A 72,089-nucleotide genomic window follows, 5' to 3' on the forward strand; every position below is an offset into this window, starting at 1 on the left:
TATCTTGGTGAAATTTCCTCTGCCTACAGAGATTTTTGAGAGCTCAAGGCCCCCTTTCCCACAGCTGTTTCAGTGGGAGACTTCCATTCCCAGCCATCTCATTCCTTTCTTTCTTTCCTTTTTCCATGGCCAGGTCTGATGGGGGAAGGAATTGGGGTATGTATGCTGGTTCGAAGGGTGCTTCTCTTCCTAGCAGCTTGCATGTTAATATCCCTTGGTTCTTCGGGTGTTTTGTGCTTGGGAATTTTTCCTTCCCATGTACTGGGGCCTTCCAGTAGCTCTGCATATGTGGACATCTTGCTCCCTTCATGGCTTCTGTTTTTTCAGCAAGGGGTTGATGCTTTTGCTGCTTCTCATTTCTAATTGTATAGGCCTTCTAAGATAATGGGTTGGTTTGTCAAAATAAATGGGCTAACCTCAACAAGTGTTAGACTATTTTTGTTGAGATGTTGGGCTAATTTGGTTAAGCTAATGGGTTATTTCCTCTTTTGTGCTCACCCATATGTTTGGGCCTAAGAAATGGGCTTGAGTCCCAAGGCTCCCAAGCAACCCGAGACTTCCATTTCTCGGCCTATCAATGGGCCTCATGTCGATTTATTACCATCCATACCACAACCCACTCAAGCAAGCCCCGGGCATTTGAGTGGCTTGGGCCCACTTAAGCTTGTAGCATGGCGTGTTGCTTATTTGCTTGGCATGGCATGTGTGCAAGCACATATATGAACTTTCGCGTGCCCAAATTGGGTTTCTTCTCAACAAGGTATCGCATTTGGCTAAGAATTTATTTGGGCCAAACCGTGAATTTTTTGGGCCTCAACAACTGGCAGCAGCAGATGAGTTTGGCTTAGAGTGGTGTCTTTTTGGAGCATTGGTGGTGAGATGAATTGTGGTTACTTCCTTCTTCTTCTTCATTCTTGCCTCTTCTTGGACACAAACTGAAATCAGTTCATTGAGGCTCCACAATTCTGCTCTTCGGTTACGTTGATCAAGCAGTTCTGAAATATGAAATCCGTCAACTATGCAGGGTTTGTTCTGCCGTGGGCGATGACTGCATTGTTTTCGCCTTTCTCAGGTTTCTGTTGTCGAGGGTGGATCAGGATGTTCCAATCTTGGAAAATTGTAACTGAGTTTCAGAATATGAAATCGACGTTGCCTTGGATGTTGCAGGACTTGTAGAACTGGAGGTTGCCTGTGCGTAGAGTGTCCTGGTTGCCTAAGAATTCACAGTTCTCAATCACAGAGAGATCACTGTCTGATTTAAAGGCTGCTGCTTGGTGGACATCAGCGCTTGCTGTGTTCTGGATTGTGAGCCCACTGGCCATAAACCCATCACCAAGAACTCCTATATAACAACAAGTGTTAAGAAAAAATTAGCATCCTTACTTGCTCAGGAAACTATTAAACTATAACAGGAAAATTCTCAAGGAAAAATTGTTGCTTCCATATCACTTTTTTAACCCACAAAACATGGGTGAAGTTGTGGAAAAATGCAAACCAAAAAGAAAACATGAGAATCAAAATAATAACAGGTTTCAAATTAAAAGAAACACATTTATGTTTCGTCCTATGACAAAATTATTGGTAATTGCTCAAAATGAGAAGCAAAAATATTCTGATAAAAACGTCCCACGACAAAAATATTCTAGTTATAATTCAACTGTTTTTTTTTAAAATAATTTTTTTTTAAGGTGATTGCTTAGATGTAACCAAGATTTTTTCAAATCCTCTTTTGTCAAATATTTCTATCTAATGATACAAGAGTTATGTCTCTCTGTTTTATGTGTGTTGGGGTCTTTTTTCGTCGGAAGACTCATCCGAGCTTGTTGATTCTTGGACCGCCAAAGAGTGGTGAATCAAGTCGTCGTTGCCTCTTTTTTCTGAGTTAGCGAGAACTAGGCCCAAAGCATCCCGAGGGAGAAGCAAGTCCTAGGGGAGTACTTTATTTTTCTTCCAGTGGCTGCGTGTTTTGTGCTGATGTTTCCAGCAGCTAGACGAAGTGATGGAGATGGTGCATTGATGTTGCACAAGTTTGGCATGAGAGTTTGCTTTGGTGAATCAAGATACTACTAGGCTTAGCATGAGAGGCTTGTGGCGTGGGAGCTAAGAGAAAATGAGCATAAAGAAAGGATTAAGGCTTGAGATTTTGGGTGTTTTCTGCAGCTAGACGAAGAGCTTGCGATGTTTGCACTTTCTTACCAAAAAGGTAATGACTATGGTTTCAACTTAGCTTGAGAGGATGGGTGTTCAGATTTAGGATGGAACTTTTTGAGAGAGAGAGAGAGAGAGAGAGAGAGAGAGAGAGAGAGAGAGAGAGAGAGAGAGAGAGAGATGGAGATAAATGATGGGTTGCTTGAGTAGATTTCCAGCTGCTTGACAAATGCTTGGTCATGCTTTTGCATGGTTGAAAATGACTTGATGATGTTGAACTGAGATTATGCGAGCTGGACATGAGAGCTTGGAGTGTGGGAGCTAAAGACCTGTAAGTTTAGCAAATGAGAATGCATGTGCTTGGCATGGTGTGGATAGGCTTGAGTTTGGGTGTTGAGAACTTGTTGTTTGTGGCTATGGCTATGGTGACTTAAGAGTTTTAAGAAAAGGATGATGGAAGGAATGAAGGAAACATGCATCTAATGCTTAGGAAATGAACTTTAGCCACAACCTATACAACAAAAATATTCTAAATGGCGAATTCATTTTGTTTATACTAGTTGAGCTAAACGTCTTTCATTTTAAACCTAGTATCTTAGCATAGTCTCTTTGAACACAAATAGAAAAAAGAAAAAAGGAATAGATCTTTACCCTTGATGACCTTTTCTTGATTTCTCAAGAATGAACACCTTTGTTGGAAAGGCCTTTTCTTTCTCCTGATTTTGACTCTTTCACCTTAAGGCTCCAAGATTGGAGTCCTTTACCTCACCACACCAAATGCTCCTAGAGATGAAGAGAAGGCAATCAAGAAGTATGTATGCTAGTCTACTTATTGACTGGACCAATTTTTGGTTTATGGAAGATGAGATACAAAGATGATCACTCATCAACCAAAGTAGGAAACCAAAAGCCCTAGCTAGGTTTTCTCTAACGCTTAGCTTATATAGGACAACACAAAAGGCAATTGGGTGGGTGTTTGGGGCTCCATTTGGTCTATGGGACATGTCATCTTATGCCACTTATCCCTTGGGCCCAATAGCCTTTTGGGCTATTTTGTCCATTTCCTTTTAAATCATATTTAAAAGCCCAATCTAATATTTCAGTATGTCAATATTAATTCCATAATTAATCTTTTAATTATAATTTAACTATTAAATTATAATTATAGTCTTACTTAATTGACCCGATCGAACTATTTGACTTTGGTCAATTGCTCCGGTCAACATGTTGACTTTTGACCGTTGACTTTGACATTTGATTATCAACCATTGACTTGTGTCTCTTCATATCATTTCTCCTCATTTGTACCTCTAATCACATTCTTTTGGGTGTGCAGATCTACAGGTTCCCTTTAGCAAGGTAATGGATTCACTCAACTCCTCAGAGATGATATACGAATTAAGTTCCACGATTTAATTCTTCCTATTAATAAAGGTTAATTGAAACTTTTTACGACATCTACAAACCATGGTTGTCGCCTAGCAGCAAGTCACGGTTATCCGAGCTAAATGAGACGTTGTGAAATAACCTATTCAAATTGGAATGACCACGCAATTGAATCCTTCTCTTATGTCAATACTCCTTATTCACATTATTAGATCATGGAATCCGATTGTCAATATCCTAACGTGAATCATTCCTTTTATATGATTATCCTGGTAAGATTTGAAGACTTCTTCTTTCAAGTCTTATCCACTACTCTGCGCAGAGATTTGACCAATCATATCTTGGAGTATCCTCTCTCCTTTATTGAGAGTAGAGATTCCTTGTTGTACATTCATTTGCTTCCATGACTCTATTGAGAATCCCAATGAGCACCCATAAGCTATGCCTAATTCAGCATGATCGTATAGCGCCCCCAAAGATTAACAACATAGCCACAAAATATCTATGATGCCTCAAGTCTAAGGATTAGTTTGCACCATTACAATTTATGAGTTCCAACTTGACATGTGAGTAAAGACTTCCATGCTATAACTCATGTGTTAGATCGCGTTCAATGTACTTGTTCTTCTACAAGCACCTACACACATATTGATGTATCTCCACACTTAATGACTTGAGACCTTGTCATTCCCTACATATAGAGACGATATTGTGTGTACTTATCTTTGCCGAATATTAACGCCTAATCAATATTCCTATGACCAGGAACATATTCAGGATTTAGGGATGATGAGAAGTCTCCATGTTTGCAATATCCACTTCTGTATTCCTTGGATTATGGTTATTCTACATATTGAAGGATAATATAGGATGATTTAATGTATAAAATAACCTTTCTTGCCCATTGATAACATAATATGTCTTTTATCAAAGATGTCCTTAACTCTAACTATTACATAATTAGATGGCTTTAAGGGGATATTTCTAACAATGACAAGCTTGAGGCTTGAAGGCTATGGTGTTTATAGCTTGGAAGGGTATGAGGAGGAAGGGAAATCTTGGAGTTATGCTTGGTGAGGCTATAAGGAAGATGGAGGATTTCAAGGATGAGAAAGTAGAAGAAATCGTTGTGATAGTTGAGGAATGGCTGGGATGGCTGCTGGAATGCTTGTAGCAGCCGAAGGGAGGAAGGAAAGTGGTCTGATGGTTACTGGGGTGCTTGAGCAACCAAGAGATGGAGGTTGATGACTCAGGAATGACTGTGATGACTGCTGGAATGCTTGCAGCTACTGAAGAAATGGTGAGTTCTCATGGTTGCTGAGAGGCTTGCAGCAACCAAGAGAAGTTGGTTTTGCCTAGGCAATGCCTTCCAATTTATAAAAGGTGAAGGGTCTCTTTGGTTTCTAATAGATAAAAGGAAGTGTTGAAGCTAGTCTGTTTCCAACGAGTAAAAGGGAGCATTGGGACATTCTTTTTTCCAATAAGTAAAACTAGGCATTGGAAAATAACTATTTCCTATGGGTAAAAGGAAGTGTCGGAATTGGCTTGTTTCCAGTGGATAATAAGGAGTGCTTGAAGAATATCTCATTTGCTCACCCACATTGGAGAACTCCAAGTAATGGGCTTGGACTTTGGTGCTCCCAAGTAGCTAGCCCAAAGTCTCCATTATCCAGAGCTTTCATGGGCCTTGTGGACCTCCGTAGCCTTCCACACCACAATCCCTCGTGCAAGCCCCGTAAACCACATGAATTGGGTTCATGTGAGCTTGGTAGGTGATGGAGATATGAAAAATGTATTATTGGCTTGGCATGGCATGCGCACTATTTCTATATTTATTTAATGAATTAATTTTCAAAATACAGCTTGAATTAATGCATGACCAACATTATATTTATATTAGGCTTTAAATGTCTTGGATTTCTCGTGATTTTTTGGGCCTTAACAATGTATTAGTACGAAAGTTCTTTATTCTTGATAAATTCTTAACAAATTACATCTCTTGAAAATTAATCATAGAAATAGAATAACTAACTGGACTCACACGAAATCATTTGCATTCATACAAGGGCCAGTTTATTACTTTTACGTTCAACATGTTAGCCTTTTTTTTTTTCAAGAACCTTTAAAAGGCCATACAAACCTTCACAGAAAAACCCATGACACCCACAATTTCCTTTCGCCATTATGTAAGAACCCAGTAAGGTCACAGTCCTCACATCGTGGTTGTCTGCGGACAAGTCTAGAATATTCTTGACCATATTCTGCGCCGTGTGAAGGCCATCGGTGGAGACCTGGATGGCGGACTGAATGGTATTTACCATTCCAGATTGTAAGTTTGGATGGCGAATTAATTCAATGAACAAATAATTCAGGAGCTCATGACAAAGACAAAGGTGAAATGACATTCAGCAGTATTGTACAGATCAGAAAGCTACTTTCATAACAATAACTGTGCTATCTTATTTACAGTGCAAGATTTGCAGATTACAAGAGCAATAATCCAACAATGTACTTCACAATGGGAGAGAGATAAGCAACAATCAATTGCCCCAAACCAAGTGAAAAATATTTTTACTAGCACCCGCATTGACAACATTGTTGCTCTGTGTTCTAAGCATCTCCCCTTGTGCAGCCACGTCACCCTCCTATTTAAATAAATTTATTAAATTTGAATGAGTACAACGAAGGGGAGCAAAAAAAAAGGTGCAGTTCATTTAACCACCCAGCATACAGCAGAAATGAATTAAACAAATATAAAGCAAATGATGGAAGAAGATTAAATTATGAAATAAATAGATCAATGAAATTAGGTAAACTCTTTAAGAAAAGAAGAAGAATAAAAACCACTATTGAAGTCATATGGCATTTATGACTTCAATAGAAAAGCTTAAGGATGATCTTCACCAAACTAGTCTACCAATTATAATTTCAAACACTAGACAAAACATAATGGACTGTATAAGTTTCAATGTGATTTCAAAATTCTCCAAACAAATCATTTTATCTTTAACCGCTTTCAAGAGAACATCTTCTTTAGGATCATCAGTGTAAGGATTTCCTTTATTAAATGATATGCAACACAACCTCTGTGTGGCACTCAACAAGATTGAACAATAAAAACACGCAATTCTATTTGCATCCCCATTTCATCACTCCCATTTTGTCCTTTTCCACCCTTTTCCCTCCTTCCCCTATGGCCATGACACCGCCAGTGCTAATTTGATTATTTTTAAGTTTAAAACGAATATTAAAAGATTGAAAATTAATGAAGGTGAAATGGAAAACTTTCGGAAATGTTTCATGTAGGGAGATGTGATGCGCGGAAAAAGCATTGCAAATAAGATCACCCTATGTGGCACACTTTGGTGAAACAAATGGTAACTATCACATTTCAAATTCCAAGGGAGTGAGGACTTACAAGTAGAGAGTAGGCACGGGCAAGAGATAAAAGCGTTGGGTACAAATCCAGAACAGCTAAGGCAACTTCCTCAGTTACCTGGGGGACCTGCATTCAAAATTCAAGATGTATGTCTTGCTCACCACTTCATCACTACAAATATTCTACTTCTAGACCAAGCGAGAACCAAACTATGTCATAAATGTTGATTCAAACAGCCATGGAGTAATTTACCCAGTTCTTCATCAAAGAGCATACACGATATTTTTAATGGAGTGTTTATGCTAAAAAAGTACAAGCAGAAGGGTGCAGTACACCAGGGACAAGAACACATCCAGAAGAATCCAAGACAGGAGAATTTTTTAAATAACTTGATAAAAATGTATCTCTTACTTTGATTTTTTCTACAATAAATCTAAAAAGGAAATAATGTAGGAACGCAGAATTTAATGTTTTCCATTGTTTTTATACATGAATGAATCCATAGTCTGTTATATTAAGGGATCAGAGCCAACATCTGTCAAATAAGGGAATGATATTCCTTTCTGTCAAATAAGGGAATGATATTCCTTTCTGTCAGAAACAGTAAATACCTGCATGAGCTGAATGGCAAATACATCACTGACTGTCATTTTATCCAGTTCTTCACACCTTTTGATAAATTCATCAAAAGAGGGGCAAATCCCGGCATGTCTATGTTGTTCCTCAGAGTACTCTGATTTGTAGTATTGAGTTATTGCTTGAGTAAGATAAACATACTTCTTCAGTGTATCAGCCAAACCAATGGTTCTCTGAACATCAAATCCCTCCAAAATTTCAGTTGTGAAACAGCTGCACAATATGAGAATTATAACTGTTGAAGCGAAATACTAATAGTTACCTTTTGCAATCATTAGGACATCTATAGAAGGATTATTATATGATCCTAAGTGCAGCTTATGATTGAAAAACAAAAAACAATTATATCTTGCGTAAATCTTTAGTTTTTCATAACAAGATACCTTTTAACGAAAGCCAGAGGTTTACTTTCCTAGTTTAAACATAATGACTCACACTAAATGAATATCTGTAGTCATGCAGCAGGAAATGGAGCAATTAAGAATATTACAGGAATGCTTACGCTGTTTTAATGCTTTCTGCAGCTTCAGAACAATTTGGATCGCCTTCCAGAAGATATATCAGTTTCTTAAGTCCACACCTCTAACATATGCAATTGAAAAACCAAACATATCAGAATAACGTAAAAATAATATAATTTCACAGTAAATCCAACATTCCATGAAAGTTAAACCATCAAATGCATGTAAAACACACACTAGAAGTAAACAAATTTCTCTAGTAAGTATTGTAGCCAAAAGAGCCCACATAAATAGACAAAAGAAAATAAATAATAAACAAAGACAAACCAATCATTGTTTTAGTCATGACTAATAGTCATTCACAACACTTGAATGTAGTGCATCATAGTATCCTTGCCCAAACATAAAGTCAGGATGATATTCTATCTTCATTCAAGTACTGTTGTCCACATGCAGACAAAATCTGATGTCATCAACATGCATACATGTTTTCTCCACACATACTTTTGATTCATCTACTTTCAATAAGCAAACAAATGTTTATCTTCAATACCTACCAGTCAGTCTACATAGACTGGGAAAATAAGAGCTTAGATGGTCATCAAGAATACCAGAAGTGCATCTGGCCAAAAACAAACAGGCACCAAGGTATTTGCCTAGGTACATGTATACACTATACAGGATATATATTGTTGCCTTTCAAGTTCGTCATCCTTGACATGAGCACATAAAAATGTTACAAATCCTCAATAGGAATATGTATTCGGTCTTTCTTCTAAAAACAAATTCTGCTTTCAGCCTTCTATTTTGATATTCTCTCCTTTTCATTTTCTAACTAAAATTGGTTATTTAACATTTTCCAAATAAGATGCAGTAAATGCAAATAGATATTAAAAGGTGAAGGTAAAGTGCAAGAAACCCAAGTTGTGCAGTACTAAGCATGTAAAAAAAACAGCTTAGTTATGCTGCAACATCTGTAAAACAACATGCATGCAATATATAATAGCAACTTCACACATCAAATAAAGACAAAACCTTGAGTCTTTTCATTAAGAGCCAGTACCATAAGTCTCAGTTTCTGATCCCTGTAACGGTTGTCTCTGATTGAACAACGTAAATCATCAACTTTCTTCCTCTCAACAATAAAATCAAGTACATATTCACTCTCAAGATGTTTATGACGAGCTATCCAGATTCCATCTCCAACTGGTAACCTCCTAACCTGTAGACGAGTCAATTTGTTAACTCCAACAGGTGGAAAGAAGATTTGTAACAAGAACAAAGACAAGAAAGTTTAGTAAGCCACAATTGTTTACATTGTGAAACAACAACTGGAAAATTCACTGTTCTCAAAAATCTCAAAAATCATCTTATGATGCCATGTGAATTAACAATCAACAATTTGAGATTTGAAGTAAAAAACACACATGAGGAACACAAACAAACCAAAATATTTTTAACAACAAGAATGAAGGTTCCGGAGCCAAATACTTGCAAGTTCTCAAAGTTATAACTGAAAACTAGCCAATTTGAGTTCGGGTTTTAGCAATGGAATTATTTACAAAAAGGTAAAAACAAGTAGTATGAATTAGAAGTATGACTTTGTCATCATAAGTAGCAAGAGACTAATGTTAAAAGTCAATAAAAAATGTGGAGTTTAATTATAGGACTCAAAGAAAGTAGAGAGATTTTGCAAATCCCAGGCAAGAATAGGGCCACTGAGGAGACATGCGGCCTTCTTAAACTACTAAGATGTCCCAGTGAGGTGAAAGTGAAACTGACTAGCTGAAGCCCTACTTATCCAAGTTTGAATGGATCAACTCAGTTGAGTCCTTCATACAAGGGAAAACCAAAATCCCATGGTAGGTTTTTTGCTTTATAGAGGGCAGGGAAAAGGCCAAAATAAGCCCCAGTTGCAATGTCGTAGGTGCTCAAAACTGCGTACTCTAAATTCACGGTAACGTTTTTATGTAACACAGCATTGATGTGGGAACAAACCAAAAAGGTAACAAGAAAAACAAAGATGAATGCATAAAAATAACACACTTGCAATAATATTACTGACAATTCCACAGGTATATACTTTTCAGAAAAAGGCCATTATCTTAGCTCACAAAATTCACTGTGCCATTACATAAAAAACTAGCTCATAACTGAAGAGGGATACATGAAAAGATTCCTCATTGTATTTAAAAGTTTCAGCTGACTCAATCATGAAGTAGCAAAATATGTCAACCCTATACAAACACACAAAAAGTAACAAAAACCAAAACTAAAAGTTGTCATGTTTTGCGAAACTGATACAAAGTAAAACATATAAAAAGGATACTCGACGGTACAAATTCTAATTAATGTTCAAATAAGTATTAGAAGAACTAGCACATGAACGACTTCGAGAACTGACCTCTATTTTGATTTTGAATTGAGTACGAACATTCTCAATTATTCTCCCAGGTCGTGATCTAAACACAATATATACAAAATTAATCACAGTTTTATGAACACTAGCAAACCAATGGACAAAGAATAGGAGTAAACACTAGTATTGAACATAGTAAAAATGCAAGTATCCAACATGAAGAGTACATACAAGGGAGACCAGTTACAACACGACACAGAAATGATGACATGACAAATCTAAAAAATTCAGGAAATGGACACAGGGAAAGGTGCTCTCTTCTCTCTCACTGATCTCCCTCCCTTCGAGCAATTGAGGTGGTGGGACTAGGTTTGGGGAAGGTCGCAGGGGAGAGGGTGGGAAGAGGGCTGGGGGATGATCAGAGGAGATGATTGGGGAAGTGTTTTGTTCTAATTATGTTCAACTTTCATCTTCTCTTACCATTTTTTTTATTTTTATTTTTTTTGTTTTCAAAAAATGCCCACAGAAAAAGCCCAAACGAGTTCTTTGGTTTATTCCTTATCTGTGTTTTATGTTTCATGTTTTCCCTGTAGAGCCTATGTAGGGAAGTATAAATGCATAGAACAAAGGCGGCCAAGCCAAGGTTTCTCCCAGTCTTTGATTCTTCTCTTTTTATTCGTAAATTCTTTAAATTAATTTGATAAATTATTGCTCTGTCTTTCATTTTGAAATAATTATCACTTAACCACAAAACTCTTTGATGTCAAGAAAGAAAACCAAGTATATTTCACTAGCTTCAACACGAAAAGAAATATGGCAGAAGAAAAATCATAAGTGACTGACCCCCGAGTGGCAAATTGCTCTCGATCATCCAAAATCAAGATCACTTCATATGCATCTTCAAATCTCTCCCCAAAGCTTAGAGGCGGCAAGGAAAAGACATTCGAACTTGCTTTGAAACCATCTGATCTAGACTTTGGCACATGATGACTCTAAGAAAATCAACAAGTCAATGAGCAACATATAACAGTATACTCAGCTGTGTTCAACACTACTGGAAAAGGTGACTTTCAAATCTAATAAAGAAGTGCTAAGAGGTTCCTACTTCAGTGTTGCAGATCTACAACTAAAATTAGCATGTGACTAACTACGATTTTTAGTAAAATTATGCATGGAACTATTTTTTACACTTTCAATTTGACATGATATTTTCAGATAGATAACAATTTAAAAGAAGGCATCAAACTTAGCAACAAGGATCCAAAGAATCTAAGCCTCATATACGATTCATGGTTCTGCACCATAGGTAGATTTTGGAAGAAGGGCTGAGGAAGCCTCAACTGAAATTTCACAAAAAAAAAAAAAACAAATGTAGGCAGTTAAATAAAATAAATTTTTTTCTGGGTTTACAATTGGAAAACAAGATCTGGATTCTACTCCACTTAAAATACTGAGCAGTCACTTTTTGTGCATAAGAAAAGCCAAAATAAATAAATAAACAACAACTTCGTCTGTTCAAATATTCCCAGAATCATTTCCAAACTAACTTCATTCATCTCAAAATAAATTTATCACATTTCTTAATTGACATTTTTGCAAATAAATCTACTTAACAACTCCCCTTTGAGCTTCAAAGGATGGGAAGAAATAGGGGGAAAGTAAGTGAGTCCACATCCCATGACATGACAGGATATTATGGACAAAGAAAGCCCAAATCAGAGGGAAGGTCTAAACTGAACTGAGCAACCAAGACCAAACGCTTTAATTAAAAGTTTAATCTTGGAAAGGAGGGTGTTCAGCAATTATAATAAATCAATGAAGATTGAAACTGAATATTATTCCCAGTCCACAAGTCAAGATAAAATTAAAATTAAAAAGCTAGTTGGACATATACCTTCTTAATGTACAGCCGTGGAATATCAAATGATTTCTTCTTCCTACTCACGTTAGTGGATAACAATATCATTTCTGGGGATGAGTCAGGATGAGCAAGCTCCTGAGATGAAATATTGTCCACATCCAGAACAGAAAGCACTTTGGCATTAGCAGTTTTTTCAATGGGGTTTTCCATACCAGACCTCATGAGACATTCACGTGCAGCTTCCTGACCTTCTTGACTAAGCATGTACCTGCAGTTTCTAGATACATTACCATATGCTAATAGCAAAAATGCAATCAAACCGCAACTTGAAAACTTCCAGGTCTACGTTTATAATCGCCATAATACATCATCATTTGCTTAAGCCTGTAATCAACTCAAATGTCAATTACCTAAAAAGAAAATATTAGCCCATTGCCGGTTGACAAGACATGCTTCTATTAAATGGAAAAGAATTAAGTATTGCAACGATTCTAATAAATTTCACATGATAGTTATCTGTAAATCATCATTCATGTGAAGCAGATCTTTCCTACTATATACTTTTTGGCTGTGAATGATTTTGTAAGTAATTCATTTTTCATAAAGACAATGTAGTTTATTTTTCCTTGTTCTGCGTAAATTTGTGAAGGTCATAAGGCAAGAGCTCTTGCCATTCAAATTTACAGGTACAGAGGCAGAAAAACGATATAAGATAAATATAAAATTCCTAGACAGCATAACAAAATAAGAGAAAGAAATGTAGAAACAAAATAAATACTTTGCTGGGCAACTTGATTTGATAACCAGTCCCTTGGTTACTAATGTCTTCATGCAGGACCATCCACTATACGACTCCCTTGCAGAACTCCCAAAGCGTCCAGCTTTTCCCTTTCCCTTCTCTGGCCTAAAAGAGCAGAGAAACCCAGTCTCAAAACATCACATACATTCAAATTAAACCCAAATAAACAAAAATAAAATAAAAGATAATTACAGAACTAATATCATAAATTAATATACATAATTGGCACGCGAGAAAGCCCACTTGCTTCAGCTGCATCGATAAGCTCCTGTTTACGCATAAATTCATTCCCATTTCCAATTCCCCTGATGATAACTTAACATCAGAAAAATCCAATTTCACAAAACAAAACAAAAAATGCGACAATAGAAATTCAACCACAGCTGTGTGAGAGTGCACTGCATTGCATATTAGCTAAAGAAAATTCCAGTTTACCTGTAAAGTGTAATCAACAATGCAAATGCTACAGAATTCTTCTGAGGAACATAGCGTCTGCTTCCTTTGGTTCTCTTATCTAAAACAAAATGCATATTTGACAACAAAACTAATGAATTTGACATGGAGATCATATAACAGAGAATGTAACGCCAACGAAGAATGAAACGCACAGTTTTTAGACAAGTCTTCTGGTTCAGAGCTGCCTGAACCGGTCTCGGAAAACCCTTGCATAAGGCGCGAAAACCAACTTCACCACGTCGCTTGGAACGCCTTCAGAAAATAATGTGTTGAGGGATGAAGAAGGTGAGAAAGTTGGGAGAAAGCCTTAACGGGCCAGCGGAATGAAGTAGGCGTTTTCGGCCAAATGTATGTACTACGAATGAGAGGAAATTTTTTTTACACCATACCCAGTTTCTGTCTCTAGACACCCTTTTTCATTTTCTTTTTCTTTTTCTTTTTTCTTTCAATAAAATGGCACTCATGCCATGTAGTTATTCTTCCTATATATGAAAGTCATGTTGTATATCTAAGTACGTAAACTATTTGGTGGATCATAGTTCTAGTGAGAAAGGTTAATATTCTTTTTCCTTCTGTCAAATGAGAAAGGTTAATATTCTTCAAGTTAGTGATGTGGTTAGGATAAAAACACAATTGAATTTGAGTTATAACTTTTCATTTTTTTATAAGTCAAAATGAGTTTTTGGAGCTTATGAACAAAGCAAATGTCAGAAGTAATTCTTGTGAATTGACGGTGTATTTTTCTAATTTTGAATGTATTTACTACGGACTAAGAATGTTAAAATATAGAAAAAAAATAATAAATTGAAAAAAAATGACACTTGGCAATGATGGAAACGTGCGTCATAAGTGCTTTTGATGGGTGTTCTTTTACCATAGCACCGCATGTCATTTAAACTTCACTTTTCTTGTTTTTATCTTTAAAAATTCACACAAAATTATTTTCAAAAATCATACAAATACAATTTGCTATAAAGCTTATTACAACATTATCTTTGATTATGAAGTTCCAAATCAAATTTTGATTTAGGAAAACTAAAAACTAAAAACTAAAAATTGGAAGTAGAGTTCTAGTGAAGAAGGCTAATGATTCAATTTAGAATTATAATTAGTATAAAAACAAAATTGAGTTTGAGTTATTAATGTATTTATTATGAATTTGGGAGATTAAAGCATGAAGAAAAAAAAGGAAGAGAATGACACGTGACAACAACATAAGGATGCATCATTAGTGTTTCTAACGGGTATCAATGTCATTCTCTAGTAGTGTCATGTGTCACTAAAACTTCATCTTTTTTTATCGGGAAAAAATTTAGTAGTTAGGTAATAAAATTCTAATAAGTTGACCCTGTTGTAAATATATAAAGTGGAGCCCACCTCCATTAGAAGATGCTTGCCTATAAATAAGGCTTCCCCCTACTTGTAATACATATACAGATGAGTGAAGAAAAAGATTGAATGAGAAATCAGTTTCTATACTCCTCCTCTCTATCTCAATTCTCTCCAATTTCTCTTTAAGTTATAACACGTTATCAGCACGATTTCGTTCAAACAATACCAGCTGAATTTTATGATGAAACCCAGTCAGAAAAACACAACTGATACACTCTCTTTCTCTCTCCTTTCTCTCTTCCTCTGAGCAATTTTCAAGCTATTGAAAATGAGCTCTCAGATTTGCAGATCCGCTCCTAGAGCTGCCAGGCCCTTCACCCATTTAAATTCAAATCCCTCCAGAGCAGTTTCAAAGCCATCGAGCTTTCAAAACAGAGCCAACAGCAACAGTAACTTGCTTCAGATTTTCCAACCATGCCCGCAAGCCAATCACTCACAGTCTCACAAGGCCTTCAAGATCCATTAACAGAGCAGCCAGGCCTGCGCAGGAGGCTCTCTTCTCTCTCCCTAAAGCTTCAGCCCATTACATCCCCTGCAGCACCATACCACGAGCAGAAGAGGGCTTTCCAGCAGAGAAAGCAGAGGGCTTGGCCTCAACCATTTCATCATCTTCGTCCACATCAGACTCGTCCTTGAATTCCTGGAAATCAGTAAGTTTGAGGAAGGCTGTCCACATCAGAACCCACGAGCCTCTTGAGCTCTGACCTAACCTTGTAGAACACATGCCTCCAGCTTCCTCTGTTGTCAGAGCCAAGAGCACAGCAAAAAGATGGGACCGTACAGATCCTCGTCGACCATGGCAGTCCTCCTCTTCGCGATCTTCACCCTGTCGTCGGCTCTGGACATGTCGATCATCTCCTACGACGACAAAAACGTCGTCGGAGAGTCGAAGTCGAGCTGGAGGACTAACGAGGAGGTGATGTCAATATACGAAGGGTGGCTGGCCAAGCACGGCAAAGCCTACAACGGATTGGGGGAGAAGGATTCCGACTCAAGACGACATCGTTCCAGATTTGACAGAGAACCCAGTCCTAAGAGGTCCAGGAGGGATGGAAAAGATGAAAAAGAGAGAGTCACCAGCAAAATTAATTCGGAAAGTGCAAAGCAGTCTGACCAGGATCAAAAGCACCAGCCCAGGCTGCAAGATACATTGCCACTTGAATCCCCATTAGCAACTGACTCGAGGGTTGAAAATGGGGTATCAAGAAAAGAGTCTGATAAGAAACCCGGCGGACATCTAGAAGAGGCATTCAATATTGGTGATTGCTTTTCGGGCCCCGACCGAAATGATGAGCAGCACCCACCGATAAAGAAAAGCACCCACCGAAATGATGAGATTCCCACCATCTTTTTAATTATTATTATTCTATATTATTTAATATTAATATTAATGCATGTGCTAATGGCAGGTCAAATGAAAACACAGTGACAAGCATGATACCTTACAGCAAATTCGCACGAAGATGGCCATGCTCCTATAATATATATATATATATATGAAAAGCTGATGGTAATATAATATACTATATTTATCTGCCATTCTATTGCTAATCTTTAACAAAATGGACCCTTGGTAATACTAAACATATTATCAGTGGGAGACCGTTACTAATACTAACATTTTTCTTATTTTATTCGGTGGTGGTTTTAACCCCATATTTATTTTATTTACTGTATGGTGTAGGTTTATTACCCATACAACAGTATTTATTTAAAAGGGTGGTGCGGGTTTATCGTCCACGCCTTTACTTTTATTTAAATGTATGGAGCAGAATTAGTGCCCATACAAGCACTTTTACTTTATCGCAAATTTACTTTTACTTAAAGTATGATGTGGAATTGACCCTCATACTTTATGAAATTTACTTTATGAAATTAATTTACTGTACATTATTTACTGTATGGTGTAGGTTTATTACTCATACGACAGTATTTATTTAAAAGGGTGGCGCGGATTTATCGCCCATGCCTTTACTTTTATTTAAAAGTATGGAGCAGAATTAGTGCCCATACAAGCACGTTTACTTTATGAATTTAATTTACCGCATATTTAATTTTATTTAAGGTATGGTGTGGGATTAACGTCCATACAGCAAGCAATTTAATTTATGAATTTAATTTACCGCACATTTACATTTATTTAAAGTGTGGTGCGGGTTTATCGTCCATACCAGTAATTTATTTACCAGCAATTTATTTTATGGATTAAATGTGCTGTATGATGAGTTTTTACAGTATGCAGATCAGGACCAAAAGTTCCTTGATCCTCATCATACAATTACATCAGGACTTGAAGATCCTTGATGATGATGTTAATATGAGAGCTGGCAGTCTCTCCGGTACTATATTTGTAAATATGTGATTGGACTTGAGGGTCCTTGATCCCTGACATGTAAATAAGGACCTGGGGTTCCTTAATGATGTAACAGTACCGTATTGGTTCATAATGCCGTACACATAGATGATAACTGTACCGGTAAATGTACTGTACACATGAATAGATACGTATTCATGACTTGATGAATAGTACCGGATATATGAATAGTGACGTATACATAAATATTAATCATTTTGGGTTAACCATCACTATTCAAAAAGGGAACCTGCAGTTCCTTAAACTCATGGATGAGCAATTAAATGAGATGCCAGAAGTTCCTCAAGATATGGACAATTATGTAAGGGCTTGAAGTCCAGAAATATGTACAGAAAATTGTAAAAATGTCCATACCATGAGAACATGTGATTTTGGCTTGAGGTTCAAAATCTAAGTGTTGAGAACCTGAAGTTCTAACAATTAAATGGACAACCCTTGAGGTATTATTGCAAATTGTGGTACGCCACATATTTCTTTGGCATAAGAGAATGATGAATTGAGGCTCCCCACATATTTTGTTATATCTGGGCCGGAAGCTCATGAACCCAAATATATGAGATATTAGCGTGGTTTTTACTCAATTCATATTTCATGTCCATTTGAAAAGGGCAAATAAATTCTGAGTTTGTGTTTAGCCCAGGCCAAAAGTTCCGGGCTCCCATACGTTGAAATATAAAATTCGGGAGCGTCGATGTGGTTATTTGAATCTATAAGGCACAAGGTTCCAAACCGTCATTTTGAAAAGACGTAAAAAACCACAGGTGCAAGTTTAAGAATGTGCGCGATTATTATAACAGGAACATACAACAGATAGATTTTTTTCACCTGCAATGAAGGTGCAGGCCCTGTAAAATCTATAAAATTACATTATGTTCTGGAAGCCTCTGCAGGAAGAGGACGACGCCTCTTAAGCTTTGCCATGAGCCTCTCGTGGTCTCCTAAAATTCTTTCATTGGAGACCTGCAGCACGTCTAGCCTTCTCAGTGTATCAACAGAGTACGAACTCACCAATTTCAACAAGGCATTATTCTCTCCTTTAAAGTTTCTCAACCTCCTGTTGAGACTCATGAAGCATTCTTTGGAAAGACGAATTTTCAGTTGTTAACCTCTCAATCTCGTTTGCTCTGGCACGCAAACGATCAGCCATGTTAGAAACAGAAGCAGCACTCTGAATGCTAAAAGCCATTGAGTCATCAATAGCCTCTTCCTTTGATCTCCCTGTCAACAACATTTCATCCATTGGAGTAATGAAATTCCTAGCTACTATGACAGCAGTAGCATCATTCATCATCACAGAATCATGAACTGTGAGATGACGATTTTGGGATACAAAGGATGGACGCCAAACTTTGGCGTCACTGGTTGTTGTGGGAGTATCATTTAAATTGAAATAATTTGGGCAGGAAGAAGAGGAAGCCATTTTTAAAGAAGGTTTCGAAGAAAGTCTTAAGAAAACTAAAGTTTCAGAAAATGAAGGAAGTTAAATTGAAACGCAGTTGCTCCAATCAAGTTTTGCAAAGGCAATATCTATAGGAGGAAATATGGCTACAGTTTTTCAGGATCCCAATATCTTTTCGGATCCCCATATTCTCTTTTTCTTTCCCAGATTCCAAAACTTCACGTGGCCTCCATTAATATTTGTCGGCACTTTCGGCGTTTTCAAAGTATTATTTTCGTCAAAAGCCGATCTTGCTTTGCGGATTTCACGGAGCTACTTTTTCGAAAGTACCCCGAGAATCTCGTAATTTTCCTATGGTTAATTTGAAATTCACCGGTTCTACCTATTCCTCTTATTTGTGTATAAATGTGTTACTAACGAAATTTTCTTTGCAGAAGACATCCAGTTTTTCTCCATACCTAGTGATGCGATATCTACTTGTTTTTCTTATCAGTGAGCACTTAATATGCCCGAGAAGCAAGACTATCTCTGATTATCCATTCAGGAAGCGAGACTATCCCTGATCACGTTTCCGCCACATCAGGGAACTGTGAAGGCAACCTTATGCTCTAATCTCCAGAAGTTCTTCTAAACTAGAAGAAATGAGAGCTTGTTGTTTGCTCCCACCAGCTTCCTTCCTTGATTGCTGAGCTTGTTGTCTGCTCCCACCAGCTTCCTTCCCTGATTGCTTACCTTCTCTTGCAATCAATATCACAATTTTTTTTTTGCATTTTTTCTCTTTTTGTAACTCTCTGTTCATAAGAGATTTTATTTCTTTAGAATGAACATCTGAAGAAAGAATCCATGGAGTGAACCTAACTCTGAGGGTTATTTGTTTTTGACAGAGAAAAGAGTTGTGATTTTGCTCTTGCAGGATATAACTAGATCATCAAGCGCTACATTATATTTACTGAGCCGATACGAGCTTGAATGATACTTGAGAAAAGTTTCTCCCACCTAAGGATGTAAGCAATATTTGTGTTATTATATGCTTATATACTTATTTGATATTTTATCTTGAAAGGTAACCAAATGGGGAGATAAGTCTGTTCCAAAAGAATGGCTTGTATGTATCCATGAATTATTAATGCAAATTTTACAGATTGCAAGTTGGATACATTGATAATACACTGCACAGATTAAAGTCCCATAAGAACAGAATATGGGTATAGCAGTGATCAATATGATGCACGCCTGTTGCGTAGCAAATGATGTGGATTGAAGTCCCGAAAGGACAATCCTTTAACATGTCAATATTGATATTGTGCACGCCTAATGCGTAGCAAATTATATGGGTTAAAGTCCCATAAATTAATTGACATGTATGTATTAATCTGTGGCATGCCTTCAGCATGACAGATATATGGGTTCTAAATGTTCCAACTCCCTAAATGGAGATTATCCATGCCCTACTGCTAAATAACGCTCCAATGGAGGTTATAATCCACATTCTCACATAATAAAAGCCCCATGAAGTGGCTTGGGTACCCAAAGGCAAATAAATGCTTATAATTGATGCATGCGCATGCACATGAGAATGGTGGGATCATGAATTGATGAATGACAATTTTTGATTTTGAAGTAGCTACTCAAATCATCAATGGGCTGTGTTGATTGAAACCACGTTCAATTATTAAATGTCGACAATATTATTGGCCAAAATGGAATGAGGTAATTCCATTATAGATGAGAATGAACGTGAAAGAACAAACCCACAGTACGAACCCCAAAAGATGTTAATACTGAAATTTATACTTGGGTGTTCGGAATAAAAGGGAATATACCTACTTTGTATGACACACTGTTTCTGGTAGAAACAAGGAATGTTGGGTTTTCTCCATATTTTCAGATTCAATTGTGCCCCCCTTATTACACAATTACGGAGACCAACATATTATCTTTAAGGGTTATTAAATGCACGGAGCATATTGCCAGAAGCGATTTCCTAAAGATGTATAAATAGCTGGGTAAAAGCTATATAATGTGTCTTAAAGTTTAATCCCTTTTAAACAAAATCCGTTGAGAGGATTGACATTGCATAAAGCAAGTCCCTAAAGGACATGTGCTTGAAGCACAAAATTTGTACTCAATATTAATATGCATAAATTACCTCAGTGAGTACATTGATTATAATGTGATTGCAACACATTAAAGCTTATGCAGAATTCACGAAATATTTGTCTCGACTTAAAAATCGAGCATTATGCCAACGAGATTCTTGCTTATACTAAGAAAGTATTGAAGCATTTTTATGAGGATTATCCGTTGGACACTTTAAGGATTTTCCGGAAGTATATTGGACCGTACATCGTATTTTCCAGATAGAGCTCAACTCCATCACCATCATTTTGGGATGATGTGAGGCATATTTGATGCTATCTCAGCATAACACCATATACGGGCATATTTTTTTGAGTGAACTTACAAATAGCCCAAGTGTTATTAGATATGCGGACTCTGGAAATTTCTATGGTCGCATACTGGAAAAGCTAGTCATGAAGTTTTCAGGGGGAGATATTCATCAGGGGGAGCGTGGTACTAATAAAGACCTTCACACACTGTACTCTTTTTCCTTCATCCAGGTTTTTATCCCACTGGGTTTTTCCTGGTAAGGTTTTAACGAGGCAGTGTCGCTCAAGATTGACTCACAGAAGCAGTGTCAACTACGATATTCAGAAAGGTGATCAACAGTATGACTTAAAGATATTTTGCCAAGCATCAGGGGGAGCGTGCTATCAATAAAGATCTTCAAACACTGTACTCTTTTTCCTTCGTCCAGGTTTTTATCCCACTGGGTTTTTCCTGGCAAGATTTTAACGAGGCAGTGTCGCACGCGCGTCAATATACATAGAATTTTATGTTACACATGATTATGTACTCTTTTTCCCTTTGACCAGTTTTTTTTGTCCCACTGGGTTTTTACTGGCAAGGTTTTTAACGAGGCATATTCCATATCATTTGTGGTCTCCAAGGGGGAGTGTTGTAAATATATAAAGTGGAGCCCACCTCCATTAGAAGATGCTTGCCTATAAATAAGGCTTCCCCCTACTTGTAATACATATACAGATGAGTGAAGAAAAAGATTGAATGAGAAATCAGTTTCTATACTCCTCCTCTCTATCTCAATTCTCTCCAATTTCTCTTTAATTTATAACAGACCCAATACAAAGAGACATTTTCAAGCAGAGGCAAGTTGGCTCCACAAAAGTAGTTAAGTATGAATTTAGAAATTGAGCTTTGCTTGGCTTCTTAAACTTAAAGAGGAGCTCCTCCATTTGGAGATCTTATAAGCTTCAGTCTTGTTGTTTTTTTTCCAAGTTTAGCTATAGAGGGAGTCTCTTGTGTCAAACAATATGTTGCAGAGTTTTGTTGAGGTTATATTCACTAACCGCCCACTTGGCTTCTCTAAATCCATGTCCATAAATTTGGGTAGGATTCATTGCTATCTTGTATGCTAAATACGGTTTCAACTTTTTGTTAAACTAAGTCTACTCGGTTGTGTAAGACTCCAAACTATTCTTCTCCTCATCACAAAACCAATCTAACCACTGGTGTCCGATTGCTTCACAAATACCTTCACAAACCGTTTTATCCAAATTTGTACAACCTATTACAATTTACAATTACCATTACCACAACAATAAAAACAAAAAAACAAAAACAAAAATTCATTGGACAAGGATATTTTTTTGTTCACAAAAAGGGTTTGCATCGACATTTTTGGTTCCTAATATACTAAAGGGCTTTCCATTAATGTAGTGGACACAAAAAGTGCAAATAAAAATAATATATTTTTCGTGTTCACCCGTTTTGATTTTAATCTTGTGAAGGTAGGATGAAGTTCCCTATTGACTCGAAAATCATTGACTGGTCAACAAGCCAACTCTCTTTTTGTGTACGAGTATGCCACTGCTAGCAATAAAAAACCCTAGTAGACTTTGAAAACAGATAACTTGCGCCCCAAGTTACTGATTTTGAACAAACGATTGTGAATTTGGGTAGGGAATATCTCCTAAGTAAGTTCTTTTTCTGCATTAGACTGGTGAGGATTTTCACAATTTTTCACAGTACAAAAACTGATAGTTTTGGCCATAATAAATGATAAGAAAATGAACTGTTTTAGGCAGAACTCCCTTTTACAAAGATCAAAAAGAGAAAGACCAACTCTAAAAAAGATAAAAAAAAACGTTGGACTTCAATTTCTTCCTGGATAGCTGCTTTTGATCCGGACTGGATTGGGTATATATGTGCTAGATTGGACCATCAACACCTTCAATTGTCAAGTTTCAGCTGTAAATTGATACCAACATTCCAGTTTGGCAGAGCTTTAAGATATTTGAAGCCTTGGAAGGCTTTTTGAACGGCCAGAATTGGAGCCTCTTCAGTCTGAAAGGGGCAGAAGTGGCTGAATTTGATGATTACTAAGCTGGAATTGCACTATAGTACCTGTTCTGCTTGATCAAGGCTCTCCATAAGTTTGTTGAGGTTTTCATATTTGTAAAAACTCGGGCTCTGCCTGACTTGGCTTATCCTGAACTAAATTTGTAACGAGAGGAACCTCGCTTTATAGAACTGTTTCTCTGAATTGAACTGAAATCAGAGATTTTGAATTATAGCTTACTTGTTTCTTGTGGCTCAATGCGCTTTGGTTGCTTCTATGTTTGAAGGCTTTTGAGATCAAGTGATCATTTTGAGTTTGTCAATTGTGACTTCAAGAGTTTTTATTTTGATTGATTTTTGGCTGTCTTTTGATCTGTTCACCTCCTCTCATATTTATAGGAAATGCTGGAGTGGGGTTTTTAATCTTTAATAATGGGCGGCAGATCTGTTCAAAAGATCTTTTCTTTTAAAATGTCACAAAAGGGGATGCTATCTATTCTGACAGAGAAAAACCAGCAACAGTTAGTTCCTATGGTGATCTTTTTCCTTGCTTTTTCCAAAAAGAAAATCAACTCCTTTTGCTCTCTATTTGTTCCTTCTAAAGAAGGGAATACACAATCTGCCATGATGGTCGGTTTGCTTTTTCTGTTTGAACAACCCCCTTGCTTCCTACTTATCTCTTGAGAACGTAGTCTGCTTATCTCTTGGAAAGGTCACCTGTTTTAGTACAGAATTTCTTTGTATATAAAAAGGGATTTTGATCTTTTTGGCTGCAGAAATTTTGGAGAAGTATTCCTTTTATATCTGCCTTCATTAGCTCTCTATCAACTCCTCTGTGATAGATGAAATTTTTTACTTTTCAAAGTCAAGTAGTCACGTGGGGCTCTTCTAAGAAAACTATTTTTTAGTAAGAAAAGATCTACTGACTTGCTTTTGAGATCAAGTGGTGAGAATTCTTCAAAAGTTGAGCTTAATCCAATTTCTTAGAGGTTTTCGACCTGCTTGTGATGAATTACCATTTAATTGACAATTTTATTGATTTATTTACTTATTATTTTTTGTGTTTTTAAACCTCTGCCACTTTTGCAAAAGACACGGGCCTCTAGTGTTGGTTAGGCTGCTTTCCTTTTCTTCAAAGCTCAAGACCGTTCATTATCATGGGTTTGAAAAATTCTGGGTTGGGTTCGCAAAATTTTGAGAAATTAGTCTGAGCTTTCTCTATTTTGGGCTGCTCTTCAGTTTCTTTTAAACATCAAGCCCAAGCTGCGCTCATGTTTGTGGGTTGCATAAATAGGCTGGGCTCGCAAAATTTAGGCCCAAACATGTAGACACCATTACCTCTGTCCATTAATTTTTTTTTTAGTAGTAATGTACATATGTTTCATTACAGGGAAAAACAACTGAAGAAAAACTTAATTATTTTCAAATTAAGTGGAGCATAATCTTGATTTTGAACTTTGAAGATGTAACCATGCATGCATCATCTCATGCGCCAAAATATCACCCATTGTTACCCTGTATGCAATAAAATATGTATTAAAATAAAAACTTTTTTTTAAAGGAAACAAAAGTTAAAAAGAAACACGAGGAAAGTTTGAGCTCATATCTATTTGCATTTGGCCAAAAAGAATTAGCTGTCAATAATCTCTTGATTTGGATAAGGGAAAATAACTCAAAATTTAGCTAAAAGTCAGGAATTTAAGAGGAGAAATTGACAATGCCCTTATTTGGCAACTTAAGTGTGAAATTTATTAATTGACGTGCGGAAAAATCCTTGGTAATTAAGGCATCAAATTTCCGAGTTTAATTTTCACCAAAATATGTGTCATTTAACAATTTTCATAGTGCCATTTATGAAATTCAACATACATGAATCTAAACACTGAAATCTTTAATTGCCAGAAATTGAAATTATGGAAATCTAAAATTCTGTCATTTTTGAATTTTATGTAATTTCAATTCCTTCATCCAAACGAAGAGTTGGTGTATTTGCATTTGCTCCCTTTTTTGGGCTATAATGAAAGAGCTTCTTTTGACCCAAAAAGAAAACCATGACTGCATCATATTGGAAATTTTCTTTCGACGAAGTTCCAAGAAAGAGAGAAGAGAAAGGAGATGGCTGGACTGGAATGGGCCATTTTATCCTTTCATTCTTTTATTATTATTTTTAATAATTGAAGTGTTACATTCCATTTTTAACAATGAATTAGATGGTTAGACATGAGCTTATCCAAGTTTATTAGAGCGGATGTGCTTCCCACTCTGCACTCAAGTTCAAATCCCCCTCCCTCGAAGTTTATAGAGGTGTACATCGGTTTGAAACCAATGATTTTTTATCAATCTAATCCAATATTTTATTGGATTTGAGATTTTAAAATCCGATCCAATGTGTTCAAATGTTAGGATCCAACATTGGATTGGATTGAATTGGATGATTGGTTTGTATGAAAATATGATAATAGCAAAGATAATATAGAATTCAATCCAATAGAAAATATCATTAAGTGTGTACTAAATAGACATAAATAAATTTTAGAAAACAACACTACAACACGAAGTTCAACACAAAAAGTTAGAAATCTAGACATAAATATACATAAATAAAGTTTAGAAAATATAAACATAAATAAATTTTATAGTTCAAGTTACATCCATTTCTTAAAATTAAAATTAAAAAGAAAAAGAAAAAAAAAAGGCTAAAGTCAACACAAAAAGTTAGAAATCTATAATTTTTATGCTATATTAATATATAATTTTTTTTCGAAAGAATATCAATAAAGTTGTGTTGGTGCTTTGGTGTAAGTAGAATGTGAAAGGTAGTTTAGGTTTGAACATTAGAAAAAGAAAATATTTGCATATTTTTTTTAAAAGGTTGGATCGGTTCAGTTTGAATTGAATTTCAAACTCTGGATTTACTAACCAAACCGATTCAATCGGTTTTTAATTTTTTAGATCCAATCCAATCCACCAATATTATCGAACCAATAAAATTGGATTGGATTGGATTGGATTAGTCAATTTTGGTGGATTAATTTGGATCTTGTACAATCACAGTTTAGATTAATTTAAAGTAAATTATTGTTTAAACAATAAATTAGATGGAATGTGAGAATTGACTAAAAAAAGTAGTTTAATTCCTTAATTTCTAAAAAACAAAGAATAGAGAGCAAATTAAAAGTATGTTATAGTTAGCAAAAAACTTGTATGAAATGGGGATATGTTGTAAACTAAAGAGAAATTGGAGAGGGAATTGAGATAGATCAAGCATAGAAATCTGATGTTTCTTTGAGAGTTTTGTTCTCTATCTTAGTATGCTAAAAACTGAACATTACAAGGAGGGGTGAACCCTTTTGTAGGTAAAGCTCCTTCCAACAAGTGGTGGGCTCCACCTTATTATTTACAACACTCCCCCTTGGAGACCACAAATGATACGGAATATGTCTCGTTAAAAACCTTGCCAGTAAAAACCCAGTGGGACAAAAAACTGGTCAAAGGGAAAAAGAGTACATAACCATGTGTAACATAAAATTCTGTGTATATTGACGCGCGTGCGACACTGCCTCGTTAAAACCTTGCCAGGAAAAACCCAGTGGGATAAAATCCTGGACGAAGGAAAAAGAGTATAGTGTTTGAAGATCTTTATTGATAGCACGCTCCCCCTGATGCTTGGCAAAATATCTTTAAGTCATACTGTTGATCACCTTTCTGAATATCGTAGTTGACACTGCTTCTGTGAGTCAATCTTGAGCGACACTGCCTCATTAAAACCTTACCAGGAAAAATCCAGTGGGATAAAAACCTGGATGAAGGAAAAAGAGTACAGTGTATGAAGGTCTTTATTAAAACCACGCTCCCCTTGATGAATATCTCCCCCTGAAAACTTCATGACTAGCTTTTTCCAGTAAGCGACCATAGAGATTTCCAGAGTCCGCATATCTAATAACACTTGGGCTATTTGTAAGTTCACTCAAAAATATGCCAGTATATGGTGTTATGCTGAGATTGCATCAAATATGCCTCACATCATCCCAAAATGATGGTGATGGAGTTGAGCTCTATCTGGAAAATACGATGTACGGTCCAATATAGTTCCGGAAAATCCTTAAAGTGTCCAACGGATAATCCTCATAAAAATGCTTCAATACTTTCTTAGTATAAGCGAGAATCTTGTTGGCACAATGCTCAATCTTTAAGTCGAGACAAATATTTCTTGAACTCTTCAGAAGCTTTAATGTGTTGCAATCACATTATAATCAATGTACTCACTGAGGTAATTTATGCACATTAGTATTGAGTACAGATTTTGTGCTTCAGGCACATGTCCTTCAGGGACTTGCTTCATGCAATTTCAATCCTTTCAAGGATTTTGTTTAAAAGGGATTAAATTTTATGACACATTATATAGCTTTTACCCAGCTATTTATACATCTTTAGGGAATCGCTTCTGGCGATATGCTCCGTGCATTCAATAACCCTTAAAGATAACATGTTAGTCTCTGTAAATGTGCAATAAGGGGGCACAATTGAATCTGTAAATATGGAGAAAACCCAACATTCCTTGTTTCTGCCAGAAACATTGTGTCATACAAAGTAGATATATTCCCTTTTATTCTGAACACCCAAGTATAAATTTCAGTATTAACATCTTTTGGGGTTCGTACTGTGGGTTTGTTCTTTCACGTTCATTCTCATCTATAATGGAATTACCTCATTCCATTTTGGCCAATGATATTGTCGACATTTAATAACTGAACGTGGTTCCAATCAACACAGCCCATTGATGATTTGAGTAGCTACTCCGAAACTAAAAATTGTCATTCATCAATTCATGATCCCATCATTCTCATTTGCACGTGCATGCATCAATTATAAGCATTTCTTTGCTTTTGGGTACCCAAGCCACTTCATGGGGCTTTTATTATGTGAGAATGTGGATTATAACCTCCAATGGAGCGTTATTTTACAGTAGGGCGTGGATAGTCTCTATTTAGGGAGTTGGAACATTTAGAACCCATATATCTGTCATGCTGCAGGCATGCCACAGATTAATACATACATGTCAATTAATTTCTGGGACTTTAACCCATACAATTTGCTATGCATTAGGTGTGCACAATATCAATATTGACATGTCAAAGGATTGTCCTTTCGGGACTTCAATCCACATCATTTGCTACGCAACAGGCGTGCATCATATTGATCACTGCTATACCCATATTCTGTTCTTATGGGACTTTAATCTGTGCAGTGTATTATCAATGTATCCAACTTGCAATCTGTAAAATTTGCATTAATAATTCATGGATACATACAAGCCATTCTTTTGGAACAGACTTATCTCCCCATTTGGTTACCTTTCAAGATAAAATATCAAATAAGTATATAAGCATAAAATAACACAAGTATTGCTTACATCCTTAGGTGGGAGAAACTTTTCTCAAGTATCATTCAAGCTCGTATCGGCCCAGTAAATATAATGTAGCGCTTGATGATCTAGTTATATCCTGCAAGAGCAAAATCACAACTCTTTTCTCTGTCAAAAACAAATAACCCTCAGAGTTAGGATCACTTCATGGATTCTTTCTTCAGATGTTCATTCTAAAGAAATAAAATCTCTTATGAACAGAGAGTTATAAAAAGAGAAAAAATACAAAAATAATGTGATATTGATTGCAAGAGAAGGTAAGCAATCAAGGAAGGAAGCTGGTGGGAGCAGACAATAAGCTCTCATATCTCCTAGTCTAGAAGGACTTCCGGAGATTAGAGTATAAGATCGCCTTCACAGTTTCCTGATGTAGCGGAAACGTGATCAGGGATACTCTTGCTTCCTGAATGGATGATCAGAGATAGTCTTGCTTCTCGGGCATATTGAGTGCTCACTGATAAGAAAAATAAGTAGATATCGCATCACTAGGTATGGAGTAAACTGGATGTCTTCTGCAAAGAAAATTTCGTTAGTAACACATTTATACACAAGTACAATGAATAGGTAGAACCGGTGAATTTCAAATTAACCATAGGAAAATTGCGAGATTCTTGGGATACTTTTGAAAAAGTAGCTCCGTAAAATCCGTAAAGCAAGATCGGCTTTGACGAAAATAATACTTAAAAACGCCGAAAGTGCCGACAAACATTAATGGAGGCCACATGAAGTTTTGGAATCTGGGAAAGAAAAAGAGAATATGGGGATCCGAAAAGATATTGGGATCCTGAAAAACTGTAGCCATATTTCCTCCTATAGATATTGCCTTTGCAAAACTTGATTGGAGCAACTGCGTTTCAACTTAACTTCCTTCATTTTTTGAAACTTTAGTTTTTCTAAGACTTTCTTCTAAACCTTCTTAAAATGGCTTCCTCTTCTTCCTGCCCAAATTATTTCAATTTAAATGATACTCCCACAACAAACAGTGACGCCAAAGTTTGGCGTCCATCCTTTGTATCCCAAAATCGTCATCTCACAGTTAATGATTCTGTGATGATGAATGATGCTACTGCTGTCATAGTAGCTAGGAATTTCATTACTCCAATGGATGAAATGTTGTTGACAGGGAGATCTGAGGAAGAGGCTATTGATGACTCAATGGCTTTTAGCATTCAGAGTGCTGCTTCTGTTTCTAACATGGCTGATCGTTTGCGTGCCAGAGCAAACGAGGTTGAGAGGTTAACAACTGAAAATTCGTCTCTCCAAAGAATGCTTCATGAGTCTCAACAGGAGGTTGAGAAACTTAAAGGAGAGAATAATGCCTTGTTGAAACTAGTGAGTTCGTACTCTGTTGATACACTGAGGAGGCTAGACATGCTGCAGGTCTCCAATGAAAGAATTTTGGGAGACCACGAGAGGCTCATGGCTAAGTTTAAGAGGCGCCGTCCTCTTCCTTCAGAGGCTTCCAGAACATAATGTAATTTTATAGATTTTACAGGGCCTGCACCTTCATTGCAGGTGGAAAAAATCTATCTGTTGTATGTTCCTGTAATAATAGTTGCGCACATTCCTAAACTTGCACCTGTGGTTTTTATGTCTTTTCAAAATGACGGTTTGGAACCTTGTTCCTTATAGGTTCAAATAACCACATCGACTCTCCCAAATTTCATATTTCAACGTATGGAACTTTTGGCCTGGGCTAAACACAAAACTCATAATTTATTCGCCCTTTTCAAATGGACATGAAATATGAATTGAGTAAAAGCCACGCTAATATCTCATATATTTGAGTTCATGAGCTTCCGGCCCAGATATAACAAAATATGTGGGGAGCCTCAATTCATCATTCTCTTATGCCAAAGAAATATGTGGCGTACCACAATTTGTAATAATACCTCAAGGGTTGTCCATTTAATTGTTGGAACTTCAGGTTCTCAACACTGTTAGATTTTGAACCTCAAGTCAAAATCACATATTCTCGTGGTATGGACATTTTTATAATTTTCTGTACATATTTCTGGACTTCAAGCCCTTACATAATTGTCCATATCTTGAGGAACTTCTGACATCTCATTTAATTGCTCATCCATGAGTTTAAGGAACTGTAGGTTCCCTTTTTGAATAGTGATGGTTTACCCAAAAATGGTTAATATTTATGTATACGTCACTATTCATATATCCGGTACTATTCATCAAGTCATGAATACGTATCTATTCATGTGTACAGTACATTTGCCAGTACAGTTATCATCCATATGTACGGCATTATGAACCAATACGGTACTGTTACATCATTAAGGAACCCTAGGTCCTTATTTACATGTCAAGGATCAAGGACCCTAAAGTCCAATCACATGTTTACAAATATAGTACCGGAGAGACTGCCAGCTCTCATATCATCATCAAGGATCTTCAAGTCCTGATGTAATTGTATGATGAGGATCAAGGAACTTCTGGTCCTGATCTGCATACTGTAAAAACTCATCATACAGCACAATTAATCCATAAAATAAATTGCTGGTAAATAAATTACTGGTATGGACGATAAACCCGCACCATACTTTAAATAAAAGGAAATATAAAGTATGAGGGTTAATTCCACATCATCCTTTTAATAAAAGTAAATGTACAGTAAAGTAAATTCATAAAGTATGAGGGTTAATTCCACATCATACTTTTAAGTAAGAGTAAATGTGCTTGTATGGGCACTAATTCTGCTCCATACTTTTAAATAAAAGTAAAGGCATGGGCGATAAACCCGCGCCACCCTTTTAAATAAATACTGTCGTATGGGTAATAATCCTACACCATACAGTAAATAAAATAAATGTGCGGTAAATTAAATTTCGTAAAGTATGAGGGTCAATTCCACATCATACTTTAAGTAAAAGTAAGTTTGCGATGAAGTAAACGTGCTTGTATGGGCACTAATTCTGCTCCATACATTTAAATAAAAGTAAAGGCGTGGATGATAAACTCGCACCACCCTTTTAAATAAATACTGTTGTATGGGTAATAAACCTACACCATACAGTAAATAAAATAAATGTGTGGAAAAAGTAAAGACAATTATTTGTGGGTTCTTATCAACACCACAATAAAATAATATGATATTATATTAAATCATTTTATAAAGTAGAAGTCATATTTACCCCGACCGAAGTGCACGTTAAGATTCCAAAACCAAGAGACCAAGTGGGTGGCTTTTATTTTTTTTATTGTTTGTCCGACAGACAGGCCAGCCAATTTTTGTTTGCACTTGCCATTTTGGAAAGCAAACTCACGGCCCACTTGCAAGTTGCAAGTCCATGCTATTATTGTTGTTGTTTTGGGATGAACACCGATCATCATCATCATCATCATCTTCAGTATCAGAGGAGGCCAAAGTGGTTGTCTTCTTCAGCAGCCTTTCTCTCATCATGTTCTCCCTCCTCGACCTGTTCAATATCAATAAGTTGGCTCTCAAAGTTCGCATCTTTACACCACCACGATTAGTACCAATAGCAGTAGCACCACCACTTTCTTCTTGAACCTCTGCGAGCCCAGAAAACCCAACTTGTGGTTTGGGATCCACGACCTTGGGCTTGACCTTGAAAGACCGGGCCGGCACGGCCGGTGGCGATGCCGGCATGGTGTCTGAAGGTGTGACTCTGAACTCATGAGTGTGGTAGGCTTGATGGGTTGAGTGTGTTGTTGGAGAATCGGATGGTGGAGATGGGGACTGGAACAGAGGAGGTGAATAAAACTTGGTACTGGGTGGTGTTTCTGAGATGCTATTTCTTTCCTTTTCTTCTTCTTCTTCTTTGTCTTGGGGTGCTGGTTGGTTTTCTGTTTTCATACTCTGAGTCTGAGATTGAGATGGAGAGGAAGTTGATGAACGGGTTTCTTCTGCATCCCTAACTTGACAGTTTTCCATTTTCTATTGCTGGAAATTTGAGAAAGAAAGGTATTGAAGCAGATGGAATTCATCCGAGAATTCAGCTGGTATTTTTGAAAGCGAATTCGTGCTGATAACGTGTTGTAAACTAAAGAGAAATTGGAGAGGGAATTGAGATAGATCAAGCATAGAAATCTGATGTTTCTTTGAGAGTTTTGTTCTCGATCTTAGTATGCTAAAAACTGAACATTACAAGGAGGGGTGAACCCTTTTGTAGGTAAAGCTCCTTCCAACAAGTGGTGGGCTCCACCTTATTATTTACAACAGGATAACATTATTTTATTATTTCTGACCAGTTATAGATTACCATATAAAAAAATTATAACGCGTGACATACCATGGCCAAAAGAGCAAAATAATACTATTCCAATTTCATACAAGTATCTCTACAACTAGGGTATTCAACAGTTTACCTAAAAAGACAGCACGAGCAAATAATTTGATTTGATCTTTGTCCCCCCCAAAAAAAAAAGGTTGATTTGATCCTAGTTTTTAAAAGAGAAAAAGTGGAAATCCACGTGTAAAGCAGCTGATTTCTCTCTCCTCCAGCCAAGTAGAAACTGTGAGCGAGCGGACGGTCCAACGGCGATCCAGAAATAGTTTCTCTTTTGTCGTTAAAACTTAAAGGGGAGAGAGAAAAAGGAAAACAGTAACTACTTGACTGACTCAACCAAGTTCAGCTCAATCCAAAAGAGTTGTTCTGTTCAGTGAATTTTGTCAGCAAAAGAAAATATCGGAAGAAAGAAGAAGAAACCAGGTATACCGATGCTTGGATTTTCGTTGAAGCAGTTTGTTGATTTAGATCTGTTAGAAAGATAGCATCTTCTGCATTTGATTTTCCCTTCTCTGATTTCCTTCCAGTACTTTCCAATCGAAGATTCTGTTTGGTAGCTGAGAAAATGTTGAAAATTAAAAAAAGAAAAGAATACCGGTTGAATTTCTCACTTCAACTTGGCTGAAATAATGGGCTACCCCTTTTTCCTTTCTGCTCAGTTGCTGTGAAAACTGGAAAATTAAAGAAGTTTAGTTGCATGTTGTATTGCATGTAGCTTAAAGTGAATTATTCTTTTCGTTTTTGTTAAAATTATTTCTTGTGCCCTTTTTTCCCCTATGAAAGTTTAATAAGTTTAAGGCAGATTTGAAGTTTTTATGGTATGCCTAATCTATTTACCACTTGCATGTTGCAGGAAATTATTCTGTACCACAACTTTGTACTTTCCAGCATTCTGCAAAGATTTGCACTTATTTTGTATGTACTTTGTTATGTACTTCGTTCTGTGACAAGATGGTGTTGCTGCTACTTTTGTAGCGGAGACAGTCTTTCTTATCAGATTTGGGATAGTAGAAAACTGTGCTTCTGTTGCCTGAAGTATTTCATGGAACAAAGTTTAGGTCAAGACTCTGTTCCTGGTTTTGGATCATTTGATAAGTCTAGGGTTTTGGATGTAAGGCCTTTGAGGCGTCTTGTTCCGGTTTTCCCATCAGCTTCTAGTAGTTCTTCATTTTCAACTCCCCAAGGTGCTGCTCCTTTTGTTTGTGCTTCTCCCGCTGGTCCTTTCCCACCTGGGGTTTCCCCATTTTTCCCATTCTACATTTCGGCAGAGTCTCAAAGACCACCTGAACAAAATCAACAAACACCAAGTGGTATAGGCAACCAAAATACACCTTTTGTCTTCAACAACCCAATATCAAATGCAGTCCCAATAAATTCATTTAGGACACCTCCATCCTCAACCGCTAGGGTAACCCCAAACCAGTATACGGGGACTTCTAATGGAGATACTACGCCATCAAGAAGGATTACTAGAAGTCGTGCTCAGCCACAATCCCAAAGTGGGATCGCAGAGGAAGATGGTTTCAATACGAGTGTTACTGATGGAGAAAATACAAGGAAGGGGGGGAGGTCAAAGAGTAAGTTCCAGTCCCAGAAGAGGACAAGGGGTGGCCAGGACATTAATGTTGCGTTGCCTGATGTTGATGTTGATGCAATAGTTGATAATATTCTCACATCATATACCGATACATTCCGGCATGCTGATGGCAACAAGGAATCAGTTGGATATGCACTCGTGTTCTATGATTTGCTAAGAAGAAGGATTACGCAACTTGAAGAGATGAAGGAAAAAATACCAGGAGCGTCAAGAACGGGACGCCCCGATCTGAGGGCTGGAACACTCTTCATGAATAAGGGAATTAGGACAAATACCAAGAGGAGGATTGGTGCAGTGCCTGGTGTTGAAGTTGGGGATATTTTCTTTTTTCGAATGGAGTTGTGTTTGGTTGGATTACATGCTCCTACGATGGGTGGAATTGATTACATGGGAGTCAAGAACAGTGCAGAAGATGAGCCTTTGGCCTTGAGCATTGTTTCTTCAGGAGGATATGAAGATTCTGTGGAGGATGCAAATGTGTTGATATACAGTGGCCAAGGTGGTAATGCTAGCAATGATAACCGGAACAACAGGGAAATGAAGGATCAGAAGCTTGAAAGGGGTAACCTCGCTTTGGAGAAAAGTTTGCATCGGTCTAATGATGTACGAGTAATTCGAGGTATAAAGGATGTATCTAATCCAACTGGGAAGGTATATGTCTATGATGGTCTATACAAAATCCATGAATCATGGGTGGACAAAGGGAAGAGTGGTTGCAGTGTATTTAAGTATAAATTGGTAAGGTTACCTGGCCAGCCTGAAGCGTTTACAATATGGAAATCAATTGAGCAATGGAAAGTAGAAACTACTACTACAAGGGTTGGACTTATATTGCCCGATCTTACTTCAGGAGCAGAAAATTTACCGGTTTCTCTGGTAAATGATGTTGATGGTGAGAAAGGCCCTGCTCACTTCACATATATTTCTAGTCTCCAGTATTCAAAACCGGTGAATCTTACAGAATCTTCTGCTGGATGTACTTGTATTGGAGGATGTCTCCCTGGTAATTCCAACTGCTCTTGCATTAAGAAAAACGGAGGTTTTCTCCCATATACTGCAAATGGGCTTCTTGTTAACCAAACACCCCTATTACATGAATGTGGTCTTTCCTGTCAGTGCCCTTCTAATTGTCGGAATCGAGTGTCCCAAGGTGGCCTGAAAATTCGTTTGGAGGTGTTTAAAACTAAGGATAAAGGCTGGGGTTTGCGGTCCTGGGATCCCATCCGTGCTGGTTCTTTCTTATGTGAATATGCAGGACAAGTTCTTAATATATCTGGGGTAGAAGAATTGGGGGGTGATTATGAAGATGATTATATTTTTGATGCTACTCGTACATGTGAGCCACTGGGAGTTCTGCCTGGTGATTCAACTGAGACTCCAAAGGTCCCATTTCCTCTAATTATAAGTGCAAATACTGCTGGAAATGTTGCTCGTTTTATGAATCACAGCTGCTCTCCGAATGTATTTTGGCAGCCAGTTTTACGTGAAAATAAAAATGAGTCTGACCTCCATATTGCGTTTTATGCGGTTGGACACATTCCTCCGATGACAGAGTTGACATATGATTATGGATTGGTCCCTCATGAGAAAGCATACCAGAGGAAGAAAGTGTGTCTTTGTGGGTCAGTAAAGTGCAGAGGCTCTTTTAATTAATAGGTTGGTACTGGGTTTATCAAATGAAGATGGACCTTATGCATCTAGAAAAAGGTTAGAGGCCTTCAATTCCCTGATTGAGTTTGTTTCTTACTGTGATACTTTTTCTGTTTATCTTGTTTTCTTGTTTCATCATATAAATGCTTCTGAAATTATTTGGACTTTAAAATAATGATCAATTCTGGAACAAAGCATGTATGATCATGAAAATAGTTTATGTTCAGTACTTAAAAGTGGTTGTTCGGTTTATGTGTTTCCATTATGGATTATCATGAAGTCTGTTGATTTTGTGTGGATGTTTCACCTGTTTTGAAGACAAAATATGTAGAAGAAAGGGGGAACTGTCCATAAAATTGTATTCAGAAAGTGTCTAAAGAATGCTTTCTTAATTGAATCAGTTTGTTTTAGATTCCAAAGTAAATGTTTGTCACAAACACCAGTATGGTATTTGGTGTTGACAGTTTACTTCGGTCATGATTATGTCATGATCATGAACATGTAATTTTATAAACAAGTAAAATTGAGTGTTCTAGAACTCCAATTAATGTCAGAAGCATTACCTAGAGCATGTCTGAATGTGAGCTTCTACAGTGTCCCAAGATGCATATTTTCAACTGCAATATGTAGGCCGATGCCGCATCTGTTATTGGTGTACAGATTGGTGTATCTAGGACCGTATTTTTAGGCGGGCAGCAATAATATATTATAAAATATACATTGTATAGTTGAAAGATATTTTTGAGTCCGATTGATTTTTAAATCAAGTGCCTTTAATGTTTTGATGATATGAGTTAAGTTTATCCACACTTATACCCAAGCTATTGAAATGATTCTATCTGGTCCTTCAGTTTCCAACTATGGCAATGTTAATCCAGCATATTTGATATTTGTTTAAAACTCTAATTTGAAGTTTCTGACGTTCTTTCCATCTCAGTTTATTCTTTGAGATTCAAGATATGATTAGCACGAGGAAATATCATTTGGAAAATATATTTACTAGTCATTGTCAGCTCAGAACACTGATAACCCATTTGGAAAATATATTCGGATCTTATAAATGCGTTATAAGCAAACTAAAACCGATAACCATTCCATGAATCTCTATTGATTGTTATTAGATGAATTATGATTCTATAAATCTACTGTAATATGCGGAAATCACCGTAGTACCATCCTGTCTGGTCCACACTATAATCACCAGTGTGTCACTCATTTTAAAATCCCACATTCCAACTCCACCTCTGTTGTAGATTTACATCCATGCCACCTTCAGGTCAGGAATTCTTGTCTTTGTTGTTAAATCCTGTAATCTAATAGTTCAATTTCATACTCCATCAAAATCTTGCAATGGGCATTTGATATGCTCTATTTCCTTCTTGTTATTTTTCAATGTCCAAATAGTTTACTGTAACATTATCACTTATAAACAACTTCATTCCTTAAAAAATTTATAATAAAAGCATTTTTCTATTTAAATTATGCTCTTACCCATTCCGTATTGCCCCGGCCCTTGTGCAGTTGGTATGCTTTTTTTCACAGCAAGAAAGGGCTCATGCAGACTGTTCCTGTGTTGTATTCATTACCTTGGAAGGCATCTGGTTTCACAGGTATTCAGGAACACCATATTTTCCCATATATGACTTTAGTTAATGGGCATGTGTGCAGGATCCTTTCTTAGCACTGTCAATGTACTAATTATTGTATCAAGTTGTAATATGAATTTGACTAGGAGATCTCCGGTGGGTTTAGTTTAATTTCTTCTATGTGCTTTCCTTGTATAATTAGGTTTCCATTTTTGGCAAATACACCCTTCAGCTTTGAAGATTTGCTACGCCTTTTGCTGGGTGGGTATTTTTGGTACAAACTATGTTAGGTCTGTCAGATAATATGTTTTTAACGGGACTTTTGCTCAACTTTGAATCAAAATTCAAATAGGTTTAAACAAGCCTTTTCGGTGGATCCACATTCTCCTCCGTGAGGAGACCAAGATTGACTATTCTCTTGCTCAAAAAATATGAATGACTGAATGAGAATACGATTCCCAAGTAACACAGATGAGCATTGGAAGTATAGTTGCAAGGAAAAATGCCACAGGAAAGAGAGAAATTTGTTAAACTGTATATCTAGCCTTGTTTGGCATGTGGTATACCCGTGATATGTGATATAGAAGTTTTTATCCTTCGCTTGGGGCTGAGGGGTACCCACTTTTGTGGACCCAGGGCTGACCTTGAGTTTTTGGGGCCGTAGGCAAAAATAAAACAAGGAGCCTATACGAGACAATCCTACACAAAACAAAAACAAAAACAAAAAACAAAAAAAAAAAACTAATTTTATTGGTCGGTTCTTTTTCCTCAGCTAGAAAACACTATATAATCGAGTTTGGCTTAATTGTGCAAGATATAGGGCTCTTTACAATGCAAGGGTTCAGGGTTTAGGCGCAAGTAAATATATAAAAAGGCTCCAAAGACATAGGCCTCTTTCCTAAGAAATTGTTGAGTTTTACAGCACGAGAATTACACATATTTGTCATATTTATTGGCCTCTTTATAATCAACTGCTGAGTTGTACAATCTAAATACTACTGCTTCAACAGATTGGAAATAAGAAATTTCAAAGGCAATTTCTTCGGAGCCTTTTTGCCTAAAACTTGGTAATCGACCCGGGTTGGTTTGCTTCAGATTTTGAATCTTTGCATTTATACTCCACGCATTTATCTGCATTTTACCTCATCTTGGTCAGTTGCATTATTCTGTCATTATATCTCTCTTTATCCCCAACCCCTTCACCTCCCTCTCCTTCAACTCAACATCGCCCGCCTCACTTTCTTTAAGACTCAAGTTCTACCATTTAATCAGACCCGTTGCTATGCATAATTGCCTAGTAGCGAGCAAGAACTTGGAGTCATGATAAGGAGTTGCTGCGCATAATTGCCTAGTAGCAAGCCAAGAACTCGGAGTCATGACAAGGAGAGCTCAGAGGGCCAAGCCGAAGTCCCAAGTTAGAGCTCAAATTGTGGACTTGAGCCCGAAGGTATGATGAAGAAGAGGAGATAAGCTTCAACATTGAAACCTGTATGAAAATTAGGAAATTCAATTTACGGTGTTGAGTAGTAGAGTTTTTGGGAAGCGAGAATTGAGAGAGACTAGAGAGAATCAGGGAGGGAAGCGAGCAAGGAGTGGAGAGAGATTTTTTAATTTATACAAAATGATATTGCGGGAGGGGTAAGCGAATCTAGGACGTAAGATGTATAGGTAAATACTCTTAACTACTTGAGCTATAAGTTCCTTGCGAGCGGAGAGAGAATGGACTCCTTTCCCACCCATCTCCTCCCCTATTCTTTCCTCCTCTCTCCCCTACCACAAAGCTAGACGTATCAAATGGGTTGTGCCAGTTCGATCCATTTAAAATTGTGTCACTAAGTTATTTGGGTCATGTCGTGTTGACCCATCTAATTAATTGGAACTTGATCGTGCTTGTACACCTATAAAAAAAAATATTTAGCCCAATCTGGTTCAAAACTCAAACCCACATTAAGACGGGTCGTGCTCATGCAGTGTTCGGATCCGGTCCGAGACTGAGCCAAACCACTAGCCCATTTAACTTTCATTTTTAGTTAAATCGAATTTTCTGTCATTGATATCATGTCAAACAAGTTCACTTATCCAACTTATTTCATTGATGTCAAGACAAATTAACATATATGCAAATGGGGACTTACATTTCAATTGTTAAATTAGAAAAAGAAACAGTAAAGGATTGCAATTACTCCTGCGGAAAATGAAAAAGTAATCGAGCTCTTATGGCCCAAAACTAGCACCCACATACTACAAAGAAAACCATTGTTTATATTAATTGTTTCTTCTAATTGGCTAACAGATTATAGAATATATAATCTTAATTTCTACTTTATTTTGAATTAAGTATGATAGTTGATGTTAAACAGCCAAGGTATACTCTTGTTGTCACTATATTATCAGAAAATCAAGATTGAAGAAAGGAATAGATTTCAACTTGATCAGTCTATCTAGACTGAAGTTCCCTCAGTTATATTTTCTTTCCTTTTGTTGTATTTCAGTCCAATCGAATCATTTTGCTTCTTTTAGTTTGTAATATCCATTCAGACACAGTTTTATAAGCGATCAAAGTTACTATTTTCAGTATGATCTCTTGCCTCTACCTTGTTTGTTTGAGTTATAAATTGCACAAGTGGAATAAAGCCCTTATCAAACCAAGCATATAAAAGAACCAATTCCGGCCGGTTCCCCACTTGGAGCAGAATGACTTGATAAGAAGTTAAGATTTATTAAGGCACAAGATAACAACATTAACATCACGTCTGATTCACACTCTTACTATTGGGTTTTTAAGTACCAATAGTGACACACCTATAATAATATTCCACAAAGCATATTAAAGCACAGTGTTGGGCCCCAATTAACTAAAAACTACTACAAGTATATTAAAGCCCATTTTTTGGTCTGATTCACACTCTTTCTTTTAAGCTTTCAAGTAAATAGTGGCAAGCTTATAAGAACATGCCACAAAGCATATTAATGCTCATGTTTTTTGGGCTTAATTGACTAAAACTACTATCGGTGCTAAAATACACAACACTTTTTAGGGAGAACAAAAACTTAAGACCTTTTTAAAGATTCAAAAGAGAAATATAATCAGACTAAATGACCCTGTTTGGTTCATGGAACAGAGTTGATGAGCAATTACTTCCCATGTATTTTTCAAGAGATGATAAATGGAGATTCATTTCCCATATTTGGTAACCCTGAGAAAGTAACCAAGAAATACCACTTTATTTCCTTTCATATGTTTGGTTTGTGTAGGAATGTAAAACAAAGTTTGTTTAATTTTTCAATTATACCCATATGAAATCAAATTAAAAAAAGAAAAGAAAAAAGAATGCATTTAATACTATATTGTAATTCTAAATTGGTAATGGGGACAATATGGTCATGAAAAATATGTATTTAATCTTGATTCATTTTCCCAAACTTTCCCATGTGGAGGAAAACAAAACTCAAAAGGGGAGGAAGGCTTCACTTCCGCCACTACTTTCCCATGTGCAAAGCAATTTCACATGCCTAGACTTACCAAATATGGGAAAATAATTGATTTTCCATTCCCAAGTCTCCTTTTTCAATAACCAAATGGGGCCAAAGGGTAGTGAGGAATTAGATGGTCCGCGTGAATGCTTAACACTACCCTAGACAAAGGGATGTTGTGTGCTTTTAAGAGCACTTCCATCGGGAGGCCCCAGCCAGGACAAGAGCACCCAGGCCCCCATTTGTGTTTCCAGCTCCCTATTTTTGCCAGGGCAAGAGATGAGCTCCACCAACCTGGGCAAGCCCAAACGCAAGACTTGCCTAGGCAAACTGATCAGCTAATTTAAATAACAAAAAAATTGAAAAAAAAAAGGAAAAAAGAACCAAAAATTTTAGAAATTTTGTTTTAATAAATACCTAGCTATATTTTTCACTTCGCACACCAAAATTCTATACAAATTCATTTCCTCATATCTCATGTGCATAGTAGTTGCCCTTGGGTTGCCATAGTAATGGGTGGAAAACTAACAAAAAAATTGCTTGACCAGGCACTATTTGTATGAATAATAACAACCCTTATCTCCCGTACCTTTTGCCATGACAAATGGGTTGCTCTAATAGAACTAGTCTAGTAATACGCAAGATATTTGTCAGTTTGCTTAACAAACTACCATGTGAGTGGATGCTATCTACCTACTGTTAAGCTTGGGGATAAAGTTAAACTCATCCCGATCGGATAAAGGAGGTTATTATCTTTTGTAAAAACAAAAAGGATATAAAAGAGAGACAAATATGTGTGTGTTAGTTATGTGTTTATCTTATTTTGGTTCAGGAACCAGACCCAGTAGCACGGCTGCACGGATATGAAAATTATGTCATGTTCTATTTACGGCAGGAGCCCAGGTGGGACCCACAAAGATTTCTTAAACCAAACGATATGTTTGGTCTTGCTTGCAATCCACAGTCTGCTTTGCTGACGTGAAAGCAAGGCAAAAGCCCCGGATAAGAGAACAGACGACTGTCTCTTCTCCTTGTTTGCTTATATAGATAAGCGCAGAAGGAGTCAACTCACCCACAGTCTCTTGGAAATATCGACTCAAAAACAAATTTCCTTGGTTGGGTTGGAGTTGGAGTTAAAAAAAGAAAACAAGAATATTTATTTCAGGTATTATTTTTTTTGTTTAGTTTCTGAACTGAATTTTATACTAAATGGATGAGAACTTAATAATGCACTCTTATCTGAGCATTGCTGAAAATCACCATCTTTCTGGGTATTCTCTTCTTCTTTGAGGAATTTGGTTTTTACTCGTTATCTTTTTATATCAATTTTAAATTCAATAGAGACTTGCTTCACTAGAATCTCCTTGATTTGATCAACTTTGTAGTTATTTAATTGGTCTTAATTATTTGTGGGTCTTTCATAATGTTACCACACATCAATCGGTTTGATTGAACCAAAAAGTCATTGTGAGGAAGTGTTTATGGGATTTCTATATTTTGGCGATCACTCATTAACTGAGAGACCATTTTGCATTGTTTGTGTTACCTTGTTCTTTTGCTGTTTAATTGATCAGAATGTAACTGAGTATCTCCTTTGTCTATGCTTTTTTAGCTGTGGAAGTATTGGGTGTGGTAACTGAGCAATGGGCTCTCGCAAGTCCCCTCATGTTGTTCTTCTGCTATATGTCTTGGTTTGCTTTGTGTATCAATCTTTTGCTATTGGAGTTGATACGAACCAGACAGCAAAGCTGCTGGTGGATGCTTCTGAAGCATCGGGACGGCCAATATCTGAAACACTGTTTGGAATTTTCTTTGAGGTTAGTGTGTTGGCTTGGAATGGTGAATTTTTGTTCAGTTCCAACTGCTTTTTGTTACTTCTATAATCTATAGCTTGTTAGCTATTACTGTAATTCTTACAATTTTTAAAATCTCTTTTCATTTGTTTTCTTATTTTATTTTATTTTATGTGCGGATATATCCTGATTTATGTGGCAATTATAAACCTTCTGTCGCTTAAACATGTCTGTCTCATTATATTACTAACATTGTGGTTTCATTTAAGATGCTATTAATTTTGAGGTATATGCATTCTCTCAAATGCTTGTTCACTGCAGGAGATTAACCATGCTGGTGCCGGCGGGCTATGGGCTGAGCTTGTAAGCAACAGAGGTACTTCCCTTACTCTCGGAATTCCAGCTAATACAAGTGAAAATAACATATTGGAAAATATTCTCTTGCCAGATTGTTTGGCAACATAAGATGCTTATTATGTTGCTAGATTGTGAAGCTAGACCATTTCAGAATAATTCGTGCTTGAATGTGTGGTCCAGATTTGCATTCTGACAAGAAAGTTCAAAATTCATGTGTGTGAGAACCATTGAAGGAACTGTTTGAATGCCTTTCTGTTTTCATTATATTTTCAGAGTTTCTTTTCAAATCTGATATATTTAGTACGAGTCAAGCTGGCAGACACCATTTTTTCTGTTCTTATATTTTGGAAGTGGAGGGTTTGGTGTCTTCCTGAAACATTTTACTGTTGGATTAACTCTTCATTGAGATGTTTAGGATTATCCTATGAATGTTTTTATTTATTTATGCAAAGTTGTTGTATTTGAGTTAATGTGCTACCTGCTTGTGCAAGTGCGGTTGAGTACAAAATGGAGAAATATTCTACTTTTTTGAGACTCACGTCTTACTCTGTACATTTAATATGCACTACCAGATCCCCCCCTTTTTTTTTTCCTTCGATTTCTTTTCTGTCATGTCAGTTTTAAGTTCAACAACAGGTTGAATGACTTCAGATTATCAGTACATGGTTAAAAAGTTTTCTTCAGAATCATATGAAATGTGGAATTCACTGTATTGCTAAATATAAAATGTTATAGTTAGCCTTTGTCTCGTAATTTTGACTGAATGTTTATAGCTGAGGCTTCTTAATAACGTTTTCCCACAGGTTTTGAAGCTGGGGGCCCTAACGTTCCTTCCAACATTGATCCTTGGTCTATAATTGGGAATGAGTCATCTTTGATAGTGTCAACGGACCGTTCTTCATGCTTTGACCGCAACAAGGTTGCACTTCGAATAGAGGTGCTATGTGATAGCCAAGGTGCCAGTAGCTGCCCTGATGGTGGTGTAGGAATTTATAATCCTGGGTTCTGGGGCATGGTATGAACCCTTCAACATATTATCTAATGGGTTCATTCTAAATGCTTATGTTCCAAATTCACAGTTTGCAACATATGTATTTGTCTGACAATTGCTCTCTCTCTCTCTCTCTCTCTCTCTCTCTCTCTCTATATATATATATATATATATATATATATGTGTATGTGTGTGTGTGTGTGTGTGTGTGCATGCATACGCACACAGCACGAGAACAAGAACAACAAAACTACACACACACACACATGTAAATATTCACTACATTTTTCTTTCTGGCTCTTTGCTACTGGTTTCTTACCTGTGTTTTGTCCAGAATATTGAAAAGGGGAAGACCTACAGTGTTGTTCTTTATGTCCGCTCATCTGGATCAATCAATGTGTCCGTATCATTGACGGGCTCAGATGGGTTGCAGAAACTTGCTGCTGCGAACATTATGTGAGCATCCTCTGTTCTGCTGATATTTTGTAATCAGCAGTTCCTTACTGACAGTTTTATCTCCATTTAAGAGTCTGACATTACATTTCATTGCCTTTGCAGAGCTTCTGATTCAGAAGTTTCAAACTGGACAAAAGTTGAAGTTATGTTGGAAGCCCAAGGAACAAATCCTAATTCAAGACTGCAACTGACAACAACCAGAAAAGGGTTTATATGGTTTGATCAAGTTTCAGTCATGCCCCTGGATACATATAAGGTACCTTTTTTCTCCACAAATTCACTCATTCTCGTGACGTGAGATTATGTCATCAATATTTGGATGTGTTTAATCGTCTCACCCGTGTTTCACAAGATTGTTACAAGTATAATGTTCTGTTTTGAAATTCTAGATTTTATAGTCTTTTGAAAGATATTAATATGAAAGCATTACCATGAAGGATGCATTATGCTTTTAGACCACCTGTCTGTTATATGGAACATCTTTTCCTTAGATATAGTTTTTCTTGGTTGCATATCATCTCCATACTGTACTTTTCCTTGGACTTCATTTATAAATCAGTTTTTTTCCTGTTTTGTGTAGGCATGTAACTTAGAGAGAATTATACATAATATGTCATATTTATTGACTTCAGTGTGGTATCATCATAATTCGTTTAAAAATTATTCTTCCTTTTCTCGCAATAATTGAATTTGGAGCAGTTGAAATCAATCGTTGAAACTTTTGTGATTTTGATAGCCAATACATTTGAGGATGTAACAAACACCTCATACTTTCATTGATGAAAATTTCTCAAAATGAAAAATGCATGGTTTGATATTTTAGACGGAAAACGTAATAACACACTTGTACTGTCCCTGGGATCTGACATCCACACTTTCAGCTAGTCATCTGAGCATGTATCTAACAGCTGTATTATTTTAGCTTCTGTTGTTATATTTTGTTTGAATGTGACTTATTGAATGCAAACTGGACTCTGTTTATTCTTCAAATGTGAATTATGGACCTAACCATTGGAAAATATATGACATTGCAGCAAGCGCTATAGAAAATATAATTTCTTCAGGATCTCAACAAAATCTACATTGAATCTGTCATCATTTCTACTTCGCAATTCTGTTCCTGCCATTAATATTGATAGAAAGTTTCTCCATGTTTGGATCGATGGTCTTTAGGGATGTTTTCTTTATCTGGGGTATTTTCTAATTGGAAAGCTGTAGTAGTCTAGTTGCTATGACTTGATCTTGGAGCTGTTGTTTTCCTACCGGATTTATTAGGTTGGGATGATGTTTTGATTTTTAGTTTATGTCTGGATACGTTGTCTCCTTTTTCTTGATCATTTGTGATTAGTGAAATTGTGTTTCTTATGATGAAAAAAAGAACGAAACAAAGTATTCAGGAATACTTTAAAAAGAAGTTGAAAAATTGCAGGCATACAAGTTTGAACTTTGCAGGTTAAATTTCGGTCATGTTGGAAGTTGATCTAATTTATTAAATTTTATGCCCTTATATTTATTGGCTTGCCGGCTTTCAATGTGTAACTTGTAAGGAGCTGTGTGATATGCTTTGCTACATGCATACCTTGTGTGTCTTTTTACTCTTTATGAAACTATTATTTTGGATCAGGGACATGGATTTCGGAAGGACCTTGTTGAAATGTTGGAAGATTTAAAACCTCAATTTATCAGATTTCCAGGTAAATTTGGATTTACTTGTCTTAATACGAGACAGTTACTAAACTTGAGCTTTTCATATATAACTCTCAGCTGAAATATATGGATGCTGAACTATGCAAGCTGGGCTGTGGCCACCTTGGCCCCATGGGCATGTGCCCTTGCTCAAGGTGGCCCCTAATGTTTTAAAAATTTATTTATGTGTCAAATTATTCCTATTTCTAAACATTTTTTAAAATTTATTTTTATCTCTCATAACAATTTCTTTTTCTTTTCTTGATAATATATATATATATATTCTATAATCATTCTCCTATCTGGATGTTAATGTCCAATCTTTAGGCCAGATGCATCCACCAGTCTCTAGGCGGTGTTATTTTTTCATTCCCGATCGATCAATGTAGGTTCACACTTGGATTTTATGTTTTAACTCTCGAGTTTTTGGGGCCCAAAACTTGAGAGTTAAAGCCTAAAATCTAAGTTGTACGATTATTCTATATCCTAAAATAAGTAACCCTGTTGAGATTAGGATAATAAACTGGAAAAAAAAAGCATTTCTATCCGGACGGAATCCGTAGACTAACGTGTGGATGAGCCATTTGATCTGCTTCTGTAATTGTGGGGTCCTGTGTAAGAGTGGGCCTATGTATATATTATTTCTACTTCTACCCTTTTACATATTTTTGCTTTCAATATTAAAGGCCAATAAGTTCTTTATGAAGTAAAAATTGGATTGGTTATTGTGTGGTACATCTAAATCCCAGTGATTCGTTCTATATTTTCAATAGATGAAAGGTGATTAGCTTTACTCAAATTTGTCCAGTAGATCTTGTTTTAGTATATAAGATCAACTCATTGTTTGCGAGTGAATCCCACATCAGGAATTAAAGTCTTGCATAATAGTTTGAAAGATCTTGGGGGCATCTCAACTCATTGCCATTCGGTTTTGGGTTGGATGTTCACATTATAACATGGTCTCAGAGCATGTTATCTAGTGTTGCGCCCAACTGCCACGCGAGCTCTCACATCACCCAATATATGTTGTCCACGTGGCTTGGATTGAGTGACACCTCATTTGTGGGGGCGTGTTGACGGAAGATTCTAGCTTTGACATTATTGTTGTGGAGGTTCATATATTTCACATGGTTCTTGTTGTTTATATTTGCCTGCTGTCCACTATATCTACAAATGTTCTATGGTATGTACTAATTTTCTCAAGCCTCCGAGTGAAAAGCAGGCTTTACAGAAACTTTGTAAGCAAAATGATTGAAATCTTAATGGGCAAAAAAAAAATCCTGTTTCTTTGCAAAGATGCAGATCTTTATTAGACAAGCTTAAATAAAAGTAACCTTGTCCTTCTTTGGCTGCTATCAGTTTTACCTGCAGATATGAACTACATCCACATGTTTTCTCTGAAATTATTTTCATTTTTATCTTTTGGACATTATATACTATTGAATTTTTTTAGTGGGTAACCTTGCTGGCTTGATTGCCTGACCACTTGACAAATATAACTTGGGACTCTTTTTAAATGCCAAACCATGCTAAAAATGCTTGATTTTGTGATAAAGAGATGATACATGTTCTAATATGGTCAATACAGCGGAGCTATTATATTGTTTCCTCATAATTCAAACAAATTCGTATTTTTTTTTTTCTATTGTGTTGCATTAGGTGGCTGTTTCGTCGAAGGTGAATGGCTACGAAATGCATTTCGTTGGAAAGAAACAATTGGACCCTGGGAAGAGAGACCTGGACACTTTGGTGATGTTTGGATGTACTGGACTGATGACGGAATTGGTTATTTTGAGTTTCTCCAAGTAGGTATCTTTTTTAGTTCTGTCATTCAAGGATGCTTGGAGTTTCCTTTAAAATCCTGCTTCTGTCAGTACCAGTTTTGAAAATTTTATTCATGCAGCTAGCAGAGGACCTTGGTACATTGCCAATATGGGTATTTAATAACGGTACTTCACATTTTCTTAGCGCTTCCTTTATCTTTTCAATAATCACATTTACCTTTGCCAATACTGACTGTATGAATTTCATAGGAATCAGTCACACTGATCAAGTTGATACTTCCAGTGTCTTACCATTTGTACAGGTATGTCTGCATTGCTGACCATTTCTCATTAGCTAATCAGCAACTGATACCAAATGGATGTAGCAAACCATTAATTATTTTCTAATCGGGATTATATCTTTGCAACTAAAGCAAATGTATGCAAGTGACATTTAGGCTTTTCAAAATATGCTTCATCCTTATAAATCTGTGGCTTTATGTGCTTTGGTGTATGAAACATCTTTGCAAATATGGTTTTAGGAGATTAAATTTAGATTTTGCCTTCTTTTTCTGGTCAAGTGGTTTCATTGTCTCCAAGCCTAGCTTCATTTGAGTTCCCACTAAATGATGTTCATACAAGTGGGGTTGCTGTGGTGAGGGTAGGGCAGAGCTGCAGGTGACATAAGGTGTTGTCACTCATTGAAAAACAGTAAAACATAGCAACAAAATGCAGTAAAAGCATTTACATTATGTGAAATATGTGTCAATGTGGTGTATTGTCTGCTACTAGGAAAACTTTGCATTGAACTCACAATGTGATATGGGAACTTGTATTGACTCATTAACATTATAAGTATCAATGCTATATGTCTATCTAATGCAATTTGAACATAAATGAGAAGAACCGTGGATAAGATGAAGTTTTGATGTCCTATATAAGATAAATTTTGCTACTTAATTCTAGATCGTGTTAGTAAACCTATTATGTGTTAATAAATCTCAAACTTATGGTTTAACTTTCACGTTTTCTTGTTTACAGGAAGCTCTTGATGGTCTTGAGTTTGCTAGAGGCAGTCCTAATTCTACCTGGGGTTCTCTCCGTGCTGCAATGGGACACCCAGAACCCTTTGACTTGAGATATGTTGCTATTGGGAATGAGGATTGCGGAAAAAAGAACTACCTAGGTTTGTCTATTTTCTAGTTCATACTTTTTGTTTGCTCTTTAGTTGGTTAGATGGAACGGATTGAGTTTTACACATATGGGACGTAGGATGACTTTCTGCATGCAAAGTCGTGCATAACTTAATCTGTGTATATGAATGTCCTTACAATTTAGTGCAGTTTTCACTCTTTTGTCCTTAAAACAATTGCAACTTTGCAATATGCTTCGGGAAATAACTCTGATTAAGATCTGAATTTTTTTCCAAAATAACTTCAGTTCTTCTGCCACAATCCTTTCTCTGAAAAGGCAAACTTGCTATTCCTTATTTTTTGTGAATCAAATGACGACCTGTGTCTACTTCATTGTCTTTTATTCCTTGAATCTTTGTACTTGACCTACAACGGTTTCTCATTATTGAAAAGTCTTGTTTTGCATACAATAATGGCATCATATTGTAGAAGTAATTAAATGGAAGTGCTAAAAGAAGTAGATTCTTGAAAACCCTTCTTTTCCAACCTGCGACATTTTTCCGCTTCACTTCCCAAACTCTCGAAAGAGTAGAATTCTAAAGGACAATTTCCACACTGATTTCAATGCAACAGACATAGGATCTACTTGTAATTTTGGGAGACCCGCCTTATTGATTTTCTCAGCAATCAGTCAACTGAATTGAACCCTAGTTTTGTAACCTGTTATTTCCTCCAAATAAACTTACAAGCCCATGGTTGCAAAATTCTTAATTGCAATACAGATATTTAAGGATTGCTCTTACTTGGTAGTGGAGACTTGTTAAAGTCGGAATCTCCAACCCAGAACCGATTGGCAGTTGGTGGAGAGAGCCTAGATTTTACATATTGTGATGCACTGGTTAGAATATATAACCCATGTGGAATTTTTATATTATTAACACACTCTCTCACATGTGTTCGAGTTGAGCCAATCATCTGGCCAGCCTAACACATGTTAAAGTTGCACATCCAACACGTAAGCAATTGGCAGAGGATGCGGGTACCTTGAATTTTAGATTTTGTGATTCAATGTTATATATATAATAGAGGGATTTTATATTCTCAACGACGCTTATGCTTTTCCTCTTTTTCTTGACCAGGAAATTACCTTAAGTTCTATAGTGCTATAAAACGTGCCTATCCAGACATCAAAATAATTTCAAACTGTGACGGATCTTCTCGAAAGTTGGATCATCCAGCTGATTTGTATGATTTTCATGTAAATTTCGTAACACCACGACTTGTATTACACTTGCTAATGATTTTTTTTTTTACCATTCAATGCGTTGGATTATTGATTTGGCAACATGGAATGACATTTGCAATAGTAATCTTACCTTCTGATCTTTATTTAGGTATATACAGATGCCAAAAACATGTTTTCTATGGCTCATCAGTTTGATCATACATCACGTAGTGGTCCCAAGGTAGGGTAATGTGCCTTCTTATGATTTAATCTGCTCTGAATGGCTTCTATTAATTTTCTTAACATTCAACATGATTCAGGCTTTTGTGAGTGAGTATGCCGTCACTGGGAAAGATGCTGGAACAGGAAGTCTTCTAGCAGCACTAGGTGAAGCTGGATTTCTTATTGGGCTGGAGAAAAACAGGTTTGTTGTAGCATTTCAAGAATTTGTTTCCTGTGATATTTTCCAAAATGCTTACAATGTTTTCTTTACAGAAAATATTTTTCTTCAAAGTTCCAGCAGGAAAAATATGCATAGTTTGCTATCTTATATAGATATGTCTACACATAATTAAAGATCTAACTTCTTTATTATATATTTGTGAATACAGTATTTCTCCTTGCAAAAGAAATGCATGGCATTTCCTGCACTTTTGTTTGCCACAAATCCATATTGTGTGTTGCCATATTTCTTTGTGTGACCAGCTGCACATCTGTTTTCTATGGAGTTGAAGGCTTCTGATATTCCCAACCTATAGAGATAGTATTAAATTGAAATAAAAAATGATAAATGGTAATATATCACAGATGTACATGAGGATTCTAGGGTAGTAATCTTTATACTTACTTTTTACCAAAAGATTTATATACTTGCAAAGACGGGCAGCTACTGAGTACTTTCATTGTTTATTCTTATCAAATGCAGTGATGTTGTTGAGATGGCAAGTTATGCACCACTCTTTGTGAATGCCAATAACAGGAGGTATACTTTTCTCATCTCATTCTTTTTCTCAAATGCAATTTTTATTTATTAAGTTTTCAACAGGGGATCATTGTTGTGTAGTTATTACTAAAACTGAAAACTTCTCTGTCATCAAGGTGGAACCCAGATGCAATCGTCTTTAACTCCTCACATCTCTATGGGACTCCTAGCTACTGGGTGCAATGTCTTTTTAACGAATCAAGTGGAGCAACTATTTTCAATGCAACACTCCAAACAAATTTGTCTACTTCACTTCTTGCATCTGCAATTTCCTGGAAAAATTCAGAAAATGAGAATAGTTACCTAAGAATCAAGGTTTTTGTTTGTGCTAGTACATTATCTCAGTCAGTTTTGTGCTTCGTGATGCTTAATTGAGATTGTGTTCATCTAACCTTTTTTGTTCTGTGTAAATTGTAGTTTTTTGATGCCCTTATAGTGTTTCTTGCCATCTAACATATAGTTGGAATATGGAAAGAAGCTCATATTTCACATTGCTCTAGAACTATTACGACTATGTTGCTTTGCTTCAAATGGAAAATATTAGAGACTAACACTCAATCAATGCATGAATCTGAATTCCTTTAGCAATAAATTTTATATGAATTGTCAGTTAAATATAGGGTGTGTATTTATAAATATTGTCCATTCTTTTTGGAACGTTTTCTTTTTTCTGCTCAACTTTCCAGGCGCATCTGGTCTGAAGTAACATGTGTTTGCTTGTACTGCGTTCTTTCTGTGTGTTTGGTGTCATCTTTCTTTGTTCAGTATGGTGAATCTGTATGCTTTTTTTTGTTTTTTGTTTTTTTTCTGTATTGCTCAGTATCTACACCTGCTGTTACAAAGTAAAATTACATTTTAATGTGAAGGCTGTGAATCTTAAACCTTCGCTGTTTTTTTTCTGCACAGAAGTCTTTCTACTTTAAAATCCAGTGGAAAGTATGAGATGAAACTTATACGTGTTAACCTTCAGTTACAATAGTCAGAGTATGATGTGCATATTATATTTTAATATGTTTTTAAAATAATATAACTATCTTAAACATCCTTGTCCCCAAACTAAATGAATGAACAATTTTGATGCTGAGTGCACGTCCGGTATCCATCAATCCAACTTTTACAGGAACTAGGGTTTGTGTTAACTTCTCTTTCCCATTCTTAATCAATGATTTTCTCTTTGCTTAGAATACCTTTATTTCAATACGGTTATTGCTCCATGCTAATACATGATATTTTAGGATAAGTTTTGTAGCAGTATTATGCTTCTACCCCTTAGTAGATGGCAGTGGAAGTTGCCAAAGTCCATACTCAAACTAATATAATAAAATTATCTTTTAGGCAGCCATTGATTGTTCACTATTTTTATGTTTAGGTTTCTTTTTTAACTATGACTTCATTCCAAATTCATGCAGCTTCGTTCAACAGTTTCTACCAATATGGTGCATGTCATATTCTGTGACATCTTATTACTTTGTGATGATTATTTCTTTCTGTAGATTGTGAACTTCGGAACAAACATAGTGAATCTCAAGATTGTTGTGGACGGGTTGGAGCCGAATTCCATTAATCTGTCTGAGTCAACCAAGACCGTGCTCACATCAACCAACCTGATGGATGAGAATTCCTTTAATGAGCCAAAGAAGGTATCTGAGTCAACTTGTATCCTTTAACATTTTCATATTGTTGAAGACATGCCCCTACATTGCTTTTGTATATACTTGGAGATGCTGTGTGCCTAAACTAATTTATCTTGACTTATTCAATCATGAACTGTTGAAATATAAAAGAATAGTGAACCTATGTCACATATTTTAAATTTTTAGGAAAATGGTTACATAAAAGCATCTAAGCACTTGTCAACTTACGTAAAATTAATGTATTAACCTCTCTGGTTGTGGAAAGAGGCTCAAAAGTGAGGATGAGTATGAGGATATGAAGAAAAAATATATATAGTAAATTATAAATTGACAACTGTATGTTTTATACAAAAACAATTAGAGAGCCCCAATTGGAGAAAGAAAACCCGCAAGCTAGCCACTTGTCATCTTCTAAATGGTTCGTAGTGTGCAAAATTGCTTTACCATTTTTCTATTTAAAGTAATAATGGACTTATATGTGAAAAGTCCTAAAAAATAAATTTAAAAAAAAAAAAGTAGTTTGCCCATATCCTCCTAAAAGCTTAAATTTGTGGGAACAATGATGAACCAATATTGATAGTCTTGAACATAACAATGCTTTGGACCATGTTTTCTATCCATATCTTTTTACTTTTGTTTTAAATTAAATGCAGGTGATACCGAACCGGATTCTACTTGAGAAGGCTGGTGAGGATGGTGAGGATATGGAGGTTGCAATCTCTCCGCATTCTTTCACCTCAATTGATTTCTTAATAGAATCAAGCTTTATCAGGACAACTGGAGCTGATTCTGTCTCTGTATCTTCTATTTAAAAGTTAGAAATAGAAGAAGTATCATATGCAATCGAATAAAATAATCCCATGTAAGTAAATTAAATAATTCCATGTAATTAGATGAAATAATTCCATGTAATTAGATGAAATAATCCAATGTAATCAAATGAAATAATCCCACTGAAATAGTTTGTATAGTTGCTAGCCAGTTGTGCTACTTAGCCAAAATAGTGCCCGCAAAAGATTTAAGAACAAAAAAGCAATAAATTTCACTTTTTTGTTACAGGCTTTCAAATTGGTTTGAAATGTTGTTTTTGGTAAGGAAACACTAGTCTTAATGGGGTTCCTTGCGAAAGGGCACAAATAACAGACTTTTGGGATTTTAGTCTTTGGATTTTGATTCTTTAATAATAAACCACGTTTGTAATAATGTACATAAAATGCATTGCAAGGAAAAAAATTACGAATTGCAAAGAAAAATGCAATTGCACTCTATTAAGCAATGTTTTTATGCATTCTACTAAGGTGTTTTTGCACATGGGTTACAACCTTTTGAACATACAATTAATTATGAAGGATTTATCATTAGTGAGAGATTTTACGTTTCATAATTGTGTACAGATAATTATAATTGCGAGACTGAAATGTAAATGGGACTACTTTGATTGTCAATTGCACTATTAGAATGTAAATTACACTACTTGTTTGTCAATTGCAAATCACATAATGTATTTACTATCTCAAAACACAACTTTCAATGCCCATTCACAATGCTAATGGGATGATTGTTTCAATTGGTATATAAAATATGATATAGCAATCAAATTTACTTTAAAAGCTTATTCTCAATGGTACTATATCCTCATCAAAGCCAACATAAACTTCATTCATGTAATTGAAAGTATTGTTCAATACATTCACTTTACACAACCAATAATTATAAATCTAAAATCTCAAGTCATTATGTATAAAAAAAAAAAAAAAATCTCCAGATACAATGAAAATATTACAAATTCAAGTAGCCAAATAAATAGACTCCAAAATAGTAGTAATGTACTTGGCCTAATTCTTTACCCCAACCTGAAAAACAATCACAAAACCATCAATAAAATGAATGGGAAATATAAAGCAATATGCTAATATGAAAACAATTACAAAGTCATCATTGTAAACAAAAAAATAACAAACCTGCAAAGGACCCACCAGTGTAGTGGTTTGGAGTATTTACTCCCTCAGGCAAGGTCCTGGATTCCAGTCCTAGCATCCGTGTTGTGTGTGTGAGTTTAATATGCTATCACCCCTTTCAATAGGAAAGGTCCTCAAAAAAAAAAAAAAAAAAAAACCTACAACATAATTAACTTGAATAACAGAAAGCAATAAGCCAATTTGGGGTAGAGATTTGTTCTTCTTTTTTTTTTTTCTTTTTCTTTTTTACTTTTTGGATTGTATAATAATAATCAATCTTATAGGCCTTGAATATCAAACAAAAAAGTGCAAAGAAAGCAGCCAAAACCTGGGACCAGCTTCAACCATTATCTCCAAGGCCATGTACAATGGCCTAGTGTTTGTCTTTACATCATCATTTTTGATTCGAAACTTAACTATTCTTCACACTATGCCAAAATTAGGCAAATAATACCACTTCCAATGTAGCATGATAGTTTTAAACATGCAGTTAATATATATATTCTTCATGCATCACTAAAATAAATAAATAAAATCTCCGACCATTCACCAAAATGAAAGACAAAGACAGAGAGATAAATCTAAAGAAAAAAAAAACAAAACAAAATTTTACCCATATCAAATGTTGGGAAAGGTGAATGGGCTGCTAGTTGGAATACCTGCAAACCCAAAATCAAAATCAAAACAATACCTAACTGGAAAACATAATGAAAACCAATTTCAAATTAAGAAGCACAAGAAGAGTGAGTCCCTTTCCCATGTTGAAGATTTAGAATTCATGTAAATTAGGACTCTTCATACGCATGGTACCATTGATTGCAGTGAAGTTTCATGTTCAGTGGGTTGGGAAGTCCTGTAAACACAAAAACATACAAGCCAAATAAAACAATAGTTATAACTAAGTACCCACAGTTCAACTATTGGGTATTGTCTAAAGTCAAATGTCGCATATTGTAAAGAAAAGGCATTAAGAAAATCACGTTAGATTTTTTTAGAACATGTTCAAGATCTTTCACACAATCTAAAATACGTAAAGACATAAAGACATACCTTAATCCATCTTCCTTGAGTGCATGACCTCTGAACTCATCCAATCCGTAGCAGCAGCAACAATCCTAGTAAGAATAGGAACAACTCAAGACTTCTCTCTTAGAATATGTTTAATCTCTCTCTTTAGGATGAGAATAGGGTTAGAGAACGTGTCTGATGAGAGCAGGGCTTTAAGCTTATATAAGGCTAGGTCAAGTCGTCTCTACTCATCATCGAGGGCCGACTTGACTAATCTTCCAAGCCCACTTAATTGGTTCACACAAAAAAGGAAATAAATAGGACCCCTTAATAGGCTTCTGTTGAGACCCAAAAAATTCATGATTGGGCCCAAATAAATTACCAGCCCGAAACGCCATTTTATTAAGAAAAGGCATAAAAAAGAGGTACTCGAAAACTTGCCACATGCGAATTGAAATTCATGCGCCATGCTAATTCACCATGCTAGCTCTACGAGCCCATGCCAAAATTAAACATCAAGGATAATAAAAAAATTAAAGCACGCCAAGCGACATGCCATGCCAAGCATGAAATCGTTGTTTCACACCCAAACACACTACAAGCCTAAGTGGGCCCAAGCCACTCAAAATGCCCGGGGCTTGCTTGAGTGGGTTGTGGTATGGATGGTAATAGGTCGTCATGAGGCCCATTGATGGGACGAGAAATGGAGGTTCCGGGTTGCTTGGGAGCCTCGGAACCCAAGCCCATTTCTTAAGCCCAAATATATGGGTGAGCAAAGAGGGGAAAATAACTCAACCAAAATAACCCAACCAAAATTAGCCCAGTCAAAGGATAGCCCAACCAAAAGCCCAATGTTTAAATAGCCCACTTATTTAATGAAGTACCTTAGCCCATACAAAATTTCACAGTAAGCCACAAAAGCCTCAGCCCTTTGCTAGAAAAATAGAAGCCACGTAGAAGAGGTCTGCAGGATCACTGAACAGAGCTGCTGGAAAGTGCCAGCACATGGGAATGGATCAAGTTCCAAAACAAAACACCAGAGAGACCAAGGGATATTAGCATGTAAGTTGTCAGGAAGAGGAGTACCCTTTCAAACCAGCATATACACCCAGTTGTTTTCCCTTATCAGTGCTGGCCCAGGAAGGAGAAGGGAAAGAAGAAGAAAAGTAGCCAAGAGTGGAGCTTCCTACTGAAGCAGCCGCGGGAAAAGGGGTCTTGAGCTCCAAAACTCCTGATTTTGTGCAAATAGATAAGGGGAAATCTCACCCAGATAGGAAAGTCAAGAGAGGAGAGGAAAAAGGATGGAAAGGCTTGCCAAGATTGGGAAGAAACCATTAGGGTTTCTTGGGAAAGGATAGTTTCCCGCAGCTATAAAAAGAGGTCCCCTCCACCTAGCAAAAACCAACCCAGGCTGAGAGAGCAAGCTTCCTCTCTTACTAGCAAAATCCAGTAACCTTATTCACCCTTCTTCTTCGTTCTGCTTTGCTTGACAGATTATTTTCAGAATCTGTCAAGCTGCCGGAAGAAGCGATGTTCATCTTTTACCTCCTTTCAGCCAAGATCACCCTGCAAATATGGTTTCCCTCATTTTAAACACTCACATTTCTCCTTAAAAAGCCTTATTTTCCTCTTTGGTGCTCAACTCATGCTGACCCTGCTCCCATGCCACAAGCTCTTCATGCTAAGCCAAAATCTTATCTGAAAGCAAGCACAAAACACCTGTAAGCAGCCCTCATTTTCATTGGTGAAGGTAACCAGAACACTTCCTAAGGTTTTGCTGCCCTTTCGAAGTGCTTTTGGGGCTTAATTTTCGAACTCAAGCACAGGGGGCAATTTCAGTAATTTCCCTTTTCTGGCAGCCCAACCCATTTACAGCTGCTGGGAGAACAAAGACCCCCACATAAATTGGCGACTCTGCTGGGGATTAAGCCACTATCTTCATCAATGCCTCCAAAGAGGAGGACCAGAAGCAACAACATGACTTCCCAAGATGGGCCTAGCCATGGTGATTCAGAATCAAGGCACAATGCCTCATCCAGAGGAGAGGAACGTGCAAGTGAGGGAGCTTTCACCCTCGCACACCTTGTTACAGCCATCCATGCTTTGGGAGAGACTCAGAGAGAAATGGCGGAAACTATTAAGGGGCTGAAAAGTGCTGCTAAGCCAAGCGAAGAAAACGAGAGACACCCGCAAGAGGAATCTGCTGCTGCTGCCGGAAAGGGGTTTGAACAAAAGGGACCATCCTTTGTCACCCAAGAAGATGTCGTTGCCATGCTGGAAAAGGAGCTGAGTCGGAGTCAGGAGGATTGGAAGTATCTTCCTCAGCCACCATACCCATCAAGCTTACTCCAGCAGCCCTATCCTAAGGGCTATGAGGCACCGAACTTTGTTCTCTTCAATGGAAGGAAGGGGAGCCCGAAGGAGCATGTCAGCCGCTTCATCGATGCTTTAGGGCCACATGCTGGAGATTATAATCTCCGACTTAGAGAATTTTCGAAGAGTCTTACCGATCGTGCTTACACGTGGTATACGACGTTGGCACCAGGCTCCATTCGCTATTGGGAGGATTTGGCAAGCAAGTTCTGCAAGAAGTATTTTCAGAATGAAGAAAGGGTTACCACCACTCAACTCAATAACACTCGCCAAAAACATGGTGAGGATCCCGTGGACTTTGTGCGTAGGTTCCGGGACCTGGCGTTGGATTGCTATAATGAAAAGGATGAGGAGGCACTTGTCGAAATTTGCATCAGCAATATTGTGGCAAATTACAGAGTCTATTTGGAGAATATTGGCATTAGTCAATTTTCTCGGCTGCTGGAAGCAGTAAGGAGGACGAGCATGTCTGTCAAGCCAGCGAAGACTTGGAGGAGCGATAGGAAGGAGGCACACCAAACATTAGCCATAGATGATAAGCCATTCAACGACTACAACTCACGCAAACGGAAGGATAGGGAGACATATCCGCCGCTACCATGTAAGGATGAAGAGTTTCATGCCATCCTTGATACAATGATTGCTGACGGCGCAATCAAACCTCTTAAACCCTACAAAATTCCTACTAGGGAGGAGAAGAATGATCCTAGGTACTGCCGTTATCATCAATTTGTGGGGCATCCAACTACTGCCTGTCAGAGTCTAAGAAGGATTTTACATGCTAAAATACATGAAGGAGTCCTTGAGCTCCCTTCTAGGAAGCAAACAATTGATGAGGACCCCTTGCCGAAATGAAGGGGCAAAGAGGTAGCTGCTGTCATTACATATTCCGAGGATTTACTCGATGATGATGAATTATGCCACCCATGGAGGAATGACCCGAAGCCGCCCGAAGCTATGTGGGAACTTTGCGGAAACATGGAGAAGGCGTACTGGTGCAAATATTCGAAGCCTTCAAGTTATAACACGCCATGGCCGCTCGCTGATGGATGGGATGACGACTCAAGTAATCAGATGTTTGTTCAAGACATGCCGGAAGATTGCTACTCGGGGGCTTCATTGGGACAGCAGGAAATAGCTGCCGTAACATTTCACAATGTTACAGAGGCTGAAGCAAGCGTGTTGAGACGTTACCTAAGTCTGAAACAGGGGCCCACAGCTTCACAGGCCCTCCAAAGGAACCCAAAGTTCAAGTCACTCTTTGACCAACTTGGCTTTGGGCCTCAAGCAAGAGAAGCAGCTGCTGTAACTCTCATGAGCATCTCTGCGGCATCTGACCCTCATTGCTTCACTGTTCAACCACAAAGTTCATTTTTGGGAAATGACAATGCTATCATCTTCACAGACGAGGATATGGAAGTTCCTTACCCGGACCACAGGAGGCCGCTTTATTTGGAGGGGCAAATCAACGATGTGTTTATAAGGAGAGCCTTGGTAGACACAGGTTCCTCTGTCAATATTTTACCCCTATCTGTGCTTACAGCAGCTGGCATTCCGCTATCTAAGATCGTGCAATCTCAAACAAGCATCAACGGTTTCGGGAATAAAAGTGAAGTCACAGTCGGGTATATGCAAGTAAATCTGAAGGTGGGACCGATTCGAGCACTTACTAAATTTTATGTTGTGGACGTGGATGTGGCTTACCATGCTTTGCTTGGAAGACCTTGGCTCAACAAGCATAAGCTTGTGGTCTCTACTTATCACCAATGTGTGAAGGGGAGAATTGGGCTGAGACCAGTACGCATACCCGGAAATCAAGCACCATTCAATAAAGATGAAGCCCAATACTCCGAGGCAGAGTTTTATACTGAATGCACAAGTGCTGGAAGCAACCCATCAAAGAATTTCGGGACCTACCTTCCTTCGTGGACTGAGATTCGTGATTTAAGCAATGAAGAGCTTGTCGCCATCATTGACCGAGAAAAAAAGAAGCATCCGGAAGCTAATAATCATGTCCACCATCATCCCTAATGCACAAAAGTGACGCTGCCAGATGGGCGCACCGTGTATCGCTTATGACGGGATTGGGGGCTTAACCGTATTCTACGGAAAAGCCCCGAGTACGGAGGAGAAGCAATGCAAGCAAACAGCCAGGAAAATCGAGAAGACCAGGCGCCCCAGCCTTGTACTTTCCAGGAACCAATGACAGCACCTAAGCACATACAGGATGGATCAACAGCGGTAGCTGAGCAGCTGGAGACAATTGATTTAAGTGATGATTCCTTTGCCCCGAGGCCCATCTCCATCAGCATCCATTTGACACACGAAGAGAAGGAGGCTTTGGTATCTTTGTTGAAGGAATTTCGAGATGTGTTTGCTTGGAGCTACGAGGAAATGCCCGGCTTAAATCCAAGCTTGGTAAGTCATACTTTGAATATTGAGCTTGGTACAAAACCTGTTGTGCAGCCGAGGAGAAACTTTCATCCTGAGATTGAAAAGCAAATTAAGGTGGAAATTGAGAAGCTGTTAGCTACTGGATTCATCAAGCCAATCAAGCATACAACGTGGCTAGCAAATATTGTTCCTGTGAAAAAGAAGACTGGAGTAATTAGAATATGCACGGACTACCGAGATCTCAACCGAGCTTGTCCAAAGGATGAATTTTCGCTTCCCAACATGGATATCTTGATCGATTCGACCTCGGGTCAAGGCATGCTGTCATTCATGGATGGGTTTAGCGGCTACAATCAGATCAAAATGTCACCCAAAGATGCGGAGAAAACAGCCTTTCGAACGCCATATGGGAATTTTTATTACACAGTCATGCCGTTTGGTCTAAAAAATGCTGGCGCTACCTATCAAAGAGCCATGACAGCAGTGTTTCACGATATGATGGGGAAAGAAGTCGAAGATTATGTGGATGATCTTGTGGTGAAGTCCAAAACCAGAGAAGGCCATCGAGAAGTTTTGAGGAGGGTGCTGGAAAGATGCCGGCTGTACGGATTGAAGATGAATCCAAAGAAATGCGCATTCGGAGTGTCATCCAGTAAATTCTTGGGATTTCAAGTACACCAGCGTGGCATAGATTTGGATACCGAGAAAACTAGAGCCATAAATTCTCTTGTGCCACCTAGAAACTCAAAAGAATTAAAAAGCTTCATGGGAAGATTATTGTATATTCGACGCTTCATTCCGGGCCTTGCCGCCACTATGAGTGTTTTTACTCCCTTGCTCAAAAAGGGTAAGCCATACGAATGGAGCAGGAAGTGTCAAGAGGCCTATGAGCAAGTGCAGCAAATAATCACTAAGCTGCCCACCATGAGAGCTCCTATTCCGGGACTCCCACTCAAACTTTACTTGGCCGCAACAAACACAGCAGTAGGGGCCTTGCTTGCTCAAGATGATCACAGTGGAGAGGAAAGTCCTATTTATTATGTGAGCAGGCAACTAAGAGGAGTTGAAGCAAGATACCCGAAGACGGAACTCTTGTGCCTTGCTCTTGTCTATGCTGCACAGCGCTTGCGACATTACTTCCTTGCTCACAAGTTACAGCTCATAGTGAAACCTGACCCCGTAAGATATTTGCTCACGAGGCCGGTATTATCAGGACGTCTTGCTCGTTGGTTGTTACAGTTGTCCGAATTCGATATCACATGCACCACTCCTAAGGCAATCAAAGGACAAGCCGTGATTGACATGCTGGCTTTATTTCCTGAAGTCGAAGGATCAACTATCTCTTAGGAAGTTCCGGGGGAACTGCCGGAAATGATTGCTGTCGTCACGGAAGCAGAACCATGGACCCTTTATTTTGATGGGTCTTCCACAATGAAGGGTGGATGAGCAGGTGTAGTGCTCATTAATCTTGAAGGGCAAGCTACAGCCCTCTCATTCAAGCTGAATTTTCCTTGCACAAATAATATGGCGGAGTATGAAGCTTTTATCATGGGAATGTCCACAGCAAGGGAGATGGGTGTAGAGAAAATTAAAGTTATCGAAGACTCGAATCTGGTGCTGAGTCAATTGCAAGGGAATTTTGCTATGAAGGAATCAACATTGGCGCCATATCGTACAGTTGCTGAAAGGCTTGTTCAGTCTTTCAAACAAGTAGTGTTGGAACATATTCCGGGGGTTACCAATAGGTACGCTGACGCATTGGCTACTTTGGGGTCAAAGCTCTCATTTGCTGAAGAACAACCCAGCATTGCTGTGATCAAGAAGGATATGCTAGTGATAGAAGTAATGGCTGAAGTGGAGCAGCTAGAGGAGAATGACTGGAGGAGGTCTGTAAAAGAAAAAATAGGTAAGGGAAGTGATATCAAGGAGTTAAAAGATTATGTGATCATCTTTAGGGAGCTGTACAGGCGCCTTCCAGGAGGTATTTTGACCCGCTGCATAGGGACAACAGAGGCACAAGTGAAGCTCCAAGAAGTACATGAGGCCACTTGCAATTTGGAACCAATAGTCAGCTTGTATCGACGTTTGCAATGCAAGGGTTATTACTGGCCAGAGATGAGAAAACAAGCAGCTGAAACACAAGCTAATTGTCCCAAGTGTGCAACGATGCCCTCCACCGAAGAATCATTCACCATCTCGTTTACAGAGGATTGGAGGGCTCCGTACTTGGCATCCTTCATCAATGGAGTCCTGCCAACCAATCCTAAGCATGCTCGCAAGCTCAAAAAGACAATGAGAAGATATTTCATAGATGGGTCAACCCTCTACCGTAAAGGATTCAATGGTGAGCCATTAAAATGCTTGGGAGAATCAGAGGCACAGCAAGTTATGCAAGAAATTCATGCCGGAGAATGTGGTGAGCATCAAGGAATGAAGAGGCTTTATCGGCAGCTGTTGAGTATTGGGTATTATTGGCCTACAATGAAGAACGACGCATACAATTTTGTGAAGAAATGCCACACATGCCAAGTTCATGCCAATTTGAGTCACAAGCCTCCCACGCTGCTGCAGGACATGCGTACTCCTTGGCCCTTTCACACTTGGGAGCTTGACTTGATCGGCACTATTCACCCACCGTCCGACGGCTACATATGGATCCTCACAGCCACTGAGTATTTCACAAAGTGGGTTGAGGCAGTCCCTCTTCGAAAGGCCACGGGAGCTGCTATTGCAAATTTTATCCGTGAATATATTGTATGCAGATTTGGGATCCCGTATAAAATTGTCACCGACAATGGCACCCCGTTTGTCAATAAGCAAGTAAGTTCTACGCTTAGTGGATATGGTGTCAAGCATCGACGCTCCACGCCCTATTACCCACAAGGAAATGGTCAAGCGGAAGCCACAAATAAAACTTTGTTGAGAATCCTAAGCAAAATGGTGCATGAGTACGAAGGAGGTTGGAGTGTTCACCTGCCGGATGCCTTATGGGCTTACCGCACCTCTCCAAGAAGCGCCACAGGTTTTTCACCCTATTCACTTGTCTATGGGTTCGACGCTATATCACCTGTTGAAATTACCATTCCCACCGCTAGAGTATCGGCCGTTAATGATCTCGAGTGGAATGCAGTGGCATGCTCAGATTGGCGCCTGCTGGACCTTGAAGCCTTGGATGAAAAAAGAGCTGAAGCAGAAAGGAGGACATCACTCTACCACGAAACTGTAACTCGAGCCTATAACAGGACAGTCAAGCCTCGTGCCTTCAAAGAAGGAGACCTCGTGCTAAAAGTTGTGGAGCATGTAAGAAGACAGATATCAGGACCTTCCAAGTTTGCCCCACAATGGGAAGGCCCGTTTGCAGTCAAGGAAGTTTACAGCAGCGGCTATTATCGCTTGGTCTCTGTCAAAGAAGGCACGCTAACAGATCTCATTAACGGAAAGTGGCTCAAGCTTTACTACTGCTAAGTTAACTTCATTCCCAGCACCTTTTACTATCGTATTTTTTTTTTTAAAAAAGATGAATTCCTCTGTCTTACTTTCATTTTTTGAAAAGACGCTTTTGTATGATGCACCATCATGGTAGCAGGGGCTTTACAATGAGAATGAAGGAATATTTTGAAAAAAGGGGTCTTATTTTGAAGTTCTATTATTACTTACATGTTTTCAAACATCTTTTACAAAAAAAAAAAAAGAAAAAAAAAAAAGAGGGGCAAACAGAAAAAAAAAGAAGGGGGGGGCATGCACTTAGCAGTAGAACATGCCGAACAAAGCCACTTGAATGGGGTCCTGAATTGTCAACAATTACCATGCCTAAACAGAAAAATAATACAAGGAAGACAAAGTCAAGCTATTACAAAAAAAAAAACACATGCAATCTTGAGGTGCTGGAACAACGTGATACGCATAACACTTGGGAGTTTTATAAAATCATGCACATGCTAGCCCGACTCTTTTCGTGAAAGGCAAGAAGTTTCTATTCAAGCTTAGAGGCTAGATAAACCATGCAAAGGAAACTTTAGAAAGTCGGCTCCTGTCAAAATTTTGGCAGCATATACCTTGTTTTCAAAAGATACCCAACCTGTCAGAAAATCTCAAGCAAACTCGCAAAGGCAATTTACGTCTAATCAAGCAATATATATAAAGCATGCAGGTTACAATGTGTCTCAAAGCATCCAGAAAATAATACAAGCTTTAGCGGTTCAATATTACATCACAAGGTCATAGTTGCTGGAACACTCGAAAGAAAATACACAGTTATGGCAAAATGAAATAAAACTGCACGTGCTGGAAAGGGGTATGTCCCATGGTCTCGAGAAAGTGTGCGCTGAGATGATGGAGCACCAAGCCAAGAAAGGACAACCTGCAAGAAGGAAGAGAACATGTCAAGACTGAGTGATGCTGGAAGGAGAAGATCGATGAATAAACAAAATATATATATATATATATATTTACCTTAAAAGCTATGGAGAATGCCTGAAAAGAATAGAAGAGGCTCTAGAAGACGATCTTGCTGCTGCCTCTGTCACGCACTCAGCGTTGTCAGCAGAAATACCCTTGGCGAGAAGAAGGGCATGCATTTCCCGACGCTGGTCCTCCAGTTCCTGTTGTTTAATATTCAAGGCAGTGGCAGCAGCTGTTACCTCATCAGAACCACGAGATGATTTCATGCTATGAATGGCCCGCGCTCCAAAGACGGCACGTGCTAAGCTCTTCACAAGGTCAAGAAGGAAATCCACATGAAAGCCTAGAACTATGGCCTCACATATCGCGTCCCGCCAACAAAGCAGTCTGTGATCAGTGATATCAAGTAGCTGCATGGTGTCCATCTCGTGAAGCACTAAGCCGAGGGCTCGGAAGGCAGTACACCTTGAGAAGGAGGAGGTGACACCAGTAGCTTCCATCAAATTCCCATATTTATCCATGAACTTCTTCAAGGCCTCAACCGTCTCTGGATACACTAGGGCACCTTGGAATGCCACATAACCGTTGAATCTGTGGCAGAGCGGAAGGAGCTCGTCAATGGACCTAAGAATGGTGACCCCGCCATCGAAGAAAGCTTTGAAGGCCGTAAATGAATTTTCCCAGTCTTGCCAAGACATGTCATTTTCAGATAAATGCCCCACATTGATGGAAGCATTGCCACCTTTATGGCTGTCATCAATGGTCTTCCCAAGAGGCAACGCTGCTGGAAGCTGAGAAGAGGTGCCAGCAGCCGCATCAGGTACGCCCAAGCGAGAAGGAGTGAGAGGTGATGCTGCTGGAAGCTGTGAAGAGGTGCCGGCTGTCGTGTCAGGTTTACCCAGGCAGGAAGGAGTGAGAGGCAATGCCGCTGGAAGCCATGAAGAGGTGTCGGTAGCTGTGTCGGGTGTTCTTAAGGAAGAATGAGCAGACGGCTGTGCTGCTGGAAGGTGTAGAGTGGTGATGGCAGCAGTGCTAGGTGTCCCAAGGGAGTGGGTAGGAAGTGTAGCCCCTGCGTCTGGTGGGACACTCTCAATCTAAAAAAAAAAAAAAATATGCGTGAAGGGAAATAAACAGAATAATTAAAGGCACAAGAAAGGAAGAGCAAAACTAGAACATGGAGGAGAATGAACCGACAACAAATACCTCGTCGGCAGCTTGCGTGGCGTCGATAAGAGCAGCAGGAAAATCAAGGATAGCCTCTGGTGGACGATCTGCAGTATTTTCAATAATGGGCACAACCTGCACGAAAGTAGCAAGGCAAGAATTGTGAGATGCAATGGCAAGCATACAACATATCTACACCAAATAAAATAAGCAAAGTAATGATTCAGTACCAATTCAACATCAACACGCTGCACATAATCGTTAGCAAATCCCGGAGGAATATATGGATCAGTTGACTCTTACGAATAGGTGGCGGGGCCTGTGTATGTGCCTTCGCCACGGTTGTGGTGCTGATTTTCACCAAGGTCCTCGTCTTGGCTGCTGCTCTCTTGCTCGCAGGTGGCAGTTTCGAGCTCCACAATATCATCCTCATCACTTTCGTTATCATCAACTGTTACCACTACCTTGGGTCCCGAGTCTTCACCCTTGTTCTTGCGGGTATTGGTGAACCTCGATTGGAGAATACGCATACTTCGGCGCTTCGAGATTGTGGGAGCTTCTCTACCTTTGCCTTTGTTTTGGGAAGTCTCTGTAAGTAAAGAAAAAAAAATGAATGATGATAAAATATATACATCTATGTATATAAAGCAAGAAGGAACAAAGGAATGACAGGACTTACTGCTAGGAGAGGAAGTTTTTGGCACTGTGTGTTTGCTGCTGCCGGAAGCTGCAAGTTGCTGCCGTGGGGAAGACTCCGGGAGGGCACCTGTTTTTGAGCTAGGGGGCCACTTGCTGCTACTTTGGGAACGAACTTTTTAGGTTCACTAACAGCTCGCTTCTTCCTTTCAACACTGCTGCTTTCCTCTCGTTTCGCTTCACACGAGTGGTACTTCTTCCGGCACTATGAGAGACCGGCCTCTCCAATTTCTGCTTCAGCCTAGAAAAGTCACCAACAATTGCTCCGCTTTTTGAAATGAAGGGCAGATTCCGCTTCTCACTTAGGGAGATGGCCTTCTCTTCCGACACCAGGCGAACATGATAAATGACGGTAGGAATCAACCTGTCACAATGAGCAGCATGAAATCGGCTAAACGAGGCAAAGCAGCGATTCCAATAACTTTGGTAGGCCTTTGAGAGACCACCAACACGCTGCCGGTCAGCCAAAGCAAGGGCAAGAGGTCTGCCATCTCCCGGCACCCTGTCCTCGGTCCAAAAAATTCTATGCAGTAGCGAAGGATCTCCATGGCTGGGGCTGGAGGGTGCGCCCTGGTCAAATCCAAGCTGCCGTCTGACCCGATAAGGGGAATAATGTACAGAAATCTCCAAGTGGTCGTCACCAAGTGTGGGCAAAGGGAGGCATGCAGCACTTAACAGCGCCTCTCTGCGTAGTCGACAACCTTGCACCGGTACTGCCAGGGCCTCTACCAAAGCATCAGAATCGGCATAAAGAGGTACATTGCTAAATCCCTCTGATGAGGCACAGAAAGGGCGAAAGTTGAATTTCTCAACATCATCCAGCAACTCTAGAAAATTTTGGCCCTTCCTTTGCATTCGACGGGACCATCTGCAGACCAACGAAAGACTATCCGGCACATAGGAACCTTAGCTGGAACCAACAAGCGACTTAGCCTTCGGGTAAGGAAGTGGGGATACCTCTATCCCTTTGAAGCGCTCCCATAAGAAGATTTGCAGAAAGCTGGAATTCACAAAGGTCTCCACAACCATAGTTCCTGCCGCCCCTTTCTCAAGAAATTGGATCTGGTCCAGCAAGCGGTATAAGTGCCCTAAAAACATGGGGGCTAAGGGGAGCATGCTGCCCCGTGCTATCGCCAAGGCCAATGGAAACACCCTCTCATGTAAGCAGTCTTGGGAGAAATCACAAAAGAGGAATCTCCCGAGCCATAATGATATGAAGGCAGCAAGATGACATGGCTTGTCTCGGTTCCCATCCCCAAAAAACTGAATCCAGTTGCTGAATCTCAGAGAAGTGCTGGGAGAAGTCGGTGCACCTTTCCGTAAGACCCCAAGCTTTAGTTCTTCTTCAGGAGTTAGCACAATATGGAAAGGATCTACGCTGCCGCAAAGAGGGAGATGAAATATATTGGCTACATCCTCAAGTGTGGGAGTGAACTCTCCCCATGAGCAAATAAAGGTGTGTGTCTCAACGCTTCATCGCCTAACCACATGCCGGAGCATCTTGGCTTCAATATGGATGTCGCAAGCCTTAGAAATGAAGATGGCATCCAGCACCCCTGCCCGACGTAGAATGTCACAAGTGGACGGATTTCTCAACTCATGGTCAACCCATTCTGACCAACCCTTGCTGATGCTGCATGGATACTGAAAGAACAAGGGGACTGCCGGAAACAGACCTTTTTCTATGCAGCACCTGGATATGGATGCGGGATCAATTACGAGAGTCGCTTCTGGCGCTAGCTCTCCGTCAATAATTATGTCTTCATCTGCACCCTTAAGCAAAGGAGGAGGCCTCCCTCTCTGTAATCTGTCCTCCACGGAATAAAGGTGATCCCTAATAATGGGTGACGGATCAACGGATGACATGGCAACCGTTGGCAAGACGGTAAATACCTGCACACGAGAAGGTGGAAAGAACGCGGGATAAAATTAGCATATGCAAGATATATATCAAGCCCGTTTAGTTGAACTCATCCAAGCAAACATGCAATTTAAAAGTTCAAAAGCAAAAGTTTCAAGCAAGTCTCCTCTCGAAGTATGAAATCCGCAGGCAATATAAAAGCATGCGTTCTGTCATCATATTTTTTTTCTTTACTTACAGAGACTTCCTAAAACAAAGGCAAAGGTAGAGAAGCTCCCGCAATCTCGAAGCGCCGAAGTATGCGTATTCTCCAATCGAGGTTCACCAATACCCGTAAGAACAAGGGTGAAGACTCGGGACCTAAGGTAGTGGTAATAGTTGATGATAACGAAAGTGATGAGGATGATATTGTGGAGCTCGAAACTGCCACCTGCGAGCAAGAGAGCGGCAGCTGCGAGCAAGAGAGCAGCAGCCAAGACGAGGACCTTGGTGAAAATCAGCACCACAACCGTGGCGAAGGTACATACACAGGCCCCGCCACCTGTTCGTAAGAGTCAGCTGATCCAGATATTCCTCCGGGATTTGCTAACGATTATGTGCAGCGTGTTGATGTTGAATTGGTACTGAATCATTACTTTGCTTATTTTATTTGGTGTAGATATGTTGTATGCTTGCCATTGCATCTCACAATTCTTGCCTTGCTACTTTCGTGCAGGTTGTGCCCATTATTGAAAATACTGCAGATCGTCCACCAGAGGCTATCCTTGATTTTCCTGCTGCTCTTATCGACGCCACGCAAGCTGCCGACGAGGTATTTGTTGTCGGTTCATTCTCCTCCATGTTCTAGTTTTGCTCTTCCTTTCTTGTGCCTTTAATTATTCTATTTATTTCCCTTCACGCATATATTTTTTTTTTTAGATTGAGAGTGTCCCACCAGACGCAGGGGCTACACTTCCTACCCACTCCCTTGGGACACCTAGCACTGCTGCCATCACCACTCTACACCTTCCAGCAGCGCAGCCGTCTGCTCATTCTTCCTTAAGAACACCCGACACAGCTACCGACACCTCTTCATGGCTTCCAGTGACATTGCCTCTCACTCCTTCCTGCCTGGGTAAACCTGACACGACAGCCGGCACCTCTTCACAGCTTCCAGCAGCATCACCTCTCACTCCTTCTCGCTTGGGCGTACCTGATGCGGCTGCTGGCACCTCTTCTCAGCTTCCAGCAGCGTTGCCTCTTGGGAAGACCATTGATGACAGCCATAAAGGTGGCAATGCTTCCATCAATGTGGGGCATTTATCTGAAAAGGACATGTCTTGGCAAGACTGGGAAAATTCATTTACGGCCTTCAAAGCTTTCTTCGATGGCGGGGTCACCATTCTTAGGTCCATTGACGAGCTCCTTCCGCTTTGCCACAGATTCAACGGTTATGTGGCATTCCAAGGTGCCCTTGTGTATCCGGAGACGGTTGAGGCCTTGAAGAAGTTCATGGATAAATATGGGAATTTGATGGAAGCTACTGGTGTCACCTCCTCCTTCTCAAGGTGTACTGCCTTCCGAGCCCTCGGCTTAGTGCTTCATGGGATGGACACCATGCAGCTACTTGATATCATTGATCACAGACTGCTTTGTTGGCGGGACGCGATATGTGAGGCCATCGTTCCAGGCTTTCATGTGAATTTCCTTCTTGACCTTGTGAAGAGCTTAGCACGTGCAGTCTTTGGAGCGCGGGCCATTCATAGCATGAAATCATCGCGTGGTTCTGATGAGGTAACAGCTGCTGCCACTGCCTTGAATATTAAACAACAGGAACTGGAGGACCAGCGTCGGGAAATGCACGCCCTTCTTCTCGCCAAGGGTATTTCTGCTGACAACGCTGAGTGCGTGACAGAGGCAGCAGCTAGATCGTCTTCTAGAGCCTCTTCTATTCTTTTCAGGCATTCTCCATAGCTTTTAAGGTAAATATATATATATATATATATATATTGGCAAGCAAGACTAAACCTAGGCCAAGCATCAGTCTACATCTATCCTAAAATGCCCCAGTTGACAGATTTGTTTACCAAAGGGATATATTAGAGTCCCGAATAAAGAGTTGAGGCACTCAAGGTTCCAGCAGCAGAAAGGTCAGAATTTCCAGCACCTATCTTCGGTTATGCCAGATGAGTCAATACCTGCACAGAATAAAGAATGGAAAACAAGGGCACATTATGTAAAGAGCAGTCTTTTTTATGAAACACAGAAGAAGTCAAGACAAAATAGGGGCAAGAAAAAGAGGAAGAAGGGGAAACTCGTACCACCAGTCAATACCCTTTTTCCAGCAGCCGAAAAAGGAGACAAAACGAGGAAAGAAGGAACTCAGAGAATAGCACAAGCCCCTTTTTGCAAATACCCACTCCGTAAGCACTCCCGTTGCAATAGTAACGAAATGGATGAAAGAGGGTTTGGTCCTTGGCTGCCAAAACAGAAAGCAACACCCATGGGTATAAGGGACCCAACAAATTCTCCAACAAATTTAAGAGAGAACAAGAGAAAAGTGTACCCCGTGGGATTTTCCAAGGGATGATCTTGAACGTACCAAGGAGAGAAGAAGGATCGGGGTTTTGGAAGAGAAACCCACACGAAGAAGAACCCTTCCAGCGGCAGCAAACGGTCTCCCTTTGAACGGAGGCGGAACGATGGGGCTGAGTCTCGCTTGGGTCTTCTTCCCAGCGGCTGGAAGCAGGTGATTTTTGCCCGATTTCACTCTCTCACTTGGTCTGAGTTCGTGGAAGGATGAAAGGGAACGAAGAGAGAAGAGTTGGAGAGGAGTTTTGGGTCTGGTGCGGGAAAAGAGAAAGAAAGGGCAAAGAAAAGAAAAAAAAAAAGAAATAATAAAAGAGGAAGGAACTTCATCCCACCTTCACAGGATTAAAATCAAAATGGGTGAACACTAAAAATATATTATTTTTATTGGCACTTTTTGTGTCCACTACATTAATGGAAAGCCTTTTAGTATATTAGGAACCAAAAATGTCGATGCAACCTTTTTTGTGAACAAAAAAATATCCTTGTCCAATGAATTTTTTTTGTTTTTGTTTTTTTTGTTGTGGTAATGGTAATTGTAAATTGTAATAGGTTGTACAAATTTGGATAAAACGGT

The 72,089-nt window shown here is 38.4% G+C and overlaps 4 protein-coding genes across 5 annotated transcripts; 3 read left to right on the top strand and 1 right to left on the bottom strand.

The window, feature by feature from the left end:
- Window positions 5,949–13,889, bottom strand: LOC18769882 (crossover junction endonuclease MUS81). Its single transcript, XM_020567772.1, has 12 exons — window positions 13,638–13,889; window positions 13,465–13,543; window positions 13,248–13,334; window positions 13,009–13,134; window positions 12,264–12,498; window positions 11,213–11,361; window positions 10,415–10,472; window positions 9,074–9,232; window positions 8,052–8,131; window positions 7,525–7,762; window positions 6,953–7,039; window positions 5,949–6,179 (listed from the first exon to the last, which is right to left on the bottom strand). Exons 1-12 carry the CDS (start codon window positions 13,696–13,698, stop codon window positions 6,075–6,077), a joined length of 1,464 nt encoding a protein of 487 aa, XP_020423361.1. The 5' UTR covers window positions 13,699–13,889; the 3' UTR covers window positions 5,949–6,074.
- Window positions 15,674–16,306, top strand: LOC18771624 (actinidain). The gene is made up of 2 exons (XM_020568850.1): window positions 15,674–16,136; window positions 16,287–16,306. Exons 1-2 carry the CDS (start codon window positions 15,674–15,676, stop codon window positions 16,304–16,306), a joined length of 483 nt encoding a protein of 160 aa, XP_020424439.1.
- On the top strand, window positions 32,969–37,909 carry LOC18770807 (histone-lysine N-methyltransferase, H3 lysine-9 specific SUVH1). The gene is made up of 3 exons (XM_020568395.1): window positions 32,969–33,185; window positions 33,616–36,066; window positions 37,531–37,909. Exon 2 carries the CDS (start codon window positions 33,805–33,807, stop codon window positions 36,010–36,012), a length of 2,208 nt encoding a protein of 735 aa, XP_020423984.1. The 5' UTR covers window positions 32,969–33,185; window positions 33,616–33,804; the 3' UTR covers window positions 36,013–36,066; window positions 37,531–37,909.
- Window positions 41,988–54,145, top strand: LOC18770622 (alpha-L-arabinofuranosidase 1). Of its 2 annotated transcripts, none has more exons than XM_007203714.2 (18): window positions 41,988–42,234; window positions 42,682–42,886; window positions 43,184–43,238; window positions 44,023–44,234; window positions 44,545–44,666; window positions 44,769–44,922; window positions 46,291–46,360; window positions 48,012–48,157; window positions 48,256–48,301; window positions 48,386–48,438; window positions 49,157–49,301; window positions 50,388–50,506; window positions 50,643–50,714; window positions 50,794–50,897; window positions 51,399–51,455; window positions 51,572–51,770; window positions 52,949–53,095; window positions 53,743–54,145. In XM_007203714.2, exons 2-18 carry the CDS (start codon window positions 42,713–42,715, stop codon window positions 53,899–53,901), a joined length of 2,034 nt encoding a protein of 677 aa, XP_007203776.1. In that variant the 5' UTR covers window positions 41,988–42,234; window positions 42,682–42,712; the 3' UTR covers window positions 53,902–54,145. The 2 variants fall into 2 exon arrangements, with proteins under 2 accessions (XP_007203776.1, XP_020423250.1); XM_020567661.1 differs by lacking the exon at window positions 41,988–42,234 and adding an exon at window positions 42,253–42,340.

The sequence above is a fragment of the Prunus persica genome, chromosome G7 (assembly GCF_000346465.2).
Source record: "Prunus persica cultivar Lovell chromosome G7, Prunus_persica_NCBIv2, whole genome shotgun sequence".
Taxonomy (NCBI): domain Eukaryota; kingdom Viridiplantae; phylum Streptophyta; class Magnoliopsida; order Rosales; family Rosaceae; genus Prunus; species Prunus persica.

Bases quoted from the DNA above. Each gene is read 5' to 3' on its own strand.
- LOC18769882 (XM_020567772.1), bottom strand. From the start codon at position 13,698: ATGCAAGGGTTTTCCGAGACCGGTTCAGGCAGCTCTGAACCAGAAGAC. The intron at 13,135-13,247 runs GTATATTAATTT...CTGCTCTTTTAG, and splicing joins CTTTCTCGCGTGCCAATTAT to GCCAGAGAAGGGAAAGGGAA. The intron at 9,233-10,414 runs GTCAGTTCTCGA...ACTCGTCTACAG, and splicing joins AATTCAAAATCAAAATAGAG to GTTAGGAGGTTACCAGTTGG.
- LOC18771624 (XM_020568850.1), top strand. From the start codon at position 15,674: ATGGCAGTCCTCCTCTTCGCGATCTTCACCCTGTCGTCGGCTCTGGAC. The intron at 16,137-16,286 runs GTGATTGCTTTT...TGCTAATGGCAG, and splicing joins AGAAGAGGCATTCAATATTG to GTCAAATGAAAACACAGTGA.
- LOC18770807 (XM_020568395.1), top strand. From the start codon at position 33,805: ATGGAACAAAGTTTAGGTCAAGACTCTGTTCCTGGTTTTGGATCATTT.
- LOC18770622 (XM_007203714.2), top strand. From the start codon at position 42,713: ATGGGCTCTCGCAAGTCCCCTCATGTTGTTCTTCTGCTATATGTCTTG. The intron at 44,667-44,768 runs GTGAGCATCCTC...TTGCCTTTGCAG, and splicing joins CTTGCTGCTGCGAACATTAT to AGCTTCTGATTCAGAAGTTT. The intron at 48,439-49,156 runs GTATGTCTGCAT...TCTTGTTTACAG, and splicing joins GTGTCTTACCATTTGTACAG to GAAGCTCTTGATGGTCTTGA.